Source organism: Vicia villosa, linkage group LG6, assembly GCF_029867415.1.
Source record: "Vicia villosa cultivar HV-30 ecotype Madison, WI linkage group LG6, Vvil1.0, whole genome shotgun sequence".
In the NCBI taxonomy this organism is placed as follows: Eukaryota; Viridiplantae; Streptophyta; class Magnoliopsida; order Fabales; family Fabaceae; genus Vicia; species Vicia villosa.
The window spans coordinates 31,567,223-31,639,311 of record NC_081185.1 but is presented as its reverse complement, the minus strand read 5'-3'; the positions used below and the strand labels follow the sequence as shown (position 1 = coordinate 31,639,311).

Sequence of the window (72,089 nt, the reverse complement as noted above, 5' to 3'; positions counted from 1 at the left end):
AGCATAGAGCAAAAATCCAGGATAACATCAACACAGATTTGTAAAGCAAGTTAAATATAACATTATAATCGGTAAATATACATAAGATTCAAGTAAATATACAAACAAACCCAACCAAAGAGAAATACACAAAGAAGAAGAGAAATGAACCGAAAATCTCCCGGTTTGTCAGCTCTGTTCGACGCTCAATCCACCCCCGATCATCCTTATGCAACCTCTGAAGTTGTTTTCTAAGCCAATTCTACTCTAAGAATGAAGTTGATGGTGTTGGGACTCAAAAATACCCAAACCATAACCTAAAAATGTGATTTTTGCCCCTTTTAACGAGCTGCTCTCTTAGCAGGTCCGCTTAGCGGACCCCCTCCGCTCAGCAGACTCAAAATTGCATCCAGACTCTGATTTGCTCCGCTAGAGCTCTGCACAGCGAACCCCCTCCGCTCAGCGGACTGACAGCAAAAGCGAAATCTTGTTTTCGCCATAAGTTGAGAACCGTAACTCCGAATTGCGCCAGGTTCGAAGCGTTGGAAAGCTTATTCATTGCCCTATCCAATAATGAATGAAAGGAAACCAAAATGATGATTTTGGTCATCCTTATTTTGAGCCTTATTCTTTGATGAATTGGTAGAATTTGCATTCTTGAAGCTTAGCCTTTGGTCTTTATTACTCAATGCTCCAAAGATGCATGAATACCTATAAAATGAATGGAAAACTATTAATTGGTATAAAAATGAATCAAAAACACAAGTATGCACATATTTACACAAAAGTTAGGATTTTATTACAAAAATCAATAGAATAGAATCGATAAGTGTCACAAATATATACTCAAAATATCGACATTTTGGCACTTATCAAACATTCCCCAACTTGAAACCTTGTTTGTCCTCAAACAATGTCAAATAAATCAAAGAATCAAAAGCAATAAACCAAAGAATCGTGAATCAATAAGTTTTGAAAACCAAAAACAAATGTATGGCTTAATACAAAAGCGTATAAACAAAGTAAATACTTACCACTATCCTACAACGACAACATATAAACGAAACGAATCCTAAGCACAAAAAGCATACAAAACATTCTAACACAATACATGCTCACATCATGAATCACACCTAGCAAAAATTCATCCATGGATGAAGAACACACAAAGGTGAAGGACTTTTAACACTCATCCAACAATCTTGCAAACAAAAGATTAAATTATGCATTCATCCAAAAATCACATTGAAGATATAAAAGCAAGAATCACAAGGGCTTTTCAAGGTTGTAATGTGGCTTGGTTAACAAACAAGGGATAAGTCCTAAGGCTAATCGAAACAAAAACTTGCCTAAACCTAAGGGAGTGATCAATCCACCAAAGATTCAAACAACAAAACCTCGATTAAACTTCTTCCTTAACCACAAGTTTCTCAAACCAATCACAATACTTATTAGCACATTTATTCACTTCTCTTTTCTTTTTCTTTTTTCAAAACTTTTTTACTTTTTTTCTTTCTTTTCTTTTCACATTTTTTTTCTTTTTTTCTTCTTTCTTTTCAACCTCATAGAAACAACCAAATAGGTACATAATCATTTTTCTCCCCAACTTGAATTCAACCACATCATCATGTGAATACTCCCTAATTCTAAGGCAAGGTAAAAATTCATACCAAAAATCATGGTTGAGGGTTCAAGAAAAAAAAAGAATCAATCATCCATGCAAAAATGAGAACTAAACACTCAAAGATAAGCATTTAGCAAAAACAACATGGACATTGACAAAAATACCCAAACCATAACCTAAAAATGTGATTTTTGCCCCTTTTAACGAGCTGTTGTCTTAGCAGGTCCGCTTAGCGGACCCCCTCCGCTCAGCGGACTCAAAATTGCATCCAGACTCTGATTTGCTCCGCTGGAGCTCCGCTCAGCGGACCCCCTCCGCTCAGCGGACTGACAGCAAAAGTGAAATCTTGTTTTCGCCATAAGTTGAGAACCGTGACTCCGAATTGCGCCCGGTTCGAAGCGTTGGAAAGCTTATTCAATGCTCTATCCAATAATGAATGAAAGGAAACCAAAATGATGATTTTGGTCATCCTTATTTTGAGTCTTATTCTTTGATGAATTGGTAGAATTTGCATTCTTGAAGCTTAGCCTTTGGTCTTTATTACTCAATGCTCCAAAGATGCATGAATACCTATAAAATGAATGGAAAACTATTAATTGGTATAAAAATGAATCAAAAACACAAGTATGCACATATTTACACAAAAGTTAGGATTTTATTACAAAAATCAATAGAATAGAATCGATAAGTGTCACAAATATATACTCAAAATATCGACATTTTGGCACTTATCAAATGCTAATTGTAAAAACAGGTTTGCATATTAACTTGTATGGGCGGGTGCGGTTAACCGCGGTTTCAGTTTCTTGAACCGAACCCGCCTAATTGAACCCAAACAAAACCGCAAGTTTGGCCCGTAGAACCGCTAACCCATATAAATCCGACCCAATTCAGTTTTTTGTTTCGGTTGATGCGGATTGGGCCGGTTTTTAGGTCCTTGTCCAACCCTAGTTGTGTGTATGGAAATATGGAAAATGAAGAAAACTAGGGAAATGGGATGTTGTCAGAAGGCAGTTGGGCATTGACGGATGACATCGTTTCGTTCGCAGGCTAGTCATTGCATGTGGTGACTTTCTTCCTAGTTGTTACATAATTGTGTGCTAACATTTTGTTTTCCATGTGTGCATAATATCAATCAATAAAACATATACATAATATATATAATGGTATATATGAGAAATGGAGCACCCACTTAAGACTTATTTTTTTTGGTTCCAGCTTTTTTTCATCATGTGTTGTTTATTTGTTCTCTATTGTTCATAAATGTGCTATGTTTCCATATTACAAATTAGCACTTGGCACTTAAGCCACTCGTTCCATGCTATTCCGTTGGATTCCGTGAATTGTTCCTTTCCTGTTTTCATACTAGTGTTATGGTATTTGTTTCATGATTGATATTGTTCCTTAAGAAATATATAATAGTACATATTATAGAAATGGAACCATGATGATGAAATGAAATATTATTTGAAAACAGTAGGATATTAATGGAAATAGTAGGATATTAGAAATTAGAAATGGAATAGAAATATAATAGAATTGAAATTAATATAGAATGATATTAATTGGTTGATTATATTAATAGTTGAGTTAATTGCAATGAGTCTAATTAATTGGAATATACTTGGACTTGGATCAATTATTCGGTTTATCGGTAAATTACGGTATTTTGAGAATTTGACCGTAATTGTGTTTTTGGTTTGAATATTTATGTTGAGAATAATATATTGCTATGTCAGTGATGTTGTTTTGATAATGATTCTCCGTGGGTATGAATCCTAGTGATTAGTTGATTGATTGTGAAAGTGTGTATTCATATATATTGACAAATGAGAATTAACATGAGATAGTGTGGTTTCTAGTGTTAATTGGATTTATGAATCGTAATTGATTGTTTGCCTTTATATGTGAATGATATATATGTGTTGTGAAAATGTTGTATACAATTGGCGGATAATTCATAGCGTTGAACTATTGTGGTATGCGGTAAGTTAAGATTGATGAGATAATCTTAATTGCATATATTATTGAAAATTGGACATACATTCATAGAATGGTCGGCTTTATGGTGGAAGCGGTGAAACTGTAGGTTCACATGATAAGAGACGTTGATCCTTTAATGTAAATAGGCGTAGAAGACGTGGTCCTTAATTGGAGATATGCGTATTGGCTTTGATCTTGTCCGAATCGGAAGCGTGACTTGGATTCTAGATATTGAATCGGAAAGCGATGAAACGTTGGGTTCACATTTGGTACCACATGCATAGAGTCACATGTCTTGCATTGAGTCACATTGGTGTTATGTGATGTTTGAATATATGAATTTATGTGATTGTTATGTGTGTATGAGATGTGATAATTGAATTTGGTGATGTTTGGATACATAATTTGGTGATAAATGTGAATATGTGAAAATGGTGGTTTATGTACATATTTGAAATAATAATATTGAATCTTTTTGAATATTATACTATTGAACTTTATTGCATACTCGAACATGTGAAATATATTGGATAATACTATTTACATGATTATGCGAGGTGTGATAAATTCCTATGACTGTTAATTAAATCATTGTACCTTATTATACTTTCTTCATAATGATTTGAATTCTCACACTTCTGTTTGAATGTTGCCCTTTGTTGGTAACGTGCATGTTCCGAAGCTTAGTAGTTCGTGCGAGGTTTAGCCGGAGAGATTTCGAGTTTGTTCGGTGATTAGGTAGTGAGTCAATGCTCTAGTCATGTAACACTGGGTTGGGATTAGTAGTATTGAACTCATGTTTTGTTTTGTATTTGTATTATGATACTATCTCGTGAACATGTACGTTTATGATTTGTTGTTGAGAGGCCATAGTGTCGAATATCTTGGATATGACATTATATTATTTTGTGGACTATTATGGAGATATGATTATGATATGGGACATGATCATTTATGAAATTCATGAGTATTTATTATTTTCCGCTGTGAATGCATATTCTTGATGAATTATGACAAGTGAAAAGTGTTACCTTGATGACCAGGAGTAATTGTACATTTGATTGATGAATGATGTTGGTTTTTGAAAGCTTTTAGTTTTTGAAAACGTTGTTGTGACGCCCTTTGTTTATATGCATGCTTATTTACTCTGATTATATGTTAAATATTTTGGGTATTAGAAAGGGGTGTTACATTAGTGGTATCAGAGCGTGGTCGGCCAGTTGGTCAATAGTTGTTAATGTTTTCTAATCCTGTTGTATTTGATTTATGTATCTGACACGATCGATATTGTTTTTCTGGTTATTTGGCTGTTTAGGACGATGGTTGCAGGAAGGAATGATGATGCCATTGCTGAGGCATTGAGGATGTTGGCTGGCTCCATTGGTCAGATTCCTCAAGTGAATGCTGGTAACCGGAATGATGATGATGATGAGTTCCGTGCTTTGGGGAAGTTCCAGAGGAACAATCCTCTTGTCTTTGAGGTTGAGCATGAACCTGATAAGGCTCAATCTTGGTTGAAGGCGATTGAGAAGATCTTTCGAGTTATGAATTGTACGGATGCTCAGAGAGTACAGTTTGGTACTCATATGCTTGAGAAGGAAGATGAAGATTGGTGGGGTAATATGGCTCAGAGGTTTGATGAGGAAGGTATTCAGGTTACTTGGGATCTTTTCCGTGATGTCTTCTGGGAGAACTATTTTCCAGAAGATTGTTGTGGGAAGAAAGAGGTGGAGTTCCTTGAATTGAAGCAAGGAAATGGTACCATTGCTCAATATGCTTCTAGATTTCAGGAGCTTATCAAGTATTGTCCTCATTACAATACTGCTAATGCTGAGAGATCTAAATGCTTGAAGTTTGTGAATGGCTCGAGACACGATATCAAGAAGGCCATTGCTTATCAACAGATTACTCGTTTCTCTGAGTTGGTTAACAAGAGTAGGATCTATGATAAGGATAGTAGGGAGAGTGCTTCTTTCTACAAGATTTTGAAGGGGAAAAGTCAAGATCGTGGGAAACTATATGATGACAAGAGGAAACAATCTAGTTTTGGCAAGAAGCCAAGTGGGGGAGGATCTTCTACTCCACTTAATTACTTCAAATATGGTGTTGAAGGTCATCGTGTTGTTGATTGTGGTAAGAATTCTGTGACATGTTTCAAGTGTGGCAAGATTGGTCACAAGGCAAACAAGTGAGGAGTTTGTTCGAGTGTGACTTGTTACAATTGTGGTGAGCAAGGTCGCATTAGTACCAAATGTGATAAGCCAAAGAAGGAGCAAGCGAAGGGAAAAGTGTTTGCATTGTCTGGTGCGGAGGCCACTACCGATGATAGGCTAATCCAGGGTACGTGCTTTATTAATGGTACACCTTTGATTGCTATTATTGATACCGGTGCAACACATTCTTTCATTTCTTTGGATTGTGCTAAGAGATTGAATCTTGTGTTATCTTATATGCGTAGAAGTATGGTTATTGATACACCTGCTATGGGTTCTATTTCTACGGTTATTTTTCTTGAGATTAGTGTTAAGGAAGATTTGTTTTTGTCTGCTAAGAAAGTTGATGAGTCGGTGCAAGATGGGGCTGAGTTGTTTATGTTGTTGGTGACCTTAGATGTGCATGAGAAGAGAACGATTGAAGAATTGCCAATAGTTTGTGATTTTGCAGAGGTATTTCCTGAAGATATAATTGATTTACCGTCGGAACGTGAGGTTGAGTTTTCGATTAATTTAGTTCCTGGAACTAGTCCTGTATCAATGGATCCTTGAGTTCCATGAGTTTCTTTTTATTTAATAGTTGTATATAAGTATGTTATTGAGCATCTGCTATGTCAGTTGGTGTTTCATTAATTATTTTACAATAATATATAATATTATCCTTTTGTTTAAATCTCCTCATTATTCCTCCAATTTTTTCTTTACCTTTCATATTTGCATCCTTTGTTAAATCTAAATCTTCCTTCTGTATTTTTTGAAATAAGGTTGGATCTATTAAAATACTTCTTTCATAATTTCCATCCTCTTCAGTAATATTTAAATATTCAATATCATTCATCATTTCTTTTTCCATTTTTATTATACTAGATATATAAGTTTATAATAACACTTAATAAAAATTAAGTAAACGTAGTAATTGTACCTGATCATAATTTCTCGTAATTTTGGTCTACCGCTGCTTTCGTAGCTTTTTGTGAGATAGTTGATTAATAGATATGTGTATATGAGAGTAATTGAAAGATTCTTGAATAAGTGGAAATATAATTTGAAAAATGCTTATCAGTAAGAAAGTATGAAAGCAAGAAAGACAAGAATTAAATCTCAACCATTCATTACTACCACTACCCCCATGATCCCTATTAAAAAAGATGTCAAGCTAAATCCTAAAGGATTAGCATATGTTTCAAAAAAGAAACTTACACAGAGTTTTTGTTTTCTACAACTTGCTTCATACCATCGTAGAAGTACTTATTTATAGACCTAGAGACACATTATAATACTATTTTATTATTACAATAATTTATAGTACTATTCATCTATAGTACTACACTAAATAATTGTACTTAAAGACTACATGGCAAATAGTTACATCCTTATCCTTTTATCTAAGGTGTCCCTAAGTATTTGGTCTCATGGCACCACAAGACCATTAAAGATTATGCATTTAGTCTTCCATTATTGCTTCATCTTTATCTTCTTCATTAAGGCACATTGACATTTCCAAGCATTGAGCAACTTCTACAACAATCTTTTCTTGGAAGCATCTTTCACATGCATGGTTTTTATTTTTCTTTAGACTAGAACATAAATCATTGAGGACACTTGGTTGTAATTCATTACCTCCGCATTAAATGCATAAAAGGGCAATTCAAAAGTTGTCAATAAGTGAACATCTCTATCTTTTAGTACCTTCCCACTTGTCTTGCTTAAGAGTCTGATATTTGATGCTTTGTATAATACTTTTACACATAAATTTTTTCCAATAGCTTGGCATTGGAAAAATATACTTGAAAGTTGACTGGATAAAATTTTATTTAATTGCTCATCATCATACATTTCCTCCTTAGATTCATCTCTTAGAGGAAATTGATTATTACTTACTCCAACAATATTATTTAATGAAGACAAAGTGCTTTGCCGATTGATTTGTTTTGAAATCCGGATTAGCTGAGTAGAAATTCACATAAATATTTCTTTCTCCGACAATATTCTTTTTGAAATTTTGGACTGCTTCTTTATAGTTATATGAAAATAGGTTAATTTCTTCAAGATTTTTACTTAAATAAAGACCTTCAATAAGTCCAAATTGAAACATATTAAATGTTAGTAATTGAGGTGCTCCTGGGTAATTACAACTTTTACTCCAAAATGCTTTCTATCCACCATATAAAAACAATTGGTTTTTTCCTTTTCAGTCCAATAAGTAAGTCTTTTGAGATTCTCCTTGAATTTTTTTCCAGAGAATTTAACTTGATTTTCATGCTCCTTATGAGACATAATTGGCAAATTATCTAAACAATAAGGAATTCTTCTTAAGATTTTCATCAATGTTCTTTCTGTTGCATTATTTGTTGTTGTCTCTGAAAAAGTTCTTTGACCAAGATAAATTTCTTTTCTTGATTTTTCTAATTCCTTGTGTCATTCATTTCCTTTTCTACTTCTTCTTTGGTGGCATACACTTTATAAGTAACTCCCGATATTTTTGTACAATGAGGGGATGCTTTATACCATTCATCATAAATTCTTGGAAATGGTCCATTAAACACCACATACCATTTATTGGGTTCTTTTATTTTGATTTCTTCAAGTGGACTTTTCCCTATAAGTTGAGATTTTATAATTTCTATTTCTTTTTCAATCAATTCCACTTCCTTTCCAATCAGTTCTTGCTCTTTTATTTTGTGAATTTTGAGTGCTTATTTTAACTCTAATTGTTGTTTTAATATTTCTTCTGCGCCTCGTTCCATTCTCTTGAAAGTATATCTGCAAGCACGTTCTTCTCTCCTTCAATGTGAGAAATTGAATAATTATATTCGGCTAATTTCATTTTCCATCTTATAAGTCTCCCTTGCTTGTAAGTTCCTTTATGATTAATATTTTTGAATCCTACAACATAAGTAGAATCTATTCTAATAATAAATTCTTTATCAAGAACATAAATTCGGTGTTTTTCTAACATCCGAATTAATGCTAATGCTTCTTTTTCATGAATAGGATAATTAATTTCACTGTCTGAAAATGTTCCAGATATATATCTACACAGTAATTCTTTCTTTTGGCCAGGGTTTTTCCTTCATAACACCTCTTTAACATTCGTTAGATGAATTGATGTGTCCACAAGTGCACGGATATATCGAAGTAATATAAAAGATTGTCGAACCCACAGAGACCAATGTCAACCTACTGTAATCTATCGTTGCTTTGTAAAGTTAAGGCTAAAATATGATTTTCGGGAAATAATAGGGACTAAACAGGAAGTACTTAAATTCTAGTTTGAAATATTAATTAAAGGGATATCGGTATGTAATTCATCAAAATTAGGAAATCCAAAGTTTCGTTGGTCACTTTCATTTAACAAAAGGTCTTTTCAGTAGATACTATTAATTTAAAAATCCTTATCTCATACGTTCGTGTTTATTGAATTAGACTATGATCCTAGACCATAACGTATGCTTCCGCTATCCCGTCAGGTTTAAAAACACTTTTTGAAATTAATTGAATCTAATTAGTTTTAATACGCTTCCGTTGTCCTTAAAACTAATGTTAAGTGTCCACAATCTAGTTAAAATCCTCAAACTTCAGTTTTTATTGTTTTCTAACCTTTGTCCATTTTTACTTCCATAGCAAATCGTTTTAATATTAATTATTGGAAACTTATACCGGAAAAGTGATTTTTCATAAAATGTAATTAGGCCAATTTATTTCGGATCCCTTTAGTTCAATTAATTTACATGCCGATATCAAATCGGTTTAGCTAGACATGGAATTAATTTCGAACGCAATAAACATGGTAAACATAATTAAAGATAACATGCTTGACAATTATAAAATAAACCAACAATTATAATAAAACAATAAATAAGAAACTAAAGAAGACAGAAATAAAGGAACTGGAATTAACTTTGGAAATGCCAGCAAGATTTTGATCCAAGCGTTACACAAATTACAGGCCTAATACTAATGGTGTGGTAGTTCCTCAATGTAAGAAACTACCACTTTTACAAATGTAGTCTCTGTCTAAATCTACGAACAGGGCTTCCGCGCATAAAAACTAGGATCCCCTCAAATGTGAATGTTCGTCCCTTTTTATAGTAAATGGTAGTGGAAGTTACCTCCAGCATCATGTGAGAAGTAGTGGAGATAATGGAGATTATGGTCCGAGAAGTTGAGAAAATCTAGGAGAAAGTGGGCTTGTTATTTGACTCAGTTTTTGGAGAAAATATAGGAAGACGTGGAATCTATTGAGATTCCCTTTTTTGTAGTTGTGTCGAGGGGCACCCATAGTGCCGAGGGGAACTCATATTTGAGGCCAGTGTCGAGCGGCACTCATTGTGTGTCGAGGGTCACACTTAGCTTGGAGCTGGACCGGTGTTGCACCCCAAAATTTGCCCTCTTTATTTGAGCTATAAGTTATCAAAGACATTTATTTCGTCGTTCGAAAAGGGAAGAAAAATAATAAAGAGTTTTCATGGTTTTAAGGAAAGGTGACGTGAAGATTGGTTTATACGGTGATGATGCGGAGAAATTCACAAGTCTTAGCTGGAAAGTGTTATGAGCTTGGTTTCCGTGTAGCCGGGACTGTTTCGACGTTCCCTACAACTTTCGTTTTTGGCTCAGAAACCAATTCTGTGAGGAAGGTGGTCGAATTAGCAAATTATTGGAGGGCTCGCAGTGAAAAATGGTGCTGAATGTAGGTTTTCGGGCCTTAGAAAATTTGTATCTCAAAAATTTAACTGCAGCTCCGTGCCATTATTCTCGAGATTTCATATGTTCGGGTCGTCGACCAATTATGCACCAAAAATGCTCAGCATTTTGAAGAGCGTCGTGACTTTTCGGTAAAAAAATGTATTTTCGGGTATGTCGCGACAAGTTTGAAAATTCATAACTTCTTCGATTTTTATCGTATGAAGTCCATTCTAGCGGAATTTTCTCGGAAATTTTGTTAGCTTTGATTCTTCGTCACACATGCTTGTTCGGATTTCGAGCCGAAGATGGAGTTTTATCGAGTTCTTTGAGCGGTACTCACAAAATTCTGCACAGTCGCGCCAGATGAATCGGCGTTTCTCGTCATTCAAAAGCGCGTAATTTCTTCATCGTTTATCGGATTGAGACGATTCTCACGGCTACGATCCACAAATTTAGTCATCTTCGAGTTGGCGTTGGTTCCGGTTCCGAATTTCGCACTGAGCCACATTTCCTCGAAAGCGAGCAAAAAAAGAGATAATTAAGGGCGTTTTTTACATTTCACCACTCACACTATATAAATCATTTTCCCTCTTTTTCTCTCATAACTTCAATTCCCCAAAAAATATCAAAAACACTTTCTCTCATTCTCTCCCAATTCTCTCAAAATCAAAACACACAAATTACTCAAAACCTTCATCAATCTTCATCAATTCAAGATCAAATCTCAAGAACAAATGAAGATCAAAGCAAGAGTGAAGAATCTCTTTTCTCATTGATAATCAAATTCAGATCTCCCTCTCTCCCTAGGATCTTGCGCGCTGCTCTCCCTCTCCATATCTCTTGGATTTCGCGTTCGTGTTCATGTCGTGTTCGCGTCGTGTTCGTGTTCATCCGATCTTGATCTCTTCGTTTGATCCGGTAAATTCACTTCAATCCTTGTTTGATGTTAGTACTTGTTGCTTGTTAATGTGAATTAACATGCTACTTGAATTTGACAATTGATAATTGATGATGTTTATGTTGAATTGTTGAATTGGTGATAATCTTGAATGTGATAATTGTTGATCTTCATGAGTTGTGTTGTTGATTGTGTTGATAACTTGTTCCAACTATTCATGAATCTAAAAGATGCACACTACATGTTTGATGGAACAGTTGTGAGACTTATTTTGAGTATAATTGTTGAAATAATGGTTAGTGTTGGATTTGTGCTTAATTGTTGATACCTATCCATGAATTGTTGTTGATTTTGTAACCTTTTAGTGGTGATTCAAGTGTATAAATGATGTTGGAAGTTTAATCATAGTGTGTTGTTGTTGTTGACATGTTACTTTGAATAAGAGTAATGTGATTAAAATATGCAAATGCTGGAAATTCAACTCATGTCATGTTTATGTGAATATTTGACTACTTGATTTGGTTTTATTGTGAGTAACACTTAGTGTTAGATTGTTAGTAATTCAAGTTGTTGACTATGTTGAACAAGTGTGGTATTGGTTGATTCTCTTGGCCATAATTTGGCTTTGATGTTTGTTAAAAATATGATAAAACTAGTGTGGTTGGGACTTGTTTCATGATTGTCTAATGTTTGTTTTGTGCTAATACTTGAGTTTATCATATGAAAATGTTTCATAAGAATTGAGTTGATTTTGGTTGTATTTGGGTCGTTTCTACCACTTAAAACCATTTTTCATGTCCAATTTTCACTTGTAAATGTATGTCATCTTTTGCCAATTTATGTGAGACTTTTCATTGAGTTTATGTGTGTTTCTTGAGCATTTTGGGACTGGTTTTTATACCATTATAGTGCAGCCAATTTGACACTCCAATTATCACTTGAACACTTGAGTTTGTGCACTAAATTCCACTTGCAAATGCATGCTCTTTGATGTGAATTACCGTGAGGTTTTGCAATGAGATTGAACATGTTTCATAGGTATTTTGGGACTGTTTTAACACTATTATAGTGCAGCAAATTTACTCGATATCCCACACTACACTTCACTTTCCACAATTCATGAACTTGAGTTTTGCTACAATTTTGCCTAGGCTTCGTGGTATTGATTGTTGGTGGTTTCTAAATGTTTACATGACATGTTTGGTTGCTAATAAATGATGTTCGAGCTGTTGCTTTTTTCTGTTTTGTGTTTCGTCGCGTTTGGCTCGGTTTTACTATTTACGCGCGTCATGTCGGCTTTGTTTCATTTTGTCATAACTTTTGATCCGCTTAGAGTTTTTGATCATGTGAATAATGTTTCTTGAGTGGAATAATATTTTCAGAGCTGATGGTGCATTTTATTTTCGGTTTCGACCGACTTTTTTTATCGATTTCGCTTCTGTCCCGTTTCGGAAGTCGTGCCTCCAGGACGATTTAGTAGATTCCGACCGCATATTTGAGTTCTTTGGCACATATTTAGCTTACCATGAAATTTTGGTTTAATTCCGACAAGTTTAGTTTTTATCATTTTTACCCGATTTTACCGTTTCGGTGTACCTTTTGACTTGTAAATATTTTCTTTGGTTTCCATAATACTTGTGTACATATTTGATTAACATTTGAGTGCTATTTCTGGTTGTTATCTTACTTTCGCTCGATTTATGTTTAAAAAGTGTGTTAATTTCTCATTTCGTTATCCATTTTCGGTGTAAAGCACCAACGCAATTTCGATTGCAGTTTTTGTTATCTCTAACTTGTGTGCTAGTATGCAAGGCATTCCGAAGGCAATTCCCGATTGACGCTTATTTTCTCATGTTCCGCTTTACTTGCGGGACACGGTATTACCTCTTCCCGATTCGCGTTCTCGATCATGAGACGCGCACGTCACTTTTTTATCTGTATTGTCTGGATTCATGTTCCCTTGCAGGTGTATAGTACGTTTGTGCTCGACGCACATATCGGCGCGTGATTTATTTTCACGGCACCGATTCTTGTTGACTATGAGTTTAATCGGTGTGCCGATTGTTTGGCTGTTGCTTTTGCTAGCTCGCTCGCGGGATCTCTGGTTTTCTTTATTACTGTTTGCAGCAATTCACGGATCATAATCCGTTTGGTATTGATCTCGTTTCATTTTATCTTTTCTCACACTTTACCGCTTTTTTGCATCATCCTATAACATGAGAAGTAGGACTTAGGAATTCATCTGGCCAAGCCCTCGAAAGAGGCTCTGTTTTTGTTGATGTGTTTATATTTGTGCTTTGCGGCAGGGAGTCACGGTGTAATAAGACCTTTAAAGATACTCCGTTAAGTCCTCATGGAAGGCATGTGGAATGGGTTAGCAATCAACCCCCGCCCAGTCTCATCGAGTTCGTTTAGTAAGCGCACGCTACGTGTAACACCCCGTTAATTCTTGTTTATTAATTTAATTATTATTTTTAATTAAATTATTAGAATTAATAATTTTTGGGAATTATTTGGAAAATGATGAAATATTGACATTGGGCCTAGAGTGGTGGTTAGCAGTTAGGGGGTGTTAGTTAAGCAAGCCCATTATAATATTTTATTTTAGTTTTCATAAAATAAAAGAAATTGGGAAAAGAGGAAGAGAAGAAAAGGAGACAGACTCTGAGAAAGGAAGAACACGTGAAAGTGAGAAGAGCCAAAGGGGGAGAAGAACTTCGAAGATTCGACTCTGAGGTAAGGGGGGATTCTTCGGGTTAGTAATCCTTATGCGATTGTAGGTAGTAGGATTGATTAGGATTGTTGTCTATTTCAATCGTACGTGTCGGGTTTAGGGATTTTGTTAGGTTATGATGAATTTGTATGAATTACATGATTCTGTTTATACTCATGATATATGCTGTTAATACTTGTATAAAACTTGTCTGAAATATGTGATGATGTGAAAATTGATGGTATTTGTGTGCTATGTTCGTATGTACCTGAAATTGGGGAAATGGGATAGGGTAAATGTTGTCAAAATGGTGAATTTGGCTGTGCAGGTACGTAGGAACCGGTTCCCATGTGGGACGAACCGGTTCCCCCTTATAAAAACAGAGAGGTGTGGATTCTGGGTTGCTGGGAACCGGTTCCCAGATAGGGACAACCCGGTTCCCCATAGTAAAAATCAGAGGCGTGTTTTTGGAAGCAGCCAGGGACCGGTTCCCACGTAGGGACAACCCGGGTTCTGCAGCATATTTTCTAAAAATGTTTTATTTTTACAAAACCATAACTTTTGATCCGAGTATCCGATTTATGTGCCGTTTTGGGCGTTGAGAAGCTAATTAGGTGCTTTATTTGATAAAGTGATAAAATGGGCAGTAGTCGACTTTACTTTAAAAACTCGAATTAATTGTTGATGAATTGAAACATGGTATATGTATATGTGCTTATTCATATGACTATTGATGCATGTATTTATGTTGGTGATGGGATTATGATATCCAATGAGTGATGTTGGTATATAACATGTCGTAAATGATACATGCTTTGTGACTTTACTGTTGAGTTGTTTTAGCAATTTATTACATGGTGTGTAATGATGATAGATGTAACGATGTATGATGATGGTGATGATTGATGATTGTGAATATTAATATGTTGTTAATATTAAAATGTTGGTTATGGTGAACGTATGTGAATGATTGAATGATGCCTATACATGTACATACTTGTTGTGACGTTATTGGTACGAGGTGATAAGCGATGTTAAGCATCGGAATGATGATGATGTATGATGATGTAAGTATGTGTCATGTGTGCATTATTCATAAATCATTTGCATTGGAAGGCTAATTCCCATTGTGCGGAGATTAGCGGGAAGTCATCGTGTGCCCATGTGGGGTGTGAGCGATGAGGCAGTAGTCGTGTGCCCATGTGGGGTGTGAGCGACTAGAGGGCAGTATCAAAGAGAGAAGTCCTGTGAATGTGATTCACGAATTTTGGTACCACATGCATAGTGTCAGTTGAATCATATGCATTGGTTATAACATGATTGGATGAGATCCAGTGTTATGCCTTGGTGTGTTTACATGATTGATGTATTAAGGAGTTGTTGTTAATATAACTTGATTATTTGATGGAATGAAGAGTTGTGGGCCGATGGCCAAACATTGTTGAATTGATGCTTGCTTATTGTAATAATTCCGACTATATGTATGTTGGATGGATGATAATTGCTATGAGATTTTATTGCTTATGATTGTATAATGGTTATTAATTCGAATGAAACTCACCCTTACTTTGATGATTTCAGATTAAAGATGTAGCGGCGTCTTGATTGGGTGAAGATAGCTTGTAGGCTAGCCCGTAGTTTGTGTTGAGTCATGCTCTGATTGTAACACTGGGATCGATTAGTCTTAGCGTTACTTGTTATACATTGTTGCCATTTTGGCTATGGATTTATGTATTGAGTATTTGTGTGGAGATGTTTCCTAATACTATTGAATTAAATTCCGCTGTGCTAAACACATGTTTGATATTGGTTAATTTCTAATAAAGCATGACAATCGACTTGATGTTTTTTTTTATTTATTTTAATAATTGTAGCATCCTTGATGTGTTATTACGCTGATTATATTATATTTCCGCGGGGGTTTAGAAGGGTGTTACACTACGCGTTGCTTGCTTCTAAACTAGCACAAGATCCTGTTATCGAGTATGTCAGGTAAAGGGTCCATGCAATCGGATCCCCACATCTCTTAGCTCACGTTGACCGATGTTGATGCTCGGTGTACCCACGCACCGTTTTCCTTTTAGATCTGTGACGGCTTGGTTGCTGAGAGGGATTCGCTCCTCTTGTCTATGGCCCGACCGCTTTGCGCGAGGTCTAATGCTTGGTTGACTCGGGTGATCCACTCCCCTTGGCTATGCGGGACCGCTTTTCTACTACTCGGCCTGCGCCGGTGGTTTTGTTTGTTTTACGAGTGAGACTCGTTTGTGTGATATTCTTGTGTGTTGTTTTCGCTTTCTCTCCGTAGGTTGCTAGTTTAGTTTAGACTTGTACCCTTTGTATGATAACATAGGTAGCAAGCTTTTCCCCTTAGCTTAGGTTTTCCTTATGCATTCTTTAAAACACAAACCAAACTCTTTGATTTTCTTTTCTTAAGAGCTTTTTATTTCCGCTCCATTCCCAAGCATAAGCCTCCAAAGGTCGAGCAGCGGAGTGTGAATCTAACTCGTTCACCTAAAAAACACAAAACAAACAGAAACTAGTTAGCCGAGCTACGGTGCCTCTGATTCCTCAAAAAAGATACATAGGCAGCGGGGTAGGGCCCGTGCGAGTATAACTCTTTCTTTTCCCTACGTTTTGCATGCATTTTAGTTCAGGTTAGCGCAGTTTGCTTACACACCCATAGTTTTAGACACAAGCGTGGATACCATCGAGTACGATGGGCGCGTGGGGTGCTAACACCTTCCCCTCGCGTAACCGACTCCCTTACCCTTTTCTCTGGTCATGAGACCATTGTTTTGTTTTGTGGTTTGCTGGCATTCCCTTCCTTTTCAGGATAAATATGTTAGTGGCGACTCTGTTGATTTTTGCGGTAGCGACAGCTGGCCATCAGGAGGCTGTGCCGGACGGCACAGTCCTCTGATATGGAATTTTCTGCAACTTTTGTATTTCAGTCCATTTCTTTTGCTCTTTTGCTCATTTCTTCTCCGTTTCTTTCTCTACTTTGCATTTAGGCTCAGTTGAACATAGTTACTTGAAACATGTTAAAAATACCAGCGTAAAGCAATATATTGAATAAAAACAGTAAATTAATTAATGTAAATCGAGTCAAATAAATGATACATTTTTGTGTTATCAAACTCCTCCATACTTAAACCTTTTCTTGTCCTCAAGAAAATAATCAATAGGTCAATTTATAAAATATAAGTTAAATGCAAATTCATGACACAACATCGAATTTTACGCGGTTGCAACATACTTTCGTTAGAATGATAAAAGCTCAAATCCAACACTAAAGTCATGGTAAAAACACTAAACAACTCCACTTATGCAAACCATTTCGAATCATTCGAGCGCAATCACATTATGTCTTTTATCTTTACACGCACATAGTAGAGTAGTCAGTTAGTGATTATGATCCTTATTAGCATAGGGTTCTGGCACATATTTGTGGTAACCTCTTCTTAACCAATTGAAATTTGTGGGGGATCAGACCGTAGTCCGCCCTACCAAGTTCAGTACCAGATACTTCCAAACCAACTGATCACGCTTTACTTTGTTATTATTCGTAAGATACGTATCCTTTGGATTAAATGACCGGGTGAGGGTCATATAACTTAGTTGGTGCATTCTTTAATCGTAACAATAAAGCATCTAACTTTTTCAAATATTCGAGATCATTCACTTATATTCATTGGCTCTCTACGCAGTTTGTGTTTAAGACGGTGTCGACTGCTAAATAAACTACTCGGGGTTACTTTCAAGCTAAAGTTTAAGTTTCGGTATAATAGGTATTCAAATCGGTCTTGCATATTTGGGATTTCTAAAGTGTCAAGACCGTAAAGATTTTGTCTTAATTTTACTCAAATTTCTAACATATCTTAAAAATGGGCGACCTATATACTTTTCGAGTGTGTGTCACGCGTTGAAAAGAAAATATTGTTGTTGGAGCTTGGAAATTTTTTTGAAATTTTGAAATTTCAGGGACATTCAATAACAACTGAAAATCACATATAAAGACTCAACAACATAATTAGAAAACAATAAATAAAGTGATAAATGGAAAGCAGTAAAGTTCCTCTCCCACACTTAAACCAAACATTGTCCTCAATGTTTTGATAAAAGGTGGAAAAGGAGAGGAAGAACCTGTATGGATACTACTGGCGGGCTATCACGACTAAATCCACTCCGCATCCGGAGGAAATACCTTTTCCTATCATACTCATCAACAGTGTCACCACCACCAGCAACATTCGTAGAAATGTGCGTGGAGACCGACTCATCTTTGAGATGATCATCTATATATTTTTCGCCTAGATATGGTCGAGACATGACAAGCGATCCATATTTTTATTTTCTGCAAGTTCAAAAAATAAAAGAAAACATTAAACTAAAAGCTCGTGGTTTGCCTCCCATGAAGCACTTTGTTTAACGTCGATGGCTCGACGGCTTAAGAGTGCAAGCACTCATGGTGGTTCTCTTGAGAATGACTCCTCGGTTGAACTTTTAATTTTTTTTTGTTTTCCATGGCCACATATCAAGCCACCTCACATATCCCTCACCTTTTCTTTTCTTTCTTTTGTGGAGGGGTTCATTCTTTTGAACTCGTGGTGGTGGTTCTGGATCTATCCTAAGTATCAGCTTTTCAAGTTTGGGCTTAAATCACTCAGAAAATGGTATTGCATCTGTTAGGTCGACCAAGCAAAGCCCTAGGTCGACTCAAAACCAGAGCAAACTCAGCAAAACTGACAAGGTCACTGTTAGGTCGACCTACCCACACACCTAGGTCGACCTAAACTGAAGAGTTTTTCTCATATCACTGTTAGGTCGACCCACTCACATCCACAGGTCGACCTAATCTGAAGAAATCTCCAAAAAGCTGAATTAACTGATTCTAGGTCGACCTAACCTACCAATGGGTCGACCCAACTGGCAACAAATTCAATCTGGCTCATTTTACTTCTGTTAGGTCGACCTAAGCACTAAGGTAGGTCGACCTATCTGCTGAAAACTTCCCAAATCATGTGTTCACTCTGCTCCAACATACCAGCAACTATATATATCATTCCATGTTAATTATTCAAGTAACACCAACAACTGAAAGATACACAAAGGCTTCTCATCTTCGATCATCGACACAACTCCAACACAACTACACACAATCATTTTTGCGTTGAGGGTTTGCGTTTAAGATCGATAACGTCCATGGAACGGAATTGAAGATTCCTAGTGGGTGAAGATTTGTGGGGTTTTTGGTGAATAAGATCTGAGGGTTTTGTCCTCCAAGATTGGTGAATTTTGGGGGTTTTTATCAAGAGGCTTCATCAAGGATCCAGCTGAGTGTGAAGATTGAAGAACAAGTGTTCAAGCAATTCAAGACACTGCAGAAAGGGATCAAAGTGAAGCTCTTGGAAGACCTTGATCTGGCTAAAGATTAAGGGGGAAGAAGATTCAAAGGATCGACAAATTTGGTTTATTGTTTATCGCTTTGTTATCTTCTTTGTATAAACTGCTTTCAACATTAATGGAAGATTTCCCAATTTCAGTTTGGAATTGGGGGCAGACGTAGTCGTAGCAAGGACGATCGACGAACTGCCTAAACAAATATCGTGTTCTTGTCGCTTTTATCTTTTCATTTACGTTCTGTTCATATTTGGTTATAATTGCAAATTGATCACGATTCAAGTGTTAAAATTGTGAATTAAGAACTTGTATAAACATCACAATTCATCACACATTGAATCACCATCAATTTGATCATTATCACCAAGTGTTTGTGCTTTTGCTTCTTTCATTTTTACTACATTGCAAATCAAAGTTTATCAAATCAGAAGTTAATCGATTTTCTATAGTGAAACATATTGATTCGATAACATATCATTTCATCGTTAATCTCAATTATCTTGTGGTTTTGTCACATATACGACCCTTGCAATAACGGTCCGGAATAGACGCAAGTCGATTCAGAACCGCTTTCGCCTTAGTTCGAAATAATTCCGAAAAACTCTGTGAGATCTATTCACCCCCCCCATCTAGATCCTTAGGCCAACGTCTAACAAGTGGTATCAGAGCTCTGGTTAATTCCGTGCTACGTGAAACACTTATTGGAAAGATGGCTTCCGGACCTAAAGGGGCTCACAATAGAGCTCCAGTTTTCAACGGTGAAAACTATGGCTATTGGAAGGATTGTATGTGTGTCCACATCAATGCAATTGATAGGAACATCTGGACAGCTATTGTCAATGGTCCCTTTCAGATCACCATGACAAATGCAGCTGGTGCAGTTGTTCCAAAACCAGAAAATACTTGGGATGCTGAAGATGAAAAGAGATATGGATACGATTGGAAAGCGAGAAACATTGTAATCTCAGCTCTAGGAGTTGATGAATACTATCGCGTTTCCCATTGTAGATCCGCTAAAGCTATGTGGGACACATTGCAAGTTGCCCACGAGGGAACGGATGATGTCAAACTAGCTAGAATCAATACGTTAACTCAAGAGTTCGAACATTTCCACATGGAAGATGGTGAATCCATCAAAAACATGCAGAAGAGATTCGTTAACCTGAAAAATCGTTTAAATTCTCTTGATAGACCTGTTTCCAATGCAGTTGCTACTAACAAAATCTTAAGATGTTTGAACAGGGAATGGCAACCCAAGGTTACAGCAATAAAGGAAGCAAATGATCTAAACACCTTAGACATTACCACTCTTTTTGGTAAACTAGAGGAACATGAACAACATCTTAAATGCCTTGACATGCATGAGAAAAGAGCAAAGAAAGAGAAGAACATGCAGAAAGAGGTAGAGAAGAAGTCAATAGCTCTAAAAGCTTCAAGCTCCAAGACCTCAAGACAAGAGCTAGAGGATAGTGATAAAAGTGATGATGAAGACTCTGATGATGAGGAAATGGGACTGTTTGTGCGAAGATACAACAAATACCTAAAGAAAAATGGAGCAAAACATTCCGACAAAGGCTTGATCAACTATAGAAAGCAATCAAACAAGCTCAAACAAGATGACAACAACAAAGGAAAAATCAAAGGGCCTTGCTTTAATTGTGGCAAAGTCGGTCACTACAAACCGGATTGTCCATACCTTAAGAAGGAAAAAGAGAAGAACCAAAGCAAAGGTCATAACAAATCTAGAAGAGCCTACATAGCATGGGAAAGTGATTCATCTAGTTGTAGCGGGGAAAATCTGAGATCGAAGCCATAAGATTGAATCGACTCAATATTTCAGTGAAAGTTGCCACCGCGCTTTATTGTTTCCAAAGGAAATGGGAAAAGAACGAAAAAACCCAAAGTTTGTTTTTAAAAACAAAAGGAGATCTTAGGTACGAGTGTGGATTATACAAGGGGAAGGTTTTAAGCACCCCTCATATCTGTGGTACTCCACAGGAACCTTTTTGAAAATCTGTGTTTATTAAAGATATTGTGCCCAAAAGAAACAATTTTTGTTTGATTTTTTAAAATAAGCTCGGCAAGGCATTAAGCCTTGTGCCTACATACCTCCTCGGTGCAATGGAGAAGTCAGAGCTAATGTAGTTCCGCTTAAAATGGAAAACGGTTTTTTAAAAGGAATAAACACTTTATCGTCATCAGAGAGAATACTCAGTCGTTGATCTTGATCATGAGAACAAATGGATTCTTTGCATCACAAATGAAAGAAGGGCGCCAACTCGGATGAACATCAACGAGTATGCCACTAGCTCTCTCACATGGAAAAGATTCCATCATATCAATCAATCTCAAAATCGTGGGGTATCACAACTTACTACAACGATTAATCGTGTCTAAACTTTTGAAAGAAAAAGCCACTAAGGGCAAAAGGTATTTTTAAAGAAAGATTTTAAAAGAGGTTTTACAAATATAAGAAGGTTTTGGAAAAAGGAAGAAGATTTTGAAAATCTAAGAAGGGGAGGAGATGAAGGGACTATCCTAGTGCATAAAATAAAAGCTAAGGAAAAGAAAGATCTGACCAAAAACAAGAAGCCAACACTTGACCGACGCGTTACCACTTGGGGATCCAGATGAACTTATTGTCTTTAGCACCACTTTGCATTAAGCACATTAAAATTCTGACAAAAATCAGGCAGAGTAACGGCTGTTTTCGGGTAAAATCCTTATCACGATGCCTTGGAATTAAGCGTCAAGGACTTTCGAGGAAATACCTGCACGCACAAACAGACAACAATCCAATGCCAGACAGACAGAATACAGCAGAATAAGAACAACATAACAGGGTCCAGAGGTACTAAGTCCAACAAGTCCAGGTCTCCAAAATGCTCAGGATAGTAACCAATAGTCCATAGGGCCTTATGTGTTTTTTAGATTTTAATTTGTTTATTAATGTTTTAGCACAAAATAGAGTATGGTCCAAGTGGACAAAAAGAAAATAGCGGAAACATAAACATAGCGGAAAGAAAATAGCGGAAACATAAACATACGCATAGAGTATGGTCCAAGTGGACAAAAAGAAAATAGCGGAAACATAAACATAAACATAGCGCACGAAAAGAAAATAGGTAGCGGTCTCGTCTTCATCAAGAATCCAAAAGAATTCACATGATGTTGAAGATTTTCATCGACCAAAATAAAGAGAAGTGAAAGATGGAACCACATTCAAAGGCTCCTTCCATCCCTAAGCTCAATCACTTAATATTGCGGATTCGGATTTTCATCCTATCGACGCCCTAAGTCCATTGATATTAGAGAGGAATTAGGCCTCTAATTTATAATTCAGAGAAAATAAGAATGGAGTAGAAGAAGAGAGATATATTGAAAAATTAAATCACAAACTCTCACCAAATGGATCATCAAGTATCAAACCAAAAGAAATTTAAAACAATTTTTTAGTATTTTTATGAAAATATTCTAAAGAAAAGAAATTAAATTCTAAACAAAATATTTTTGAATTTTTATAAGTTTGATAAGAAAATAAAATACTATACTATATTTTTATCAATTAGAAAATAAAAACTAACAATTAAAATAAAACTAGTAAAAAACCATGGAAAAGGAGTGTCCAAGACAAAATTCGCTGGGCTGCATAGTTTAAAGGCCCAAGAGCAAAACTGAAGTCCAGAAAGGGGTGTATGGATCCGTGTGGTGGTGCAGATGGAACGCGGACTGGGCTTCCAAATCAATAGGCCCAAAAACCAATAAAACCCTGGAGACAAATGACCTTATCCGCCTCTTCTTCAGCAAAACGTTATCTCCCTTGTTTCACGCTAAAACTCTTATTCTCCTCTCTGCTCAAACTATTCTCTCAACCCAAACTTCAATCAATTTCTCTTCTTCTTCAGTTCTTGTTGAAGCGGTATGGCGGCAAGCAACAAAAGTTTTGGAAATATTTATCCGGGAATTTATCGTGTCCACAGAGATTAGTGCTACTGAACTGCCGTTCGACGGATTCTTAGTTATGAGTTTGGTTTTGAATGAATTTAAATATGAAATGGAAAAGTAAATATCAACACAAAAAGAATACATTCTTCAAATAGAAGAAACTATCAAGTATTGCATATAATCTACTCTTCACAAACTTAAACTTATCGACCAGTTGCACTCAGTCTACTATAGTCCTTAAACCATTCACGTGTTGCCCATTGTCGGCATTCGTGTCCAAACACCTCCACGAGTTCTATTGTATGCTTAGTTGACGATTTCTCCACCAATCAACCATACGGTAGCTTACCGTGTTAAATTAAAATATTGCTCGATCGACGATCTCTCCACCAATCAAACAACCCGGTAGCATTACGAACCAACACAAAGTGAACATTAACTCTTCATTTATCTCTACAATCAAGAAGCTAATGATTATCTCTCCTAACCAAGATTTGTGAGGTCTATCTCTACAACAACACAAATCCCTAACATCAAGATGCAAAACAACCCACCAAACATAACCCAAACATCAAGATGTAAAAAATCAGGAAAAACAACAAGTTTATATTGTAAAGCAACTTTATACAACGCCATGGGCGACAAATATACATGAGATCAAAATATATATATACAAAACCCACAAATGAAACCACAAAGAGAAGAAAAGAAGAAAAACCCAAAAATCTCACGGTTTGTCGGCTCCGATTGGTGAATGATTCAACCCCGGATCATCCATTTGACAGCTCCAATGTGTTTTCTAGCATCTTTCCACTCAAAAATGGTTGTGATGACTTTGGGAACAAATACCCCAAAGCATAACCCTAAAAAATGTGATTTTTCCCTATTTAATGACTTTCCAAACCGCCCAGACCGCGCTTAGCGCGGTCAAGCCCGCTTAGCCCGCTCAACAGAAAATTGAAATCTTGTTTTGGCCATATCTTGAGAACCGTAACTCCGATTTGCGCCCGGTTCGAAGCGTTGGAAAGCTTATTTCATGCTCTATATAACAATGACAACATATCAACCAAATTGGTGATTTATTATTATTTGGTTTTGAGCTTTATTCGCCGAATGAATTGATTCCGCCGCTCAAAATCGCGCGTTTGAAGCCGTGTCTTCGCCACGTTATTGCTCATGCTCCAAATACGCCTCAAAACCTACAAAATGAATATAAAACTATCAAAAAGTATAAAAGTATATGAAGATACATCTATTCACAAAGTATACGTATTTATACACAAAACGGGGTATTATTCGAACGGTATTAACAAAAAGTATCGATAAGTGCCACTATTTACAAACACAAAATAACTACATTTTGACACTTAACAGTTCTGCAAACACACAAACAACAAACAATAAACACAAACAATAAACAGAGAGTAATCAGATTTAATTTTCAGATCTTCTTCTTCGTTTCTGATTTTCGCCCATGTTGTTGCTGATGGTGATGTCACTGTGCGTTGTTGAGGTGATCTGTGTTTCTGAGTTGCTATGTTGTTTGGATGTTGTGAAGAACTGCTCTGTTGAATTGGTAAGAAAGAAATCGGAGCTGCTGCCTAGTTGATCGATGCATTTCAATGGTGATGTATGAAGCGACAATGATGATGGTGCCTCGCGAGCAACTCGGTTAACAAATTTGCAGGTTATTGTTTGAATTCGGTGATGAGATGTTGTTTCGGTGAAACTGAATTGGAAGGCGTTGTGAAAGTGATTGTGAATCGGTCCGAGATATGTATGGAACGGTGTGAGTTGGTTGAAGATTTGGGAACGGAGTTTTGGTGAGGAATCGATCTGAAGGTTATGAAATTTGTTGCGATTTTGTGTTGAAGTGGTTTGAAGAGTACTGATTGTGATATTGTTATGGTTTTTGGATCGGTGAAGCAGTGACTTGAAGGTGTGAAGGTATTGCGTTTCTGCTTTTTTTTTTTAGTGAAGTTGATTTAGATTGGAGGTTTGAAAGGTGAGTTTTATGCGGATTTTGTGAAGGTGGCGATGGGAACTTGAGCTGTATGGTGAATAAGTTTGGAGGAGGTTGAGGAAGGCTGGAATTTGATTTGAGCAGAGCTTCGCTACATTTTTTCCTCCTCTATTCTGTGTTCATGAGCAATGTATTTATAGGAGAGTTAAGGTGAGGGTAGAATGATAATTTTGAGTCAAGAATTGGATGAGAAGGCAAAAGTTTGTTGTGATTTTCAGCTGATTTTGTGGGAGAATCCGATGGAATTTTGCTGAAGCGTGTGAATTGGTGAAGGATTCGTGAAAGGTGGTGAAATCGTGACTGGTGGTGAGGTGTCTTGGAGGAGAAAAACGTGACTTCAGTCTCTGCAAAATATCTCCTTTTTTTCTCGTTTTTTATGCTTTTGCGAAAGAATTCTTACTGATGCAATTTTTGGGTTTCTTGGACAATAGATGTGGATCATATTTGTTGGACCCAATGAATTTTCTGGTTTGAATATGACTTGTAGAAGCTTCAAAAAAAACTTGGATCAATTGGAATGTGGGCCTTACAATTGAACATGGGCCTCCTTGCTTTATTTGCACCACCCATTAAAACAAAAGGAAAATACAAACAAATAACAAAATAACATGATAAAAAATGATTTATTAATTTTAATTCAAAATTCAAATTAAATCTAAAGTGAATTAAGAATTAAAATTATAAATCTAAAAGTGTTAATAAAAATAAATGGAAAATGCTATTAAATCAAAAACTCTAATAAAACACGCAAAATGAACGCATACATATTTTTTTATTTTTTCATATGAAATGAGAATGTAGGCATGAAATGCGGGTCAAAAATTGGGGTATGACACTAGTGAAAGCTCATCAAGCGATGAAGAAGAATCGGCAAACTTATGCCTTATGGCTCATCAACACAAGAAAAAGAAACTTGTAAGTCATCTTAAACATGAACTCATAGATAAGGTATCTCATTCTCAACTAAAACTTGCTTTTGAAGAATTACATAGAGATGCAATTGAAGCTTTCAAACTTTTGGCCTCAAATAAGAAAATCTTTTCATATCTTGAATCAAAAGTTGAGAAAACCGAAAAGGATATGGAAGCTTTAAAACAATCTATGCTAGACATTCAAAAGGATAAAGTTGAGATAGATCCTACATCATGGTTTGGTTGTGAGACATGTCATATTTGGCAAAAAGAAGTAAGAGATCTAAAAGCCAAATTAGACAAGGCTCTACAACCAAAAGTGACTTTTGCGGTTGATCCAAATAAGTTCAAAAGGTCGTATACTCCTTTATATAGAAAATATACTTTTGTACCAAAAGTATCAATTAGCAAAACAGCATATTCTCATCATATTACCTGTCACTATTGTTGCAAAAAGGGTCATACCATTGAAAAATGCAAATTTAGGAGGATCTTGGTTCCTAAAGGAGTATTTCAATGGTAACCTAAGTGCAACAAATTATGTACTCACTACCAAGGACCCAATGAAAATTGGGGACCTCCCTCTCTAAATTAATTTTGCAGGAAAAGTGTCTTGACATTGCCGAAAGGTTGTGGTTCCTTGATAGCGGATGTTCAAGACACATGACTGGAGACATATCTCTTTTCGTTGAGTTTCACGCAAAGAAAAAGGGGTATGTCACCTACGGAGATAACAATCGGGGAGCCATACTTGGTAAAGGAAGTGTAGGTAACCCTTGTACCACAACTATAACTGATGTACTGCTAGTAGAAGGTCTTAAGCATAATCTCTTAAGTATAAGTCAATTGTGCGACAAAGATTTTAAAGTAACATTTACAAATTCTGGCTGCACAATAGAACATACTAAGAAAAGAGACATTATGTTTAATGGCTTAAGAGTAAACAACATCTATATGCTAAACTTGGATGAAGTATCTAAGTCTAGTACCAAGTGTCTAATTGCTCTAGGCGAAGACTCATGGCTTTGGCATACACGTCTCGCCCACATAAATTTTTACTTACTTAACAAGGTTGTCACAAAAGACTTAGTAATCGGCTTACCTAAAATGAAGTTTTCAAAAGATCATCTATGTGATGCTTGTCAAAAGGGAAAGCAAACAAAAATCTCTTTTAAATCAAAGAACGTGGTTTCAACATCACGCCCTCTTGAACTCCTTCACATGGATCTCTTTGGCCCTTCAAGGACTAAAAGCATAGGTGGAAACATCTATGGTTTTGTCATTGTCGATGATTACTCTAGATTTTGTTGGACAGTCTTTCTACCTAGTAAGGATCAAACTTTTCCACCTTTCACGCAATTTGCAAGATTATGTCAGAACAAAATGAACACCAAAATAGTTGCAATTCGAAGTGATCACGGTGGAGAGTTTGAAAACTATCTTTTTGAAAAATATTGTGATAAACATGGAATTGAGCATAACTTTTCAGCTCCTAGAACACCACAACAAAATGGAGTGGTTGAACGTAAAAATCATGTTCTAGAGGAGTTGGCAAGAACAATGCTGAATGAGGGTAGTCTACCTAAGTATTTCTGGGCTGACGCGATTAGCACCGCGTGTTATGTTTTGAATAGGATAACAATACGTCCTATACTAAACAAAACTCCAAATGAATTACTAAAGGGTAGAAAACCAAATGTATCTCATCTCCATGTATTCGGTTGTAAGTGTTTTGTATTGAACAATGGTAAGGCTAATCTTGGAAAATTCGATGCTAAAGCTGACGAGGGCATCTTTCTTGGTTATTCACAATCTAGCAAAGCATATCGGATATACAATTAAAGATTACTTATAGTAGAAGAGTCAGTACATGTGTCTTTTTGATGAATCTTATACAAAATATGTCGAGAAAGGTCTTTCGTTTAATGGTGCATGTCCATCTACTGAAGACATTGTCAAAGATAAGGAAGACGAAAATGAAACTATTGTGAAGAAAGATGCTGAGAAAGAGAAAGATGAGTCTCATGATGAAAATGAAAAAGAAAGCATCTCAAACAATGAAGAACTTCCTAAGGCCTGGACAAATGTGAAAGATCATCCAATTGACAACATAATAGGGGACATCTCAAAGGGTGTTACAACACGCTCAAAGATAAGTAACTTCTGTCATCATTTTGCTTTTGTTTCACAAGTTGAGCTGAAAAACGCTAAGGACGCATTACTTGATGAGCATTGGCTAATGGCCATGCAAGAAGAATTAAACCAATTTAAACAGAATGATGTTTGGGACTTAGTCCCTCATCCGGGAGATCATCAAGTAATCGGCACTAGATGGGTTTTTCGTAACAAACTTGATGAAAACGGCGTTATTACTAGAAACAAAGCTAGATTAGTTGCCCAAGGTTATAATCAAGAGGAAGGTATTGATTATGAAGAGACATACGCTCCTGTAGCACGTCTCGAAGCTATTCGCCTCTTACTTGCCTATGCTTGTTCAAAAGACTTCAAACTATTCCAAATGGATGTTAAAAGTGCCTTTCTAAATGCTATATAAATGAAGAAGTCTATGTTGCTCAGCCACCCGGCTTTGAGAATTACATGTATCCAACTCATGTTTATAAGCTGAAACGTGCTCTATACGGTCTTAAACAAGCCCCTCGGGCTTGGTACAAACGTTTGAGCAAATTTCTTCTTAGCCAAGGGTACTCTAGGGGTAAAGTTGACACTACTCTCTTTATTAAAAGAAAAGATAAAGATGTACTCTTAGTTCAAGTTTATGTAGATGATATTATATTTGGGTCGACTAATGCAAAACTTGTCAAAGAATTTTCTAAGCTTATGCAGAGTGAATTTGAGATGAGTCTCATGGGTGAACTAAATTTCTTCCTTGGCCTACAAATCAAGCAACTCAATCATGGAACGTTTGTAAGTCAAACTAAGTACTGTACGGAGCTGCTCAAAAGATTTGGAATGAGTGAAGCAAAGGAGATTGACACACCTATGGCTACAAATACTAATCTAGACAAAGATGAGAAAGGTAAAGAGGTTGATGTGAAACTGTACCGAGGTATGATAGGTTCACTATTGTATCTTACAGCCTCAAGACCAGATATCATGTTTAGTGTATGTATGTGTGCAAGATATCAATCTTGTCCAAAGGAATCACACTTAAAAGCTGTCAAAAGAATTCTGCGATATCTACGTGGAACTACTACATATGGCCTATGGTATCCGAAGGGAAATGAGTGTTATTTGGTAGGATTTTCCGACTCAGATTTTGCTGGCTGCAAATCCGATAGAAAGAGCACCAGTGGAACATGTCATCTATTCTCAAATTCATTGATAAGTTGGCATAGCAAGAAACAAGTATCGGTTGCATTATCTACTGCTGAGGCAGAATATGTAGCTGCCGGAAGCTGCTGTGCGCAGATATTATGGCTCAAGCAACAACTTCTTGACTTTGGTATCAAGCTTGATCGTATACCTATCATGTGCGACAACACAAGTGCTATAAACTTAAGTAAGAATCCTGTTCTACACTCACGAACCAAGCATATTGAAATAAGGCATCACTTCCTAAGGGATCATGTAGAAAAAGGAGAAGTTATATTTGAACATGTAGAGAGCAAGAAGCAACTAGCTGACATTTTCACCAAACCTCTTGCAACGGAGCAGTTCTTCAACATTCACAGAGAATTAGGGATATTAGATATCTCTAATTTGAGCTAAATCCGTTTGTGTTCTTAACCTTATTCCTTTACTTTATATATATATATATATATATATATATATATATATATATATTGATTATGTCCAAGCTAACATTTTTCCTAGTATGAAGGTAGCTCAGCATCAAATCAATATGATGAAAGTGGTAACATGTTTGTTGTTCATTTCCAAAAATTTCATTGATACTATAATATGATATCAATCAACATGCTTATAATGACGTCATACATGTTTTAATCAAATTTCAAGCTTGGATATGATACACATAATGTTGTTTATTATAATTTCCTGTCACCTTTCTGTTTCTCTCTTTTGATGTTGTCAAAGGGGGAGATGAATTGAGAAGTACGGGGGAGCTTGTACGGGGGAGCTTTATTTAGAGTACAGGGGAGCTTGTACGGGGGAGCTTAGTACGGGGGAGCTTTATTTAGTCATTCAATCTGGTATTTGCCATCATCAAAAAGGGGGAGTTTGTAAGAACAAGCATACACTCACAAATGAGTTTTGGATTCATGGCAAACATCACAAGCAACCAAATACAAAAGCATAAATGAATGACTCAAGACAATGGAAGATTATGAAGCTCAAATCACTCAGAAAATGGTATTGCATCTGTTAGGTCGACCAAGCAAAGCCCTAGGTCGACTCAAAACCAGAGCAAATTCAGCAAAACTGACAAGGTCACTGTTAGGTCGACCTACCCACACACCCAGGTCGACCTAAACTAAAGAGTTTTTCTCATATCACTGTTAGGTCGACCCACTCACATCCACAGGTCGACCTAATCTGAAGAAATCTCCAAAAAGCTGAATTAACTGATTCTAGGTCGACCTAACCTACCAATGGGTCGACCCAACTGGCAACAAATTCAATCTGGCTCATTTTACTTCTGTTAGGTCGACCTAAGCACTAAGGTAGGTCGACCTATCTGCTGAAAACTTCCCAAATCATGTGTTCACTCTGCTCCAACATACCAGCAACTATATATATATCATTCCATGTTAATTATTCAAGTAACACCAACAACTGAAAGATACACAAAGGCTTCTCATCTTTGATCATCGACACAACTCCAACACAACTACACACAATCATTTTTGCGTTGAGGGTTTGCGTTCAAGATCGATAACGTCCATGGAACAAAATTGAAGATTCCTAGTGGGTGAAGATTTGTGGGGTTTTTGGTGAATAAAATCTGAGGGTTTTGTCCTCCAAGATTGGTGAATTTTGGGGTTTTTATCAAGAGGCTTCATCAAGGATCCAGCTGAGTGTGAAGATTGAAGAACAAGTGTTCAAGCAATTCAAGACACTGCAGAAAGGGATCAAAGTGAAGCTCTTGGAAGACCTTGATCTGGCTCAAGATTAAGGGGGAAGAAGATTCAAAGGATCGACAAATTTGGTTTATTGTTTATCGCTTTGTTATCTTCTTTGTATAAACTGCTTTCAACATTAATGGAAAATTTCCCAATTTCAGTTTGGAATTGGGGGCAGACGTAGTCGTAGCGAGGACGATCGACGAACTGCCTAAACAAATATCGTGTTCTTGTCGCTTTTATCTTTTCATTTACGTTCTGTTCATATTTGGTTATAATTGCAAATTGATCAACGATTCGAGTGTTAAAATTGTGAATTAAGAACTTGTATAAACATCACAATTCATCACACATTGAATCACCATCAATTTGATCATTATCACCAAGTGTTTGTGCTTTTGCTTCTTTCATTATTACTGCATTGCAAATCAAAGTTTATCAAATCAGAAGTTAATCGATTTTCTATAGTGAAACATATTGATTCGATAACATATCATTTCATCGTTAATCTCAATTATCTTGTGGTTTTGTCACATATACGACCCTTGCAATAACGGTCCGGAATAGACGCAAGTCGATTTAGAACCGCTTTCGCCTTAGTTCGAAATAATTCCGAAAAACTCTGTGAGATCTATTCACCCCCCCCCCCCCTCTAGATCCTTAGGCCAGCGTCTAACATTACCCTCTTAATAGTAATGATATCCCTAGTTCCATGGTCCTCTAACTTTCTCTTTTTATGGGAGACCTTAAACAAGCGTGCATTGGTGTCGATATTTTCCAATACCTCCACATACATTTTGGATTGGGATTCTAAATTAGCTTCCACAAAACTTTGCGGGAAAGGAATGGGTGGGGTATAGGGAGGACGAACAACAATAGGTGCTTCTTTCTCTACCTCTTCGACAATCTCCCTTGTGGGTGGTGTCGGTGGATTTTCCCCAATCTCTTCTCTTTTCTCACTGGAACTCTCCTCCAACTCATCATCTCTCTCCTCAAAATTATCATCACTCTCCTCAAACTCATCATCACTCTCCTTAGGATTTTCAATTTGTTGTTCACTACTGGTTGCATCCATATGCTCCTCAAGGAAGGGTCTTAGAGGTTTTTGTTCAAGCAAGGAGATTTGAGTCTCTAAAGCCATGTTGTGAATTGCTAGAGACTCGACCATAGTAGTCAGTTGCCTAAGGGTTTCATTAACATGGATACTTTGTTTGCTGAACTCTTCATTTTGGACAGTTTGTGTCTCTACAAGGTGCTCCATCATAGATTCTAACCTAGAGTGAGTTAGCGCCTCATCGGAATCCTCCATTGATGCTTCGAACTTGAAATTATGGGATTCTTGTGGTTCTTCAAAGTGGGTTAGGGACGCATTTTGTGTTTCCACAAAGCGCTTCGTCGTCATAGATATTTCAGTGAAATTTTCCATTAATATTTCAAGGACGGATTTATATGTTTCTTGTGACTCTTCAAAATGTTGGTTGTGGTGATTGTAGACGGAATTTAGTTGAAGAAAAGTTAGTGTCGAATTGAAATCATCCATAGATGATTCGAGGTTTAAATTATAGGATTATTGAGACTCCTCGAAATGTTGGGATTGGTGGTTGAAAAGGTAGTTTGGGGGAGAATCAGGTGGTGACGCAGCATTGAAATTCTCCAATAGTATTTTGAGGCCGGATTTATAGGATTCTTGTGATTCCTTAAAATACTGGGAATAGGGGTTGTAGAAGAAATTTGGGTGATACATAGTAATTGAAACTAGAATGCCTTAGTCTATACGGTGCAACTATGAAATAACAATATTGACCGTTGGTCCTCGGCAACGGCGCCAAAAACTTGATGCGTCCGCAAGTGCACGGATATATCAAAGTAATATAAAAGATTGTCGAACCCAGAAACCAATGTCAACCTACTGTAATCTATCGTTGCTTTGTAAAGTTAAGACTAATATTTTAATTTGATTTTAGGGAAATAATAGGGACTAAACAGGAAGTACTTAAATTCTAGTTTGAAATATTAATTAAAGAGATATCAGTATGTAATTCATCAAACTTAGGAAATCCAAAGTTTCGTTGGCCACTTTCATTTAACAAAATGTCTTTTCAGTAGATACTATTAATTTAAAAATCCTTATCTTACACTTTCGTGTTTATAGAATTAGACTATGATCCTAGACCATAACATATGCTTTCACTATCCCGCCAGGTTTAAAAACACTTTTTGAAAACAATTGAATCTAATTAGTTTTAATACGCTTCCGCTGTCCTTAAAACTAATGTTAAGTTTCCACTATCTGGTTAAAATCCTCAAACTTTCGTTCTTATTATTTTCTAACCTTTGCCCGTTTTTACTTCCGTAACAAATCGTTTTAATATTAATTATTGGAAACTTATAACGGAAAAGTTATTTCTCATAAAATGTAATTAGGCCAATTTATTTTAGATTCCTTTAGTTCAATTAATTTACATGCCGATATCAAATCGGTTTAGCTAGACATGGAATTAATTTCGAACGCAATAAACATGGTAAACATAATTAAAGATAACATGCTTGACAATTATAAAATAAACCAACAATAATAATAAAACAATAAATAAGAACCTGAAGAAGACAGAAATAAAGGAAATGGAATTAACTTCGGAAATGTCGGCAAGATTTTGATCTAAGCGTTACACAAATTACAGGCCTAATAGTAATGGTGTGGTAGTTCCTCAATGTAAGAAACCACCACTTTTACAAATGTAATCTCTGCTTAAATCTACGAACAGCGCTTCCGCGCATAAAAACTTGGATCCCCCCAAATGTGAATGTTCGTCCCTTTTTATAGTAAATGGCAGTGGAAGTTACCTCCAGCATCATGTGAGAAGTAGTGGAGATAATGGAGATCAGGGTCCGAGAAGTTGAAAAAATCTAGGAGAAAGTGGGCTTGTTACTTGACTCAATTTTCAGAGAAAATATAGGAAGACGTGGAATCTGTTGAGATTCCCTTTTTTGTAGTTGTGCCGAGGGGCACTCATATTTGAGGCCATTGCCGAGCGGCACTCATTGTGTGCCGAGGGGTACACTTAGCTTGGAGCTGGGCCAGTCTTCAGGAGGTTGTGACGGACGGCACAGTCCTCTAAAATGGAATTTTTTGCAACTTTTGTATTTCAGTCCATTTCTTTTGCTCTTTTGCTCATTTCTTCTGTTTCTTTCTCTTCTTCTCATTTAGGCTCAGTTGAACATAGTTACCTGAAACATGCTAAAAATATCAACATAAAGCAATATATTGAATAAAAACAGTAAATTAATTAATATAAATCGAGTCAAATAAACGATACATTTTCGTGTTATCATGCATCAGTTTTAATAATAATTAGATCATCATCTGATAGATGATATAATTCTGGAAGATCTCGACATAAATATTTCAATTTAGTAATAAGTAATTTGTCATCTTCGGTCTATGACCAAATAGCATCCTTAAGTTTTTGTTGAAGTAGTTTTCTTTCAGCTACAAGATTCTTAATAAATCCTTCATTTGAAATATATGTTAGTCATCCAAGAAATCTTTGCAATTCATTTTTGTCTTTTAATTTAGTAGGAAAATTTTGAAGTTTTTGTAATACATATTTTTGCATTATTATATTTCCCTTTTCAATTTCTAATCCTAAATAATTAATTTTATTTTGAGCTACTATACCTTTTTTCTTACTTAATACTACTCCATGTTCTAAACACTTACTAAGTATTAATTCTACCTTTTTAAAATGGTCATTTAAATCTTTATTTGAGAAAACTAATATATCATCAATATAAATAAGACAAAAATCCTTGAATTCTTTAAGGATAGAGTCCATTCTTCGTTGGAAAACACCTGGTGATTGTTTCATTCCCATTGGAAGTACATTCCACTCATATTGACCTTGAGGGAAACTAAATGTTGTTATAGCTTTAGATTCTTCTGTTAATCTTATTTGGTAGAATCCAGATTTACAATCAAAAGTACTAAACCAATTCATATTTCTAACTCTTTCAATAATTAGATCTTTTCTTGGAAGAAAATACGCATCACCTTCCATAGCATCATTGATTTTTTTATACTTATTTACCATCCTTCTCTTTTCTCTTTTAATCTCACTATGATTTTCAACATAAAATGCTGGTGCTGAATGTTTACTTTTTTAAGGTCTTATTAATCCTTTTTCACACATTTGCTTAATATCTTCAGCAAATTCATCTCTATCTTGTTTTGTGTATATCATAGGTTTACATTTAATTTCTTTTGTTGGATCTTTTAGTTTCAATTCAACTAATTCCATATTTTTATTACTAATTGTAGGATCTAGTGGATTTTCACTACACACTTTATCTAATAGCACTTCAATATGCGTTGGTATTTTTCTTCCTAGTTCTAAATTAATTAATGCATAACGCATTTTTCTAAAAACTAAATCCATAATTTCACCACGTTTTAGCCTGGAGAACTCTGATTGCTTTCTTGAATAAATTCTTTGAGATGAATGAATAATAGGAATATCTATTATTTCTTTCAATTGTTTTCCTTTAATATATGGAGCTTTAATTGATATATACTCTAAGTATTGGCAAAAGGGTGCATATAATCTTAGGAAATTATTTCCAATTATCATATCTAATCATGTTTCTTGTTGGTATATGGTAGGTACTAAAAATAATTTACTTTAAATATTTAAAGTAATTCTTGTAGCTACCAAATTTAGTGGATGTATGGAGCCATCTGCTATTTGAATCTTTAATGGTTTTTCCAATCTTTTCCATTCACTAAATAATGCTCTGGTTGCTATAAAAATACTTGCTCCTGTATCTATATATATGCTTCAGTTTCTTTGTTTTCTTTTCAATTTTAATTTTGATATATGTACTATTCAAATTTTGTTTCTTCTGAAGATAATTCATCTTCTATATATTCATATACACTACAATCAGAATCACTTAGCTCATCTTCTAGAGGTTCTAAATTATATATTTTATATACTTTCTTTATTAGTTTTGATTTTCCCTTAAGGTCTTTTTCCTTTTTTGTTGGACATTCATTGGAATAATGATCTTCTACATTGCATATCCAACATAAGCATTTCTTTTTTCCTTTTGGACAATATTTTTTAGGTGTTTGTTTTCTCTTTCTAAAATACTTTTTTCTAGTATTTTTATAGACCTTTTTTCTTGGATAGGTTTTTCTTAATTGATGTTTTCTTTTATAACTTTTTCTACTTCGTTGATTACAACCATAATTTCCTGGTTGCTCTATCTCTTGTATATCACAACAAAGTGAGGCTCTACCCCTATTTAATTGTTTAGCTCTTGTACTCTTTATGCAATGTCGTCTTAATTCATTATATAGAATTTAAAGAATTCCTCCTAAGCTATCACCTATTTCAATTGGTTGAGATTTCCATATATCTCTTATTCTTGTACTAAGTGGGTATGGTAACTTGGATATAAAAACTCCTCTATATATTTCCCTATTTTCATTATCTAATTCATAATAGTATTTTTTATACTCACAAATGAAACTATCTATTTCACACATATTTTATATTTGCATATTAATTAGATGAATTTCTGCCTTTTCTCGCAAAATTTTATTTATTTTTGTTTTATGTTCAAGAGTGTTGTAGCCTATGAATTCTTTATATATTAATTCCATTAGTAGTTTAGCAAATTGTTGATTATTTTCTACCATTCCTATATATTGATTCCATGTTTCATCATTAATACTTGTTAAGAATTTCAGCACATTTCCTGTTGTCCTATAGTCTATTAAATTCTTGACATCCATTAGGTCTATCTTAGAAATTTTATCTTCGGTTTCTATAAGCATATTCATATCATTAGACCACCTTTGTAGTATATCTTCTAGATTTCTTACACAATCTAAGTTTAATAACTTTTTAGATTTAGTTTCTTCATAGTAAGGTTTAAATTCTTCCGCAACTTTTGTCCATTTTCCACTAGCCTTTGTATAACCTCTTTGATTCATAGTTTCATTTTCATAGTTTTCCTAAGAACTATGAGGATTCCAACTCTCTTCACATTTTTTTTTTTGTTTAGAATTACTTGTTTCTCCTTTTTCCATAAATATTTCATCTATATCTGATTCAGATCCTAATTCTGATCCTATTTCTGAAGAATTATAATTTGATATTACTTCATCGTTTTCTTCCTTAGTTTCTATTTTTTCTATTTTTTCTATTTTTTCTACTTGTTCATTTTCTTCTTCTACTATTTGTAGTTATTCCGTTAATTGTCTAATTTGTTCAATATCATTAGATCTTCTTAATGCTTGTATGTATTCAGTTTTTATCCCCTCCATGAAGTTGATGGGTTTATTAACATAAATGTAGTTATAGGTTCTTGTTTAACTACTTTTAGTTGGTTTACTTCTTTTGATCTAACTAATATTTCTTCTAAATCTTTTATTGTTATACTTCTATTGCTTTCTCCATGTTTTAACAAAGTTTCTAATTGATAAAGAATTTTTCTAATTTTTTGAATATTTATATCTTCATCAATTTCTTTATCTCTATTAATTTCATCAATGATTTCATGTATATTATTTATTTCATTAAGACCATCTTTTATTTTATTAAATGTATAATCTGCAATTTTATTAGTATTTTCTATTAATAATATAATATTTTTAATCATTGTATTATTTAAATCTTTATACATCACATCAATTTCTTCAAGATAATGACATTATTTTAAATTTCCGTGACTATTTTAACTTTTTCTAATAGTGTGTAGAAATGAGTTGCAAATTATTGAAAGGTTTAGAGTATATGCTGCATGAGATTGTAATAGATTGCGATTCACTAATGAATTTTGTTTGCAAAAATATTTCCTACATCATATGTTTTACTGTGTTGATATCACAATAAAAAAAGTGAAATCTAAACTTAAGTCGATCTTGTGAAACAAACAAATTAAGGATGAAGACAGGAAATATCTTGTCATGATTCAAAAGTAATCATCCAGATGATGTCTCTGAAAATTATCATTTGAACGGTGAAACCAAAAACCTATGAACAATCTCAATCTCCTAAAATCGGATAAAATATGTTTTATGGATTCAGATACAAAAATCAAAATCATCATCATCTTCGATCCACCCTTATTTATCTTACTGTTCATTTAAAGAAAAATAAATCTTTTCGAGTTTATGATTTGAGACATAACCCTAAATTTAACAAAACAATTATAGAAGGAAGTAAGTGAAGGTAAGTTATTAAATCAAAATAAAATAAAAAAAAAAGAAAAGAAAAGAGAGGAGTTCATTACTAACTATTATATATAGGAAAGGAAATTAAGATAACTGAGTTAAGGAGTGTAACTGCTTATATATTAAGTTATATTAATAGAAACTTCAGATGTTATTTTTCAAACATAGAGTATCCGATATTATGTTTTGAACACCCCCTAAAACTTTTATAAAATGAGGTAAAGTATTAATGTGGCATAAAAGAGTATGTCCCAAAAATATCTTCAAAACACATTCTTTTAACTTTTGTTGAGTAGGACCAAATAAATAAAAGATGATAATCGGTGTGTCTCAGAGATAACTTTAAAATAGAGTGATTCTCATAATTTCATAGAATTTATGAGAAATTCATAAAGTTAAAACAAAATAAAAGTACAAATATAATTAAATAATGAGATTGAAATAGCTAAAAATGTTTGATTAAAAAAAATTATTTTGAAATTTTGAATTTAACTATAATTCTCGATCATATGTTACTTACTTTCTAGTTTCTAGTCGAATTTTAATTTAGCAATATCCATTTTTTTTAAGAGCCCCATGTTATAAAGAGAGTAATATTGTTAGCACATTTCAGCATGACAGATACGGTTACATTACATACACACATGCAAAAAGAAAACTCAATAACAATGGAAAGAGTAACATTTTAGATTTATCAAATTGTCCCTATCCGATACCCACCATATTTGTGACGAAATTCCCCCGGTTTAATATCGCGGTTAGGGGTGGCAAAACATTCGGTTTGTGGATATGTTCTTTTATTTTTATGTTTGTGAATATCCGTCCTATTTTTTTAGATTTTTGCAAGTACATTTATTTATATAAATTTTTATTTTTAGAATTAAAAGATACAGTGTCCATGGACGTCCTCTACCTTACTTTCACTTTTAATATAGGATGGATCAAGATTTTAAACTTACATCCCCAAATATATTTATTCGGTTTCGTCTATTTTTTTACATACTTTTGCAAAACACGATATTAATGAAAAAGAATGACCACAGTTATGTACAAAACAAAAACAAAACCTTATAAAAATAACTTTATTTTTGCTTTGTTTTGGATCTCTATCTATTTATATAACATTTCTCACCGATTAGCAATATATCTGAAAATGGGGTTAAGTATACTGTTTGCTGTGTTCTTCCTATCTTGTGTAAGCCTTGTGGAACTCAAAGACTCCTCACCTTCTTGTGCTTTTCCTGCAATCTACAACTTTGGAGACTCTAACTCTGACACTGGAGGCATATCAGCTGCATTTGTACCAATTCCTGCACCATATGGTGAAGGTTTTTTTCATAAACCTTTTGGAAGAGACAGTGATGGTCGTGTCATTCTTGATTTCATAGGTAATCTATATCAAAACTTAATATGCTTATGGGATAAGTGCTTTATTAAGCAATTTGTCTAAATTGTGCAGCTGAGAAGGTAAACTTGCCATATTTAAGTGCTTATCTGAATTCACTTGGAACCAATTATAGACATGGAGCAAACTTTGCAACTGGTGGATCTACCATTAGGAAGCAGAATGAGACTATATTCCAATATGGAATAAGTCCATTCTCTCTTGATATTCAAATTGTCCAGTTCAACCAGTTTAAAGCAAGAACCAAACAACTTTACCAAGAAGGTGAATATTTGAATCTCTTTGAATACTGATGTGGTTCAAGTTCAACGAGTTTGATTTTCTTTTATCTCGTTATCGTTGATTTTATATAATGTGTTTGATCTTTGTTTGTTGAAAATTTTAGCCAAAGATTCTGTTGAAAGAAGCAAGCTTCCGGTGCCGGAGGAATTCTCTAAGGCACTTTACACATTTGATATTGGTCAAAATGATCTCTCTGTTGGGTTTAGGAAGATGAGCTTTGATCAAATTCGTGAAACTATGCCGGATATAGTTAATCAGTTAGCTTCTGCAGTCAAAGTAAGTATCACTCACTTGTTGTTAATTGTGTTGAATAATTAGGATAAAGGTTTTAAATAGCCTTCCTAGACAGTGCTGTAGTAATTTTTGTTATTATGGATATGTGTTGTTCTGGTCGATCTCAAGTCTGCTAACCACCGCGGCTATGAGTTATTGTTCGCTTTGACTGTGGGAATTCATCACGAGTTGCACCTTTTCCAAAAAACAAAACCGTGATAAGTTTCCACACCCAAAACGGACAATACCTTGTAGCCACATTGGTATGCAGACTTGAGGTCGATCTGCGGATTTTCCATCAAATCAAATCAAATGCATTTTATGTGACCTCAATTGCGGTTGCACTATGGTTAGGGGAGATATCAAAAACCTTGATGTCGCAATTGTAAACATCAAAGAATCTGGTAAGCCAACTTTTGTGAGGTCTCTCCTCTCAACTACATTTCTTCCATCCTCAAGTCTTGCATAAGAGATATAAGAGATTTGAGTTCAGTTCCACTTGTACCAATGTAATACTAGTTGCCATGCTATTCTTTAAAACCATTTATGAAATGGTTTTGAAATCTGACCAAAAAAACTTCATTGCAGAATATATATGAACAAGGAGGGAGGTCATTTTGGATCCACAACACTGGCCCCGTTGGATGTTTACCCGTGAACCTATTTTACAAGCACAGTGTTCCAGCAGGCTATTTTGACCCGTATGGATGCGTAAATGATCAAAATGTGATGGCTGTAGAATTCAACAAGCACCTTAAGGAAAGAGTGGTGAAGCTCAGAACAGAACTTCCGGAAGCTGCAATTACTTATGTTGATGTTTACGCCGCAAAATATGGATTAATCAGCAATACCAAAAACGAAGGTAACTTAGTTGTTCATCATTGGCATGACCATGTATGTAAAATTCAGTTTAACATGCAAAGTTTGATTATAATTTTCAGGATTTGTGGATCCAATGAAGATCTGTTGTGGCTATCATGTGAATGATACACATATATGGTGTGGAAATTTAGGAACAGCAAATGGGAAAGATGTGTATGGTACTTCTTGTGACAAGCCATCCATGTATGTGAGTTGGGATGGTGTTCATTATGCTGAAGCTGCTAACCAGTGGGTTGCAAGTCGAATACTCAATGGCAGTTTCACTGACCCGCCAACACCAATTTCTCAAGCATGTTATAGGCATTAAAATTTAAAACCATGTTATGTTATGGCCATTCTGAGGGTTTTGTTTTATGCTCATAAAGTAAAAAATAGAACATTTCTGTTTGGAGATTTCTAAGAGGCTCTTGTCACATTTTAGTAGTTTGGCCGTGAAAATATTCAATGGGAAATATGTGTTAGTAAGGTAAAAGAAAATCATTAGAATTATTCAGTGAAGCATATGAGATTTATTATGTGGTAAACGAAAATCAGGTCCTTGGTTGAAACTCCTTAAACACTCGTTGGCAATTCACCTTCTAAGTATTGGTTTCTAATGTGTGGTTGAACAAACAATTTGAAAAAATTTGTATAATTAGTTATCAATCTCAGCATCACCATCATCACTATAGAAGAAAGAATTAGTACCCCTAGATCATAAATGACGAGGAGATACATATAGAAAAACTCTCCCTCCGAGTCAGAAGACGTTGCCGGGTTGGCCCTCTCATCTTCAATACTAGGCTCCTCTCATCTTTACGAAAAGAGGCCACCGCATCCTCTCACGTTTTGAAATATTAGCCATCATTGATAGCCTTTTTTGTCGTAGGAAAATAGGATAACTATCACGATGACTACTATAATCATAACTACTAGAATCGCAACTGTCAAACATTTTTATGACTACTATAATTATAACTACTAGAATCGCAACTGTTAAACATTTCTAACTCTACGAGTTTGTAATCAATTTTCCCATCAATTTGTTTCGCATTCTGTACATAGTAACTCCACATTGTTAAAATTTCATTTTTCATATAACCTCTATAATGATCGCCATTCAAAAAAATTAGAAGGTAAAGGAAAGTATGATTCAATAGTTGACTTATTTGAGTTGCAATTCCTTAAAGAACGCATGAAATGGATAGAGGCGAAAGTGAGAGAAAAAACGATGATCCAACTATTTATATAGTGAAACATCTAGGCCATCAACATAGCAACCCAGGTCGCTTATGCCTTCCCAAGACAGCTCAATCATTACGCATCATTAATTGTACCATGTGCATTTGGAGATCCAAACGACAATCCATTTCAACTTCGCTTTAAGGGACTCACCCTTCAAGTCTTTGCATGGGGGACTCGTCCTTTAAATCTTTCTTTAAATCTTTGCATGAGGGACTCGCCCTTCCAAGCCTCTACGGCATGATATTATTGTTTCCTCTTCTGCAACATTTTTGCCTTACAACAGAAATATTGTGAAGTGTTATGACCTAAGCACGGAAATATTGTGAAATCGAGACGTTATGACTTAAGCATTTCGACCTTCTTGTCCTCATGCTGGTGGAACGGGGAACTACGAAAACTTTGATTGATGTCTAGGTCATGGGTTCTCTTGCTCTCTCCCAGGCATTTGCAGGATTCTCTTCATTTTATTTGTCACAAGTACATTTCTTAATAAAAATTTTGACATTTAAAAGATTATAAATGAAAAAATTGTGAAAATATGTTTTCCCATAACTGTTTTGAATTGCAACAATCAGATTAATAAGGAGAATAAATAAATTTCCAAAATGTTTTTTCATCTTAACTTACATATGGGAGATTGGAGAAAAGATTACAACATTGGTTATCACGAAACATACCTTGGACATTTATCCACACAAAAAAAAAAAAAAAATTAACAACACCATAAATATGTCATTCCCAACATTAAACTAAACTAATGTGATTCGTGCGTGCTTAAAATTAGTCTGCAATGTCCTTCCTGCTACTATCTTAACAAATGACATACATTGAACATATTACAGAACACAACCAACAACAATACAATACAGTATTCTAGTTTCTATTATATACACAGCTAAATATTACTTGTAATTTATTGTCGATGTCCTTCTGGTAGAGGAACCACTTTGTGGAAGGGCACTGTCCTTTGTGGAAGAGACCCGTCTTCTTCGTCATCATCAAACTCCAACACATAACTGTTCCAATCACCAGAGAGTAGACAATCATAAGATTCTGTCCTACATAGTAAGATTCTACAATTTCGCGGAAAAGGGATGGCAAATAATTTTATCAGAAAATATGTGCCCATTTAACACTTTTTCCATTTGATTTTTTGAGACGAAAGATATATAGAACTAAAAATTAGTTCGGGCTTCTAAAAAAAAAGTTCCATAAAGTCTTAAGAAATTATACTTACTCATCTGTCTTCCTCTGCACATTCGTGATATGATGGAGATTAACGCAGAACATGCACAATACAAAAATTGGTTATTATGATGTTAGAGTCATCAAAGTTAAGAGTACCATGGATTAATAGTAGATCAAAAAATCAAGGAAGAAAGGAAAAATCAAGAAGTGATCCGCACTATTAAGGTAAAGAGAGATTTATTACCCTGCGATGGCCATGAACAACTGTTGCTTTGTAAAGTGCAGTAGTTCCTGGATAGACTGCCAAAACATGTTTTCCAGGAGGGAAGTCTTGGGCACTAGAAGGATCATTATTCTTGGGGAAAGGAATGATATTTCCCATGGGAAGCTTGTATTGCCTGAACGCAACAGAAAGAACAAATTAAATAAGTACAAGCCATTCAAATGCCGTAACGATATTTCTCAAATTTCCCAACTAATGTATTGGAGGCGTTATCAACCATAAAATCCAAGTAGGGTGGATGAAATAAAAGAATGTTTCAGCAGCAATTTGTGATTGGAAAGTACTGCTCATGCTTAAAGAAGGGAAACTTTTGTCGCACAACTATAAGATCTGCAATGTTGTATGAAATTGGATGCTGGCTAGCATAAAGTCTGATATGATATTTACATAAAATAGTATATTCTGTTGATTTGATTTCGCAGTTATTATGAAATTGACGCTGTTTTTTGTATATTCATTATTTCAAAGTCTATAATAATAGGGATGTAGTTTAGACATGCGATTTCACTATGTCATGCCTCTAGTTTTTCTCTCATTCAACAGAGTCAAGAAGAAAGTAATCTCTGAAATGTAGAAATTAAAATATCTAAATAGGTGGATACACAAGACATGATAGGGTTAGGAAATCAAGTATTAAGAGAAAAACTTAGGAAAACATCTACCATTGAAAAGATGGTAGAACTTCCCTTTTGTGGTTTTGGCATGTATGGAAAAGACATGTAGATGCACCAATAATAAATAGGGTAAATCATAATGGAGGATAGTGTAACAAGGTAGAGGAAAACTAAAGAAAACTATAGACCAAAATTTTCAAAATTTGAATTTAAATAGCCTGTTTTTGAACAAGATTTATAATAGAACATTGAGTGTTGTTTGATTAATATAATATAATATACCTGCCCCCAAATACTAAAATATATCCATGAAAAGTCTGAGCAGAAAATGAAGCAAGACAAGCTTACAACATGATCATTGTACACAACTAAACAAAACAAATTTCAAAATAGGCTTTTTTACCTTTGGCCACTGCTATCTTCATCATCACCAGGTTCCTCATCAAGTACTTCAAATCTATAAAATCATTTAACAAATCAATTAAAAGAGTAATGAAAAGGACGACCACAGAAGGTTCGCGTCCAAATAGGTATTATTTTTTCCTTCAATAATTACAAATTATACACGACCAACAGCAACTTATACTTGTATAAACAAATTTGAGCAATTCAAACAGATTAAAGTTGGTCAAATAATAGACTTATTTAGTTAGTGACCCGAGCATATTGATTCTAAGGAGAGGTTTATGATTGTCCTTGTTAGAATTTGGAATTGGCTAAGCCTACTTGAATTCCTAAAGCCAGCTCAAATAGTTTTAAATTGCGGTCAACAATATACTAGTTTTAGAGGTCTCCACGGCGCATCACAACCGCAATTGCAGCCACATTTTACCTCAATATGACGATTTGCAGCATAACCGTAACCGCAACTTAAAAGGGCTGATGGATTAACCGAATCTTTATTAATATTATTTTTACCATAAATGTTATCAGAGCCCAAGTATTTCTTTATAAGGAGTACATTTGCCACATGGTATCAAAGGTTGCAAGAGTCTTTACTTAATAACTTGAGCTTTTTGAGATAGTTGGTTCATGAAATGGTATGAAGCCTCTAAAACCAAGTTATCCAAATTTCAGTTCTTGGCATCTCCATCTTTATAATAAAAATTAGAATTTCATCAAAATGAATCTACGCACTGTTCTCCCTCCAGGCCTAAAGGGTTCATATATAGAAGCGTATTAGAGGTGTAAAATAAAATCATTCATGTGCCATTACTCACGGCTCCCAATTTGGGAGACTTGGCTTCAGTGTTAAAACTCTACCAGCCTTCATTGCTCCCACTTTGGACTACAAAAGGAAACCCTAGAGCTAGTTATGAGGGTTTGAATTAGGCCTTAGGGAATGTTTAAGAGGGGGTTTTAGGAGGATTTTGAAGGGCCAAGTCTATATTTTAATATATATTTGGATATTAAAAAAATGAAAGAATGTCATGATACATGATCATATGACAATTCAATCATACTTAATTCATTTTTAGAAACTTTTTATTGTTTGCTTAATTTAAATAAAAAAGAAACAAGCCCTCCCCTGCTCTACAAAATCCCCTTATACTCCCAACACTTACTCTTTTTTTTGTTCATCCACCTATATGCCTCTCAAAGATATTGCACATTAATATATTACATTATGTACAGAATGTATACTTACTCCTTTAATTCTTTATCAAAATGAATCACTTTTACAACAAACCATTCATCCTTATCCGCATTACGTGGTGTGACCCTAGCAGCCACCTGAAAAGTGAGAAACCAAAACACATTAACCAATGCAATAGAACTATAGACGCTTCATGTAAGAATAGAAAGGATCCTGAGAAAGAGAAAGTTAATAACAGATAGAGAAAGAAAATACTGTCAGAAGTGAGTCTTCTTTTTTGATTTTATGATTTATGCAGAACCTTGTGAATACGGAACATTTAAAATCTAACTCCTGTTAAAACACATATCTATAACAAAATTGCACTAACAACCTAACAGCTTAGTTAACAAAATACAACATGATACCTAATAGCTTTGTAAGCTTAATTAAGATAACGGAAGCAGTTTAAGAGACACAGGCTTAACTGAAGCAATGTACTACTCAACATGAAATATACTTTAAGAAAAATAAACTTTATTCATAAAGAGAAACAATGCATTGAATACTTACTTATATTAAACAAACTTCAAGGGAAAAATATACCTGTTCACCCTTAAGACTGGCACAAGCCTCAAGTTGATTTCTCATACTTGGAGTTAACCTTGAAATGTCTGACTCAGTCTTAACTCGTTTCCTTTTCTGCTCATTGCCTTCTGTAACAGAAGAATTGTAAGCTAGACACAGTGCATTATATTGACATCTATTTGGAACTGGAGTCATGTTAATGCAATTTACATGCACAATTAAATATTAACAAAAATGTGATAGCATTTAGCTCAATAAAAACAAAAATATTTCATAAAACATTTCCATGTGTATTTTGATTTTTATCTTTAAATGATATATGACTGAATTGCTGCAAAACGTAGTGACAACACAACGCACAAGTGCTTTGGCTAACAAGATGCTTTTTGTAACTAATCAGCATTTCCAAAGCATAAGGTTTGTGTAGATATTCCCAGAGTTTGTTTCTAATTTGATAGTAATCAAAATTTGTTATTAATCCGCATTTCCACCATATAGGAAGTGATGTGATAGTAAAAAATTAAACATCATTAAAATTGAATGATTGGCAATTCAAATTACACAATTTGAGAAGATTTGGCAAACTAGCATTTTGTATCACATGATGAATTGCTAATGGCTCTAAATTAATTAATACTTTCATCTTAACATATTGATTGTATCTTAATGGAATTTGGTGTATCATTAATTTTTCTTAGGATTGGTTTCAATAATTTCTTATATTTCATGATTTATTTACTTTTTTAATTGTAATTAGAAATTCAGGAATATTATAAATTATAACCGGTGTATAGTTTTTTGTAACTGTCGTTCCCATCAATATCAATATGATTTTTATCATTAAATATGTTTCCCCTCTATACTTTTTGAATGAATAGGGAAGTCATCAGCTTCCGATGGTATTAGAAACTATCCTAGATATGTGATTAGTACAAGAACTTTGTTATTCCACCCATATTTGCCCATGCTCCAGATGTCCAATCAAGGGTGTGAGGGGGTGCTTTCAGTGTTGATTGTTGAGATCCTGGTTACTCCACCAACATCAGTCCACTAAGTGTGAGAGGGAGTGTATAGAATCCTACGCCGACTAGGAAATGGCCAAGATAGATAACGCTTATAAGGCGGCTTAGGCAGTTCTCACCTTACAAGCAAATATTATGGGGTTCAGATAGGCCTTAAGGTTCAAATTCCAAGAGAAATTATCATTCACTGTTCACAAACGGGTGCACTTAGGATGACCTACCATTTCGAATGAAAACACAACGAATTAGGACTTACATGTTCAATTCTTATGAGTTCTTTTTTTATCAAATTCTACAAGTTGATAGCAAGACACAATAAAATTTTTGCCTTTGTAGTTTTTACTTTTGAGATTTATGGTTGTTATTTTATCGTTAAATTCAGTTTCTGCTTAACAACTCAAAAATTCTCACAGTGATTAAATATTTGAAACCAAATTTAATAACCATTTTAATTAATGTACAATTTTGAGTTTGATTCTAAAATACACAGTAACATGCCCTCCCATCTCCCTCTTTATTTACTTCATATAGCTTTACTGTACATAACCAACCATAATGGTAAAAGAGATGTTAACTATATTGATGAGTATCCACCAGAAAAATGAAACATGTTGAAGAAATCAATGGAATCAATGAAAATTTAGCATAGATTTGTCACAAAGATGGTCAGACAACACATTTCCATTTTCTTCCTACTTTCCTTAGAAATGAGAAAAACAAAACTAATGCGTTGGCTACTTGTTTTGGCGCTACGACGTTGTTAAATTAGACGTTAAATTATGGCACGCCCATATTTTCAGGGTAATATAATACAATAGAAGTAAGAAGGAAAATTAAGAGAATGGCATGCTAAAAGACTTGGAACTGTTTAATTTATTTATTATATCGACTAATTCTATTTCTATAAGCTTAAGTCAATATTAAGCAATAATATTTCAAGTGAAAGATAAATTTGAGACAAACCTAATCTCCTTCGTGGTTGTCCTTGCGGTCCCGGAGGAAGCAAGGTATCAAGTTGGCTTATCAACATAGTGGAAAGACTGGCAACCAAAAACATTACAGAATTATATATATGCTGTAAAATGCCTAAGCCTGGACAGAGTATATATGAGTTACTTGAATCTTAATCTTAAGATTCCTCATCGACTAAAGATATGACCTAAATAGTTCTTATAAAGCCTGGAAAATCCCTATCTTACAAGCCACTTTTGTAGATATGTGTTAGACTTGGCAAAAATTTGAAGAGTTAATATGTGTATTTTGGTGATTTTTAAAGAAGTTGGAAAGAAAATTAAATGCTTCGGAGCTCGAGAATAAACATACTTTGCTTCCGCGTCTGAAAGATCTTTTGCTTGAGTATACAACAATTTCAGCTTTGCTAACGAGTTATCTCCAGGCTTCTCAACCATTTCAGGAGCTACACCGAAATGAAAAGAAATAAACAACAATTACAAAGACATAAGTACATTAACTAATATATAAGAATAACTGAATATTGATTGTTTCCAAAAGATGAAAACAAGTAGAGAAACTCCTATCTAATGAGCTCCAATGATAGACATGTCAATAATTCTTGGCTTCATACTTTTCTCATTATTATTTCTCGTATATATAAAGGTTACAGGGCTATATCGGTAATTACACTAAATAATTACATTTAAACTAATTCCTATTCACAAGACAAACTCCGATCTTTAACATCATATGCCAAAGCATGAAAGCGTCAAGTGATATTTAAATTTTAACTAATAACATCCAGTGCATATTTTCCTTAATTCACTAAAATCACAAAAAGCATTCCTATGTTTTATGATTTCCACAGTTTTCCAAGAATCAATTATCAAAGGTTGGGTATTTGATGAATTACCCTTTCGAGGAAGCCCGCAAACACTAAATACAAGAGAAAAGTGCATATCGAAGAAATATAGAAGACGAAAACATTGAAGAGCGCCAAGATATCAGATTATGATTTTATTCATCAACGCTATAAAAGACAAAAACAGTGCCTTTCAGCAGCAATGTGCTTCCCTTTTGAATATATCTCATCATTATTTCAACAAGTTGCATATTTCGGTTATATTTCTGTTAAGTAACCTTCCTCAACTGTAAAGGAAAATAAAATGATAAAGCATAATTTCGTCCTGTTACTAAACACGAATATAAAACTTCCACGCATACCAACGAAAACAAGGAAAACTCATAATTGTCCAACTCTAATCCCTGACTAAAGCTGTACACTTTTCACTAACAGCATTTAAAAAAACACTCCCCATCCACTTTGATGCATCCACAACCAAAACACGATCGCGACCAGCCATATTTAACCATGATTTTCTACAATATCATTGATTACGGCGCGGCCACAATTGAAAACCTTGTTCAAAAATTCTTAACTCATGAGTATAACACATTTCCATTTTTAATTTGAATTTGAACATCATAGGTGTGTGTGCCTATAACTAACTAGCTAGCAACAAAAGTAAGATCCTAAATAAATGAAGTCAGCAACACCAAATTATTTTTTTATAAATCTGATATCCTCTGTGCGCAACGGGTGAGACTAACCATCGAGCCGGGGAAGACCACAATAGGCAGAAAAGCTCCAAATTATTTGTTTGATTATTATTTTTAATAGTATGAAGCAATAATTGGGAAATTTAAAAACTGAAGTGAAGTCACTTAAAATTCATCATTTAAATGTTTAAAAAATTATTTCCCAAAATAAATCAGAAAACACGATCCAGAAAGAATATTAAAAACAAAATTCAACTAATTATGCAACTTCATTACGATGAATATGCAGCATTAATTTAAGAGGGAGTAACTAACTGGTTTGAAGCTTCTTGTGAAGCTTGTTGATCTCCGATAGAACATCCTCCTGATCTTTTCTTAACCGATCCAGTTCCTTCGAGTTCTCCAAAATTGACGCAATGTCCGGAGACGACATCGTTTTGATTCGATCAGACTCTGATTTTCAATTTTCAACGCTTTTCTCTCTCGAAACCGATGAACCCAAATCGGAAACTGAAATGGGAACTCAAATTTCCAAATTTAATTTATTCCAACGTGGGTTTTTTTTTTTTTTTTGAAGCGCTATTCAGCATTCGTTGTGCGATGGTTTAGTTAGAATTAGAATCTCTGCATTAATTAATACTAGTTGAGTTGAGATCAAATCTAAGGAAACGACGTCGTTTTTTTTTATTCTTTCAAGATTGATTCTCATTTTTTTTTTTTGGCTTACAGAAATAATTTTTTTAAATGTATTTATTTTTGTTTAAATATCATCATATACACAACTCAATCTTTAAAAAAATAGATAAACGAATGATAATAATTTTTGAAAATGCCATCTCATCGAATCTATCTCATTTTTAAATTTAAATTTTTTTTTTTTAAAAAGCCAAAATCAAATTAGATTAACAAAGGCATATAAGGGATGCCAAACAGTACAAACAGGATAATACAGAAAAAAAAGATACACCTAGTAATGCAACCAAGACACACAGACCCTGTAAAAAGGAAAAAAAAAGCTATACTCCAAAACACTGGACAGCAAAGAACATATTTGCTGCTTGTAACACCAGTACTACAACTTCTCTAACAAAAACAGACTTCATGAAGTTGTTTCACCCTACAATGAACTTCACTGATTTGCCTCACATTCTTTTAGAAGTCAACATATTCAGCCACTACAGCAGAATAACGAAATAAACTACTCCTGTGACTGCAATTCTCCCGTGAAACCGAGTAAATGAACACCTGACCGCCGCTCCATATATTCAAAATTTCTCATTCCACGAATTTCGAATCTGCTAGAAACTCTAACACAGCCAGATTATCTATCATTCCAGCCCAAGCAAGCTTTTGGGTTAACAATCCACTGATAAATGGAAAATTGAAACCCTTTAACTTTACTCCTAAGCCACCACCAAGACGTCAAATGAATGTCGTAGATAAAAGCTTCTCCCCGCGTATCGTTATTTCTGAAAATTATATCGTTCCGCTTTCTCCAGATAGTCCAAATACAAGCGTACCAAATGACAAGTAATTTTTCCTGTAAACTCCTGCCGCCATTACATAAACCTGCAAATAGATAGAAGTGCTGCACAGTAGAGTTATGAAATGCACCAGAAATATTCAGCCAGCTCGAGATATCACTCCACGCTGATGTCGTTATTAGGCACTGATCGGCCACCAATTTCACCTCGTTTCTATGTTCGGATCAATGGAAAAGCACTTCATTCGGTGGTAGTTTAAGTCGTTTTAGTCTAGTTCTTTTTAGTTTTGCTAATTTTTATATTTGAGTTTGGTGTGTTTTCTTTTATAGTTTTTGTTGGTTTTCTATTGCTTTTGATCTTGTATTGGTGGAGTTTAAGTTTTGCAGGAACAGGGCACAATTCGAGTCAAGAAAAAGTAGCTTTTGGTGAGACAGAGCTGTGACACGGCCACCTGTGTCATGTGACACGGCCGTGTCACACTTGCTGAAGGATAATGTTTCAAAATGCTAAGGGCCAATAAGTCAGAGGTCTGACACGGCCACCAGTGTCCCATGACACGACCGTGTCAGACGTGCGCGCAGAAAAAGTTTTGTTTTCAACTCTTGGAATCAGTCACTTAAGGAAGGGCATTATGGACTTTTCGGAGGAGAATAATTGCTGAGAGATATTTAGTCACTGTTTGGAAAGAAAAAAAATCACTTTTGGACGGTCGGAGAACGTGAAAAGAGGATTGGAAGCACTAGGGTTTGAAGCGAAGAAATCTTCAAGAGCATCCGCGATTGAAGATCAATTCCTATTCATCTTATTGTAATGTCTTCATCCTTAATTTCTGTTATCTTGACAATTGCCATGAGTAGCTAAACTATTTACTTGTTAGGATGATGTCCCTGGATCATGTGATGTAATGAATAATATTTACCGTTGTTTTCGGATTATCTTTATGAAATTCAGTTTATGATTAAAAGTTCTTATTGCTTCATTATATTGGAAAATATATGTGTTGATTTACGGTTGGGGTTTGGTCGGACAAACTACCTCAATGCTTTTTTAATCATAACGCTATAATTGAGAATCACTTAGGAATAAGGATTTGATGTGTAGCGATCAAATTATCCGGGCTATGTCTTATAGAATCTTGATATAAAATTATCTTGTTAAGGAATTGAAAGAGGGTTTTAATCTCAAGAAGTTTTTCACTAAGGAGTTAGGAAAAATCAATGTTCGGTGTTGATAGTTGAGAATTTCTAAAGGTAATCTGTTAATTGGTAATTATTTTATTACAGAGCAATTCATACATCTATCATAACTAGTCTCGTACATTTTCATTAGTCAAAACATTTAAGTCTTTTATTTTACTTAAGCTATTATTTCAATTAAACAATCAAATTCAAATACCCCAATGACTTTTTATTCCATTGCACTATTCTGAAACATATAATTCCTACGCAGTCCGCGAGTTCGATACTTGGGAAAATTTATTCACTTATTACTACATCGGTAAAAATAGTACACTTGTTATTTTACCGGTCAAGTTTTTGGCGCCGTTGCCGGGGACTGCCAAATTATAAGTTGAAGAATAGTTCAATTGAATTTTTGTTGCTCTGCAACTAAAATTATTTTTTGTTATTTCATTTTTCTGATATTTCATTCTCTTATTACTAACAGTCATCTAATCTTTTTATGCGAGGTAAGGCCTCAGCAAAATTTCTTTTTGACGCAGAGCCAGAACGATCACTACGAGCTAGACTTCGAAAAGCAAAGCAAGAACGACTGGAAGCGTTAGAAGACATTCTGACAGACTCGGAATCTGATAACGAGGAAATCCTATCTATTCATTCTGAGCATTCAGATTCGGAGGCTGAAACAATGGCAGCTCCCATAGAAAGGCTGTTAGGTGATTATGGTGGAGCAAATGCTCCAGCTGGCCGGATGATAATTATAAATCAACCGGTAGATGTTGCTCACTTTCAGCTACACCCAGCAACGATTCGACAATTGGAGAAGAAACCATTTTCAGGAAGAATAAATGAAGATGCTAATAAGCATTTACAAAGGTTTCTTACTATGACAACATCTCTGAAGATAGAAGGACACTCCGAAGAAGCCAAGAAGTTGGTTATGTTTCCATTCACATTAGCGGATGACGCTGAAGAGTGGTTCTACTCATTACCTGCTGGGAGTATTACCACATGGCAACAAATGGAGTCCACCTTCCTGAATGAGTATTTCCCTGCTGCTGTTTATATCCGTAAGAGGTATGATATTGTTAATTTTAAATAGAAGGAGGGAGAATCACTTGGAGATGCGTATAAGAGATTCAAGAGGTTATTGGTGGCATGCCCAACTCACAACATGGATGTCACTGAACAAATGCAGAATTTTCTGAATGGTCTTAAAATGAAGACTAAGCAATTGATTGACACAGCAGCTGGTGGCTCATCCAACTTTTCAACAGCCACTGGTGTTAAAAAAATAATAGAAGCTATTGCGGCCAATGAACACTTGGAGTTATATGACCGTAGTGTTAGCCAACCTGAAGGATTAGTGGATATGAAATTGTCAATGCAAGTTGTGAAAATAGAAGATCAGGTAGCTGCGGAAGTTGAGCGGAGATTAAAACAGATGGGTCTTGAAAAACAAACAGTAGCACAAGTTCAACCGGCTCAAGCAAGTCAACCGGTGGGGTGTGAAATATGTGGAGGACCTCATTTTACTGTTCAGTGTGTTGCTACATCTCAGCAAGTGGAGGAAATGAACTTCTTGAAACAAAATAACCCCTACTCAAATACCTACAATTCGGGGTGGAAAAATCATCCCAATTTTTCATGGAAGGATCAACCAGGGAGTGTTCCTAAACAAGGGGTTCTTCCATATCAAGGTCAACAGCCACAACAACAGTATAGACCTCCTCAATAACATTATCAACAACCTCAGCAACAGGCCCCTAGAAAAGCAGATTGGGAGACTGCCATCGAAAAGATGGCAGCTCAAAGCTCTCAGTTTCAAGAAGAAACGAGGAGTAATTTCCGGAATACGGGTTCGTCCATTAAAAATCTGGAAATTCAAATGAGTCAAATAGCACAGCAGTTAGCAAACTCTCAACAGCCGGGGGCGTTACCAAGTGCCACAGTTACCAATCCTAAAGATCATAATAATGTGAGTGCTATTGTTACTAGGAGCGGTAAAGGGAAAGGTGTAGTTGAAAATAATGATGAGGAAGAGGAACCATTGTTGGAGGTAGACTTGGAGATAAAAGAGAATGAGGTAGAAGCTGAGGAAGAAGGATCGATCGTGACCCTATTATTCTAACCGAAACGTGTAGTGCCATTTTGCAGGGTATGAAGATTCCGGTGAAGAAGAAGGATCTAGGTTCCTTGACTATTCCTTGTACAATTGGGGATAGGTCATTCAAAAAAGTTCTAATTGATTTGGGAGCTAGTGTGAGCCTTATGCCGTTGTCTATCTACAAGAGATTGGGGATAGGTAATGTACAGGATACAAGAATGACACTCCAGTTTGCTGACCACTCTGTTAAAAGACCTTATGGGATAGTAGAAGACGTGCTTGTGAAAATTGACAAATTCGTGTTCCCAGTGGATTTTGTAATTCTAGAGATGCCGGAAGATGAGGAGATCCCTATTATTTTAGGAAGGCCATTTCTAGAGACATGGCGATGTTTGAAAGACATTGAAGAAGGCACAATGACTCTGAAAGTTTATGATGAAGAGCTAAAGATTGATGTGCGCAACACCACGAAGTACAAGGATGATATAGCAACTAGTCAACACATTGAGGTGATTGATCAAATCTGTACTAATGAGAATTCTTTGAAAATACAACAATTACCTTTGGAAAGAGTGTTGAGCTTGTCTATTTGCGATAAAGAGAAAGTTGTTGATGAAAAAGAAGTGGAAGTAGTGGCTATGATGGAGGTAAGTCCCATATTCAAAAGTTCTAGACAAACCCGGTGGGAGGATCTTAGACAACCTTTGGTTGAAGGAAAGAAGGAGGAACCTAAGAAGGGGGATGAATTGAAACAACTCCCGGAGAACTTAAAATATGTTTTCCTTGATGCTGAAAGTAGGTGTCCGGCTATCATAAATTCGCACCTTGAACGGTTGCAGGAAGTTAAGCTAGTAGAAGTGTTAAAGAAACATAAAAGTGCCATGGGGTGGTCTATTGAAGATTTAAAAGGGATCAGTCCTACAATGTGCATGCACAAAATCCTCATGGAAGATGATCACAAGCCAGTGGTCCAACCTCAGAGGCGTTTGAACCCAGCAATGAAAGAGGTTGTGAGAAAAGAAGTTGTGAAACTTTTAGATGCAGGGATGATTTACCCGATATCTGATAGTGCTTGGGTAAGCCCGGTTCATGTTGTGCCCAAAAAGGGAGGAACAACCGTAATAAAATATGAGAAGAATAAGTTGATTCCCACAAGGACTGTTGCAGGGTGGAGAGTACGCATTGACTACAGGAGACTGAACCTAGCAACCAGAAAAAATCACTTCCCGCTACCTTTTATTGATCAGATGTTGGAAAGGCTAGCGGTACATGATTACTATTGCTTCCTCGACGGGTACTCTGGATATAATCTGATTGCGGTTGCACCAAAAGACCAAGAAAAGACCGCGTTTACATGTCCATTTGGTGTTTTTGCCTACAGAAGGATGCCATTCGGGTTATGTAATGCTCCGGCCACTTTTCAAAGATGCATGCAAGCGATTTTTGACGATATGCTTGAAAAACACATGGAGGTCTTTGAAGGATAGAAAAACACTTAGAAAGGGGGGGGGGGGGGTTTGAATAAGTGTAGTTTTAAAAACTTGACAGATAAAAATAAATTGCACAGTTATTTTTATCCTGGTTCGTTGTTAACTAAACTACTCCAGTCCACCCCCGCAGAGATGATTTACCTCAACTGAGGATTTAATCCACTAATCGCACGGATTACAATGGTTTTCCACTTAGTCAGCAACTAAGTCTTCCAGAGTCTTCTGACCACACACTGATCACTCCAGGAACAACTGCTTAGATACCCTCTAAGACTTTTCTAGAGTATACTGATCCACACGATCACTCTAGTTACAACTGCTTAGTTCACTCCTAAGACTTCCTAGAGTATTCTGATCCACACGATCACTCTAGTTCCTTACAACTTAATGTAATCAATCTAAGAGTATTACAAATGCTTCTTGAAAGCGATAATCACAACTGTGATATTTCTCTTAATCGTTTAAGCTTAATCTCACTAATATATTACAACAGCAATGTAGTGAGCTTTGATGAAGATGAAGATTCTGAGTTTAGATTTGAACAGAGTTTCAGCAAGTTGATATGAGTTGTTTTTGGTGCAGAATCGTTAAAATCGTCAACCTTGCTTCTCATCAGAACTTCATATTTATAGGCGTTGGAGAAGATGACCGTTGAGTGCATTTAATGCTTTGCGTGTTCCGTACAGCATCGCATTTAATGTTATACGCTTTTGTCAACTACCTCGAGCCTTGTTCACGCTGTGTCTACTGACGTAGCCTTTAGTAGCTTTTAACGTTCCTTTTGTCAGTCAGCGTAGCCTGCCACTTGTACTTCCTTCTGATCTGATGTTTGTGAATACAACGTTTGAATATCATCAGAGTCAAACAGCTTGGTGCATAGCATCTTCTGATCTTTTGACCTTGAAGTGCTTCTGAGCGTGATACCATCAGAACTTCAGTGCTTCTGTTCTCTTGTTCTTCTGATGCTTCCATAGACCCATGTTCTGATTCTGCTTCGACCATCTTCTGATGTCTTGCCAGACCATGTTCTGATGTTGCATGCTGAACCCTTTGAGACAAAGCTTCTTAGCGCTGAATTATGCGTACTCTTTATATATTTCCTGAAAAGGAAATTGCATTGGATTAGAGTACCATATTATCTTAAGCAAAATTCATATTATTGTTATCATCAAAACTAAGATAATTGATCAGAACAAATCTTGTTCTAACAATCTCCCCCTTTTTGATGATGACAAAAACATATATAAATGATATGAATTTGCGATCAGAAAGAACAGACGGCAAAAGACAAATTACACAGCTATAGCATAAGCATATGAATATGTCTCCCCCTGAGATTAACAATCTCCCCCTGAGATAAATAATCTCCCCCTGAAATAAATACTCGAAGAAATTTTAATAAAAGACTTCCCTGATTATTTCGGTAGAGACGATCATATAAGCTTCTGTCTTCAGAGAATTCGTAGCTTCTGACTTCTGCTTCCATAGGACAGCTTCAGAACTAGAATTTCTTTAGATCCCTAGAACACTCACAGCTTCTGATTCCTGCTTCCATCTAGGACAGCTTCAGAACTTGAATTTCTTTGATCTTCTGAACATTCACAGCTTCTGATTTCTGCTTCCATTCAGGACAGCTTCAGAACTTGAATTTCTTTGATCTTCTGAACATTCACAGCTTCTGATTTCTGCTTCCATTTAGGACAGCTTCAGAACTTGAGTTTTCTGGATCTTTAGAACATTCACAGCTTCTGATTTCTGCTTCCCTCGGATAGCTTCAGAGCTTTGAATTTCTACCAACATCACTTCATGCTAGATTTGTATCAGAACATTGTTGAATGTACCAGAGCATCATCAGAGCATCTCTACATCTTGAAATGTTACAGAACAAAAACTAAACGACAAAAGTCAGCATGAACGAGTTAGAACATAAAATGTATATTCGAACACATTATATGTATCAGAGCCATAACATTATATGTATCAGAGCAAATAGAATTTTGTCAGAACAAATAGACAAATATGGATCAAATTCTATTATCAGTGCTTCTGATTCATTCTTCTTTCTTGCTTCTGATTTCTGAAGCTTGACAGCACTCGGCTTGCTTCAGTTTCCATGGTTTTGCTTCTTGTGTTTGCTTTGAAGATTTTCTTCACTTCTTTATACCTGCAAAACACTTAAACCATATAGAACTTGCAGTTCTTGTTAGTGAATGTGTGGGAGCTTTACCCAGCAACTGATAGATTAATCAAATCATTTATCATTTATCTTCTCCCCCTTTTTGTCATAACATCAAAAAGAATATTTCAAAAGATTCAGATGTATGAAAACGACAAATAAAAACACTGGAATGTAAAAGCAAGGAAATTTTTCATTGATAAAAAAAAGATTACAAGAAAGGAGTGCAGGAAAACAGATGCAACAAGGAGAGGAAACTACAAAGACCAAAAGATTAAGATCCTAGCCTACGCAAAATCCGCGCCAGAACATCATGAATCCCGTCAGTGCTTGTAGCTTGCCTTGTCATGAAGGAACGAAACTCAGCATTAGCTGCTTCTTGCGCGTCCAAACGAGAAGCCAGCATAGCTTGATTCTGATGAAGAGTTTCCAAGGTCTCCATCAGAGCTGAGGTTTCACCAGAAGAAGAAGCACCAGTATTTCTGCCAAGAGGGACAGCAATCTCAGCAGGGTGATCTACTGGGAGATCTTCAGCTTGTGCATCTTCCATTTCCTCATCTGAGTCTGACTCAGAAAGAGCCTTAGCATATTCTGGTTCAGGCAGCTCAGAAGTTCCATCTTCCAATGCTTGAAGAATAGCTGCTAGGTTTGTTGGAGGAGTAGGACCAGCAACTTCAGCACGATAAACCACTACTGGAAAGACCATGTGAGGTGCTTTTTCAGAAGGGTTCATTTTGAACCAGTTGAACAGCCACTGAAAATCTCCAGTCAGCACAGGAAACCATGGTCTCCACACCACGATGTCTCTGCAGAGATTTTCTTCTTCCAACTCATCTGCTGGTATCTTCCTTTCAAGAACACTTCTGTTCCTGATGAGATGGTGATGGCTGCTCTCACCAACTTCCAACCGGAGACCACGAACACCAGGAGCTTCAGACATAATCCTTCTCTGAGTGTCTGTAGCCTTATCCAGAAAATCCTGACGAAAGGTATTCCAAAGGTTGTTTGTAGCATACTCATCCAGATGATTAAGGTGAGCAGCACCTAGAATCTCCAACCAGCCATTTACATCAGCATGTAAAAGCTCCAGATATGTTTGAGTGGTAGGGGTTGGAGGGTTGACAGTGAACCTTGAGTCGGGAAGAACAACACTATAGGGATTGGGTGTTCTGGTGGGAAAAGGGTATGAGAGAGATGAAGAAATATCTGATGGAAGGGTTGAAGGAGAGGAGATATCAGATGGTGAAGAAGGTGGTTCCGAGAGGATGAATGAGGAGGAAGAGGTGGTGGTGGTCTTTGAAGAGGGAGGTGATTGAGGGGAACCGTCAAGGGGTTGATACACTTTGAGAGGGTCATAGGAGATCCTTACTCTTTTAGGTTTGGTTTCTGGTTCAGCAGATGCCTTTCTCTTTTGTTTCCTATCATTGTCTTGATTCCCAGAGCTTGACGATGGATTCATGATGAATTTGCAGATATTGGAAACTGCTAGGGTTTATGATATGAAAAGAGAGAGAGACGAAAAAGAAACCGAATGCAGAGAGAGAGAAATATGAGAGGGAAAAGAAACGTTTGAAGAGTATAAAAAGAAAACTGAAAGAGAGTAAATGATGAAAAGCATTTAATGTTACGTGACATGAGGAGAGATAATAATGACAAAAGACGTGATTTGCACAGTTACCTAAGTAGACGTCCCCTCAACTGCACGCACGCTTGTCCAGGAATAGTGAACACGTGTTTACCATCTGGATAGCCAGTTACAGCTGTTTTGCTTTTATAGAGATTATGAATCAACTTAGACACTGAAACGTTAGTGATAACTGAATCACAATTTCTAATTGATTTCTATCAGAACTTCTTAAAAAAAATTTCATTTCAAAAGATACTCATACGTAAGAATTTCTCATCTTCTCATTCTGAGCTTGTTTCTGAAGACCCATTTTGTGCCGATTATATTGAATCCATCTGGTCTAGGAACAAGATCCCAAACATCATTCCTTGTAAACTGATTCAGTTCTTCTTGCATAGCAATTATCCAGTCTGGATCTTCTAGAGCATGATCAACAGAAGTTGGCTCGATCAAAGATACAAGACCTAACTGACAATCTGCATTGTTCTTAAGGAAAGCTCTTGTTCTGATTGGATCATCCTTCTTTCCAAGAATGACATCTTCTGAGTGACCAGAGATGAGTCTGGATGATCTTCTGACAGATGGTTCTTCAGAAATGCTTAGATCCTCCAGAGAAGCTGATACTTGATCTTCAGATTCTTTGCTTCTGAGAAGCTCTACTTCTGATGCGTTGCTTCTTGGCTCAACAACTTCTGATATATCAATATCACAATCTGCAAAATTATCAAACTGCTTTGGTTTTTCAGAACCAAGCTTATCATCAAACCTGATATTGATTGATTCTTCTACAATCAATGTTTCAGTATTGTATACTCTGTAGCCTTTTGAGCGTTCAGAATATCCAAGAAGGAAACATTTTTGAGCTTTGGAATCAAACTTACCAAGATGATCTTTAGTGTTCAGAATAAAGCATACACATCCAAAAGGATGGAAATATGAAATGTTGGGCTTTCTATTCTTCCACAATTCATAAGGAGTCTTATTTAGAATAGGTCTGATAGAGATTCTATTCTGAATATAGCATGCAGTGTTTATTGCTTCTACCCAGAAATGCTTAGCCATATTGGTTTCATTGATCATGGTTCTGGCCATTTCTTGCAGAGTCCTATTCTTTCGTTCTACAACCCCATTTTGCTGTGGAGTTCTAGGACAAGAGAAATCATGGGCAATACCATTTTCTTTGAAGAATTCTTCAAAGGATCTGTTCTCAAATTCACCACCATGATCACTTCTGACCTTTATGATTTTACACTCTTTTTCAGATTGAATCTGAATGCAGAAATCAAAGAACACTGAATGAGTCTCATCCTTGTGTTTTAAGAATTTTACCCATGTCCAGCGGCTATAATCATCTACGATGACTAATCCATATTTCTTCCCTCTGACAGATGCTGTTTTGACTGGGCCAAACAGATCAATGTGCAAGAGTTCTAATGGCCTTGAGGTAGAAACAACATTCTTGGACTTGAATGCAGGTTTGGAGAACTTGCCCTTCTGACATGCTTCACAAAGAGCATCTGATTTGAATTTCAGATTAGGGAGTCCTCTGACCAGATTCAGTTTGTTAATCTGAGAAATCTTTCTCAAACTAGCATGACCTAATCTTCTGTGCCAGACCCACTGCTCTTCAGAAACAGACATAAGACAAGTCACCTTCTGACTCATAAGATCTTGCAGATCTGTCTTATAAATGTTGTTCTTCCTCTTGCCTGTAAATAGGATTGAGCCATCCTTCTGATTTACAGCCTTGCAAGACTCTTGATTAAAGATTATATCATAACCATTGTCACTCAATTGACTGATAGATAAGAGGTTATGTGTTAATCCTTCTACAAGAAGTACATTAGAAATGGAAGGAGAGTTACCAGACTTTATAGTTCCAGAGCCAATTATCTTGCCCTTCTGATCTCCTCCGAACTTGACTTCTCCTCCAGACTTAAGCACCAGGTCTTGGAACATAGACCTTCTTCCTGTCATGTGTCGTGAGCATCCAGAGTCCAGGTACCATGACATGTTGTGCTTTGTCCTTTTTGCAGTCAAGGATATCTGCAATAGGAATAATCTTATCCTTAGGTACCCACATTTTCTTGGGTCCTTTCTTGTAAGATTTTCTCAAGTTCTGATTGAACTTGGGTTTAACATTGTAAGCAATAGGAGGAACAGCATGATAATTCTTAATGTGAGTTTCATGATATTTCCTAGGTTGTGTCACATGCTTTTTGGTGTGTGTTATGTGAAAACTTTGAGCATGTGAAGTGTGCCTAATATCATGGGAGTGGCCATACTTGAACTGATCATACAATGGCTTGTATGTGAGTTTCATTTCATCAACAGGTTCAAGTTTGTATGGGGTTTCACCCTCAAAACCAATGCCAACTCTTTTGTTTCCAGACACAGCATATATCATAGAAGCTAGCTGACTTCTGCCAATACTTCTAGATAAGAACTTCCTGAAACTTAAATCATATTCTTTCAGAATATGGTTTAGACTAGGAGTGGATTTTTCTGAATCAGAAGGAGATCCAACATTATTGGATAATTTTAAAAGTTTTTCTTTTAATTCAGAATTCTCCAACTCAAGCTTCTTTGTTTCAAATTCAAATAGCTTTTTCAGCTTTTTGTATTTGAGACTAATCTGAGACTTGAGTTCCAGAAGTTCAGTTAGACCGGAAACTAACTCATCTCTAGTAAATTCAGAAAATACCTCTTCAGAATCTGATTCTGATGTAGATTCTGATCCATCATCTTCTGTCGCCATCAGCGCACAGTTGGCCTGCTCATCTTCAGAGTCTGAATCATCTTCTGACTCATCCCAGGTTGCCATAAGACTTTTCTTCTTATGAAACTTCTTCTTGGGATTTTTCTTCTGAAGATTTGGACATTCATTCTTGAAGTGTCCAGGCTAATTGCATTCATAGCACATGACCTTCTTCTTGTTAAATCTTCTGTCATCAGAAGATTCTCCTCGTTCAAATCTCTTTGAACTTCTGAAGCCTCTGAACTTCCTTTGCTTGGTCTTCCAGAGTTGATTTAGCCTTCTGGAGATCAAAGACAGTTCATCTTCTTCTTCAGATTCTGATTCTTCAGGATCTTCTTCTCTAGCCTGAAAAGCGTTAGTGCATTTCTTGATATTGGATTTTAATGCAATAGACTTACCTTTCTTTTGAGGCTCATTTGCGTCCAGCTCTATTTCATGACTTCTCAAGGCACTTATGAGCTCTTCCAGAGAAACTTCATTCAGATTCTTTGCAATCTTGAATGCAGTCACCATAGGACCCCATCTTCTGGGTAAGCTTCTGATGATCTTCTTTACGTGATCAGCCTTGGTGTATCCCTTGTCAAGAACTCTCAGTCCAGCAGTAAGAGTTTGAAATCTTGAAAACATCTTTTCAATGTCTTCATCATCCTCCATCTTGAAGGCTTCATACTTCTGGATTAAAGCTAGAGCTTTAGTCTCCTTGACTTGAGCATTTCCTTCATGAGTCATTTTCAAGGACTCATATATGTCATAGGCCGTTTCCCTGTTAGATATCTTCTCATACTCAGCATGAGAGATAGCATTCAGCAAAACAGTTCTGCATTTATGATGATTCCTGAAAAGCTTTTTCTGATCATCATTCATTTCTTGCCTTGTCAGCTTTACGCCTCTGGCATTTACTGGATGTTTGTAACCATCCATCAGAAGATCCCATAGATCACCATCTAGACCCAGAAAGTAACTTTCCAGTTTATCTTTCCAGTATTCAAAGTTTTCACCATCAAATACCGGCGGTCTAGTATAACCATTGTTACCGTTGTATAGCTCAGCAGAGCCAGATGTAGATGCAGGTGTAGGTGTAGACTTTTCACTTTCATCAACCATCTTTTACTGAAGCGTTTTTCTCTTCCTGAATCTTTTCTAAACACGGTTAAGTGCTTGCACCTTAGAACCGGCGCTCTGATGCCAATTGAAGGATAGAAAAACACTTAGAAAGGGGGGGGGGTTTGAATAAGTGTAGTTTTAAAAAACTTGACAGATAAAAATAAATTGCACAGTTATTTTTATCCTGGTTCGTTGTTAACTAAACTACTCCAGTCCACCCCCGCAGAGATGATTTACCTCAACTGAGGATTTAATCCACTAATCGCACGGATTACAATGGTTTTCCACTTAGTCAGCAACTAAGTCTTCCAGAGTCTTCTGATCACACACTGATCACTCCAGGAACAACTGCTTAGATACCCTCTAAGACTTTTCTAGAGTATACTGATCCACACGATCACTCTAGTTACAACTGCTTAGTTCACTCCTAAGACTTCCTAGAGTATTCTGATCCACACGATCACTCTAGTTCCTTACAACTTAATGTAATCAATCTAAGAGTATTACAAATGCTTCTTGAAAGCGATAATCACAACTGTGATATTTCTCTTAATCGTTTAAGCTTAATCTCACTAATATATTACAACAGCAATGTAGTGACCTTTGATGAAGATGAAGATTCTGAGTTTAGATTTGAACAGAGTTTCAGCAAGTTGATATGAGTTGTTTTTGGTGCAGAATCGTTAAAATCGTCAACCTTGCTTCTCATCAGAACTTCATATTTATAGGCGTTGGAGAACATGACCGTTGAGTGCATTTAATGCTTTGCGTGTTCCGTACAGCATCGCATTTAATGTTATACGCTTTTGTCAACTACCTCGAGCCTTGTTCACGCTGTGTCTACTGACGTAGCCTTTAGTAGCTTTTAACGTTCCTTTTGTCAGTCAGCGTAGCCTGCCACTTGTACTTCCTTCTGATCTGATGTTTGTGAATACAACGTTTGAATATCATCAGAGTCAAACAGCTTGGTGCATAGCATCTTCTGATCTTCTGACCTTGAAGTGCTTCTGAGCGTGATACCATCAGAACTTCAGTGCTTCTGTTATCTTGTTCTTCTGATGCTTCCATAGACCCATGTTCTGATTCTGCTTCGACCATCTTCTGATGTCTTGCCAGACCATGTTCTGATGTTGCATGCTGAACCCTTTGAGACAAAGCTTCTTAGCGCTGAATTATGCGTACTCTTTATATATTTCCTGAAAAGGAAATTGCATTGGATTAGAGTACCATATTATCTTAAGCAAAATTCATATTATTGTTATCATCAAAACTAAGATAATTGATCAGAACAAATCTTGTTCTAACAGTCTTCATGGATGATTTTTCAGTCTTTGGTAAGTCATTTGACAATTGCTTAACTAACCTTGCTCTTGTTTTAGAAAGATGTCAACAAACCAATTTGATCTTGAATTGGGAAAAATGCCATTTTATGGTCCGTGAAGGAATCGTTCTTGGACACAAGATTTCCTACAAAGGAATCGAAGTGGACCAAGCAAAGGTTGAAGTTATCTCAAAGCTGCCACCACCGATGAACGAAAAAAGGTATGAGAAGTTTCTTAGGACATGCGGGGTTTTACCGTAGGTTCATAAGAGACTTTTCAAAAATAGCAAAACCCTTAACTACTCTTTTGGTTAAGGATAAAACTTTCACTTTTGATGATGAATGTGCGGCAGCTTTTGAGACAATTAAGAAGAAATTAGTCTCGGCACCCATTGTTGTAGCCCCTGATTGGTCTCTACCTTTTGAGATCATGTGTGACGCAAGTGATATTGCTGTAGGGGCGGTATTAGGACAGCGGTGAGAGAAATTGCTTCATGTTATATATTATGCTAGTCATGTTTTGAACCCCGCACAGATTAATTATGCGACTACCGAGAAGGAGTTGCTAGCTGTTGTTTATGCCTTCGATAAATTCAGGCAATATCTGTTGGGGTCTAGAGTCATAGTTTATACTGACCATTCTGCTTTGAAGTATCTTTTTGCTAAACAGGACTCTAAGCCAAGACTTTTGAGGTGCATCTTACTCCTTCAGGAGTTTGATGTTGAAATTCGAGACAAGAAGGGGTGTGAAAACACCGTAGCTGACCACTTATCTCGAATGACACAATAGACGAGACAGAAGAAAAGCGCCCAATCAAGGATGAGTTCGCTGATGAACACATCCTGGCAGTGACTGGTGTACCGTGGTTCGCAGATTATGCAAACTATATTATCGGTGGTATCATCCCCGATGGTTTTGACTCTAATCAAAGAAAAAAATTTGTTCATGACTGCAAGTTCTATCTATGGGACGATCCGTTCCTGTATAAAAGAGGAGTCGATGGTTTGATCAGAAGATGTTTACCTGAAAAAGAGCAAGAAGAAGTGTTGAAGGCATGTCATGCTTCAGATTATGGGGGACATTTTAGTGGTGATTGAACAGCAGCTAAGATTTTGCAATCGGGGCTATACTGGCCAACCGTATTTAAGGATGCTCAAGAGTTTGTGAGACATTGTGACAAGTGCCAAAGGACAGGGAACATATCCAAAAGAAACCAGATTTCTCAAAACTCGATGCTGGAAGTGGAGTTGTTCGATGTTTGGGGTATAGACTTCATGGGACCATTTCCACCTTCATTTGGAAAAAAATATATTCTAGTAGCTGTGGATTATGTGTCCAAATGGGTCGAAGCTGTTGCTCTACCTTCAAACGATGCTAAGGTAGTGGTGAAGTTTTTGAAAGAAAACATCTTTGCTAGATTAGGAGTACCGAGAGCTCTAATAAGTGATGAAGGAACACATTTCCTGAATCACCTCATGGAACGATTACTCCAAAAATACAACGTGAAACACAAGATAGCCACAACTTATCATCCTCAAACTAGTGGGCAGGTTGAAGTTTCAAACAGACAACTAAAACAAATTCTAGAAAAGACAGTGAGTTCCTCTCGGAAGGATTGGGCAATAAAGCTGGATGATGCACTATGGGCATACATAACAGCTTTCAAAACACCAATCGGAATGTCGTCGTATCAACTTGTGTATGGGAAGGCATGCCATTTGCCTTTAGAGTTAGAACATAAGGCATTCTGGGCATCAAAGTTTCTCAATATGGATCTATCTAAAGCGGCAAGTTCTAGACTTCTTCAACTCCATGAGTTAGAAGAGTTCCGCAACCAAGCTTATGAAAATTCTAAGATCTACAAAGAGAAAACAAAAAGGTGGCATGATGGGAAGATCCAGCATAAGGAGTTCTGGGAAGGACAACAAGTTCTCTTATACAACTCAAGGTTAAAACTCTTCCCAGGAAAATTAAAATCAAAGTGGTCGGGACCGTTTACGGTTCACAAAGTTTTTCCTCATGGAGCTATAGAGATAAAAAAAATCAAGCGAATGGGGATATTTTCAAGTTGAATGGGCACAAGCTCAAGCCCTATTACCAAGGTCAACCAGGTGGAAGGATTGAAGTTGTTCGGCTCGATGGATGAAATGAACAACCGTCGAGCCATGTGACGTTAAACGAAGCGCTTCGTGGGAGGCAACCCACGAGTTTTCCTTTTAATAATGTTGTGTGTTTTTGCATTTTTATTCTGTAGGTACAAACAATGTGTTTTCACGGAGCAAGAAGCAGGTAGAGAAAATTCAAAGTTTGGAAGAGTCAGGGGTCTGACACGGGCACCCGTGTCCTGTGACACGGCCGTGTCACAACCCCTGAAGAAGAGAAGGTGGAAAAAGTGATTTTAGGGAAACCAGAGGTGTGACATGTAACACCCCTTTTCTAACCCCAAATATATCATACAATCAAACAGAGTAAGCATGCATAAAGGAAAAAGGGCGCCACATGTTGATTTTCACCAAAACGAAAATCCCAAAACAACATACATACAACATCCATAATACGCAAAGATCATATTGTAACACAATTGTAACCTCATGTTCTCATACATTATGCATAAACGCTTGCAGAAAACAATTCAAATTGCTATTAAAGATTTCAATGAATATATCCCATACTATATTCATCTACCAAATTCAAATAACATCAATATCTTTATTACTTGAACATTACAATTCTAGGCTACAACGGCCTTTAATCAACATATCCAAAAGTTATCACATACATCCAATATTCAATAAAACATAGAAAATAGCAATATTCAAACATGAACATAAGTCTAAGAAAACCCCCAAGTGTTACATGATCAGAGCATATGACTCTCTACCTAATCAAAACGAAATCTCGGAGCTCTTCGGCTAAGCCACAAATCAAGCAACTACTCTTCTGAACCTGCACGTTACCAACCAAGGGTAACATTCAAACAGAAGGGTGAGAATTCAAATTCTAAATAGAAAATATAATAATGGGAAATGTAAAATACAATAAGAATACATTTCAAGAATTCATCTCTCTTCCCATAAACATGCATCATATGCAATTAATCAAGATTCACATGTTGATGTCATACAACATAGCTCACTCAATTCTAAGTGATCAAACATGATTCACATATCCACACATATATATACATATATCATTAATACATATAAATTCACATCTATATCACATGTGTTCCAAATCACATATATCACATTCATAACACAACAACAATTCATATCAAATGAATCACCAAATCCACATATATGCATATCCATCTACATCATTCCACACAATTCATATCACATAAATCACACCAACAATAACATTTCACACCGACACGTGCGACTCGAGTGTGACTCAATGCGATATGCATGTGGATCCCTCCGTTGTCATTTTCGGTCATGTCGATTGCCACTCTCTACGGACAAGATAACCACCTCAAAGCCCCATACTCGTTAAGCTTTCAAACCCCATACTCGTTAGGTTTGGGACAAGTAAATAACCTTCGCGAGATTACCCAACATTGCCACTTTCAAAGACTCATGCTTGTGTACGTGTGCAACAAAACAAGACTCATGCATTTAAGACGATCTCTCTATCTCTTAAACTACACAATCACATCTTTACAGCTTTGCACAACATTACACAACATGACTTCTCTTCCAAACAATGCATCAACTAACACACAACAATCAATCACATGTATTCAAGTATAGCATTATCATTTATTCAATCCACATCTCGATACATACACCTTTAAATGATCATTATCAACAAGATACATTCAAATAGTACATATAAATGTATATTTATATTCATTCCAACATATCATGGATATCACATCACTTAACACATATATGAATATTAACCACAAGTCTTAATTCATAATACACACATAAGTAATCACATGTTATCCATATACTAACATCCAATTTAAACTATTCCACATCAACTAGCATTTAGAATTCAATCACATAATTCACGGTTATCATATCACATAATACATCCATGAACATTGATCATGCACAATTCATCCATAACATACACATATAGGTAAATGTTATTATCAATTATCATCATAATTAATAAAACAAGTTTCAATCCATTATATTCTATCATATAGGAAATCTCATTAGCTTCCTAACGCTTCGAACGGCTCATAAAACGGAGTTACGGATCAAAAGTTATGACATTTTAAAGTTTGGAAAATTCTGCCTACAGCAGGGTCCGCTCAGCGGCCATCTAGCGGGCTTAACAGTAACTTTCAGTCTTCGCAGCTCCGCTTAGCGGCCAGAGTCCCTGCTTAGCGGCCGTGCGATTATGTAGAAAAACTCAGCAACATACAGAACTGCGAAATCACACACCCACCACTCCAAATCACTTCCAAACATCAATAAACATCAAATACAACCAGTATTCATCATTATTGAACAACATATATCATCAAAATCATGTTTAATCATGTAAATCCATAGAAATAGCATAGAAATTAGGGTTCATACATTTCTCATGAAATAGAAAAGAATGAAGAGATTCACACAACACAAACATTACCCAATCATAGATTCTACAAGAACTTGTATTCAAACCCTTACCTCTAACTCTTAAATCCACCCTCTTCAAGAAATCTACAATTCCTCTTCTCTTGTTCTTTCTCCTCTCTTCTCTTCTTTCTCTTCTTTTCCCCAAATTGTGTTATCTCTAAAATCCTAGTTTTCCTCTTCTTACTATCTTTCTCTTAATGGGCTTAGTTATGTTATTACCCACCCATCCAATTATTAATTAGGCCCAATACATAGTATATTACTAATAACCTAATTAAGCCATAAAACACAAATATGCCTATAATTAGATATTTCAATTAATTAGTAATACCACATAATAATTAAATAAACAAATAATTAATAAAACACAAATAAGCTAATAAATAAAATATCTAATAAAATCGGGCTGTTACAACTCTCCCCCACTTAAAAGATTTTCGTCCTCGAAAATTCTCTTCAAGCACTAACCCCAAGTACAAATCCTTCATTCAACCTTTAAGTATCTTCTCCTCTAATCTCAAATCACTCTGCAAATCTCTTAAAAATCCAAAAGAAAACCTCGGATTTTTATCCAAAACAATACTTGACGGAATACCATGCAAACACACAATCCTCTCGATGTACAACTTAGCAAGTCTTTCCATCAAATAATCCATCCTTATCAGAATAAAATGAACACATTTGTCTGTCTATCCATAATAATCCAAATCTCTTCACAAGTATTCGACGTTCTCGCAAACCTGAAACAAAATCCATAGAAATACGATTCCTCTTCCACTCGGGAATGGATAACTGTTGTACCAACTAAATGGTTTCTGACAAGTCCAACTCAAATACACAATTTCGCTATATCCCTCTTCATACTTTACCACTAAACATTTTCCTCAAATCTTGTTACCTTTTAGTAGCATTATGATGTATACTCAAACCATTACGATGTCCTTCATTCAAAATTCTCTTTCTCAAATCCATAACTTCCGTAATACAAACTCGATCATGACATCTCAGGACTCTAATCTCGTCAATCCGAAAGTGATTACCTTTACCTTGATTAATCAATGTCATAATGTCAACCAATCTCAAATCCAATTTCTGACCTTCTCTAATCTCATCAAGAATACCACTCGTAAGCTCCAACATACCAAGCTTAACACGCGTAGTCGTCGCTTCACAAACCAAACTCAAATATCTAAATTGTTCCAACAATTCCAACTCTCGAATCATTAACATAGACATATGCAATGATTTCCTACTCAATGCATCGGCTACAACATTTGCTTTTTCAGGATGGTAGTTCAAACTAAAATCATAATCCTTCAAGAATTCCAACCATCTTTGTTGCCTCATATTCAACTCTCTTTGATCAAACAAATACTTCAAACTCTTGTGATCACTATACACATCAAATCTTGATCCAAACAAATAATGCCTCCAAAGTTTCAAAACAAACACAACGGCGGCCAACTCTAAATCATGCGTCGGATAATTCCTCTCATGAATTTTAAGTTGCCTTGAAGCATAAGCTACCACTTGCCCCTTTGCATCAAAACGCCTCCCAAACCCAACAATGAAGCATCACAATACACAACAAACGGTTCAAACGGATCCGGCAAAATCAAAATAGGAGCAGAAGTCAACCTTCTCTTAAGCTCTTGAAAGTTCGCTTCACATTGAGAAGTCCAAATGAAAGCTTGACCTTTTTTAGTCAACAGCGTCAACGACAAAGATAACTTAGAAAATCCCTCAAAGAACTTC

The 72,089-nt window shown here is 35.8% G+C and overlaps 2 protein-coding genes across 3 annotated transcripts; one reads left to right on the top strand and one right to left on the bottom strand.

Moving 5' to 3' along the window:
- Window positions 1-39,776: 39,776 nt before the first annotated feature.
- LOC131611409 (GDSL esterase/lipase At5g14450-like) lies at window positions 39,777-41,988 on the top strand. The gene is made up of 5 exons (XM_058883438.1): window positions 39,777-40,045; window positions 40,117-40,326; window positions 40,448-40,620; window positions 41,206-41,479; window positions 41,559-41,988. Exons 1-5 carry the CDS (start codon window positions 39,811-39,813, stop codon window positions 41,804-41,806), a joined length of 1,140 nt encoding a protein of 379 aa, XP_058739421.1. The 5' UTR covers window positions 39,777-39,810; the 3' UTR covers window positions 41,807-41,988.
- A 1,479-nt stretch (window positions 41,989-43,467) lies between these two features.
- Window positions 43,468-51,127, bottom strand: LOC131609078 (SAGA-associated factor 29 homolog A-like). 2 transcript variants are annotated; one of them, XM_058880718.1, is made up of 9 exons: window positions 50,824-51,127; window positions 49,318-49,411; window positions 48,958-49,034; window positions 46,991-47,100; window positions 46,457-46,542; window positions 45,212-45,265; window positions 44,156-44,309; window positions 43,961-43,974; window positions 43,468-43,739 (listed from the first exon to the last, which is right to left on the bottom strand). In XM_058880718.1, exons 1-9 carry the CDS (start codon window positions 50,939-50,941, stop codon window positions 43,637-43,639), a joined length of 810 nt encoding a protein of 269 aa, XP_058736701.1. In that variant the 5' UTR covers window positions 50,942-51,127; the 3' UTR covers window positions 43,468-43,636. The 2 variants fall into 2 exon arrangements, with proteins under 2 accessions (XP_058736701.1, XP_058736702.1); XM_058880719.1 differs by having other exon boundaries at window positions 46,991-47,097.
- Between the last annotated feature and the right edge of the window lie 20,962 nt (window positions 51,128-72,089).

Bases quoted from the DNA above. Each gene is read 5' to 3' on its own strand.
- LOC131611409 (XM_058883438.1), top strand. From the start codon at position 39,811: ATGGGGTTAAGTATACTGTTTGCTGTGTTCTTCCTATCTTGTGTAAGC. The intron at 40,327-40,447 runs GTGAATATTTGA...TGAAAATTTTAG, and splicing joins CAAACAACTTTACCAAGAAG to CCAAAGATTCTGTTGAAAGA. The intron at 41,480-41,558 runs GTAACTTAGTTG...TATAATTTTCAG, and splicing joins CAGCAATACCAAAAACGAAG to GATTTGTGGATCCAATGAAG.
- LOC131609078 (XM_058880718.1), bottom strand. From the start codon at position 50,941: ATGTCGTCTCCGGACATTGCGTCAATTTTGGAGAACTCGAAGGAACTG. The intron at 49,412-50,823 runs GTTAGTTACTCC...ATTTCGGTGTAG, and splicing joins TCACAAGAAGCTTCAAACCA to CTCCTGAAATGGTTGAGAAG. The intron at 46,543-46,990 runs GTATATTTTTCC...CTCACTTTTCAG, and splicing joins CCAGTCTTAAGGGTGAACAG to GTGGCTGCTAGGGTCACACC.